The sequence below is a fragment of the Camellia sinensis genome, chromosome 15, assembly GCF_055761805.1.
Source record: "Camellia sinensis isolate YWXY chromosome 15, ASM5576180v1, whole genome shotgun sequence".
Classification (NCBI taxonomy): Eukaryota; Viridiplantae; Streptophyta; class Magnoliopsida; order Ericales; family Theaceae; genus Camellia; species Camellia sinensis.
In genome coordinates, this window is record NC_138975.1 from 132,464,161 (window position 1) to 132,536,249 (window position 72,089).

The window sequence follows — 72,089 nt, forward strand, 5'->3', positions numbered from 1 at the left end:
TTGTCTATGTTGATCGATTTTGAAATCTCTAAGCCATCTGAATCCAGGAGAGTGGCTATTGTTCGCTGATGATGTAGGAGTCCACCCAACCAGGTCTGAATTGCCTCTAGTGTTGCGGATAGGAACTTGGTTGTCCTTTAGCAATACTTTCTTCTTTCCCCCCTTCTAGGATTTGGCATTCTTGCCGATCTTCGTTAGCTTGAGAAATGTCCATATTTTTGACTCTTCGAGCACATCTGACATTTTTTTTGCCCCTAGTTCAAGGGCTGTTTCTCATCTAGCTTTACGAGCTTCCTTTGATCACATATGATCTTCTTGCCCCTAGTTCATGGGCTGCTTCAAATTTGGCCATATAGGCCTCACATTGTGGTTGACCGTTGAACATTCTGAATCCAAGTTCAAGGTTTGAAAGCAAAAGGGGTCAAGTCTTGAGGCTGAGAGCGATCCTAGGCTGCACAATCTCAAGAGCGATTCCACACAGGTCTTCGCAGAACCACGCAAAACATTTTTTGAAATCTTTTAAGAAAGCAAATAATCGCTCGCGCTGAAGACAGTGTAGAACCAATCTACATCAAGCCAAGATCCTTCTCAATACTCACGTTAACGAGCATGATCTCATTCATTAAGGGCTTAGCATGCCTCTCTTTCTCTCAATTGATCAAATTTTTGCAAATCCCGAGGAATTCCTTCCTCTTTGTTTTCAACACATTGTTCAAAAAGTTTTGAAAAACTTAGGTCAATGCAATGATTTCAAGGCACAAAAAAGTAGGCGAAAAGCACTGCCATTTCATTCAAATCTTCTGGTACAACTGGCTTCAAGGTAGAAACAAATGCAAAGGGGTGAAAATCACTACTGTTTCATTAAGATCTTCTAGCGCAACTGGCTCTAAGACAGAAACAGACTCAAAAGAAAGAGTGTAAAAGACAAACACAAAACAAGCAAGTGATGCCCAAGGTAACACCCCTGAAATCACCCGACTCTGACACAACAAGACAGACTCAATACAACAAGACTGATGTGACTGACTTAGTACAAAAAGACTGACTCAATACAACACAACAAGACTGACCCAATACCCAAGTCAGAAAGTAAAATTAACAACATTTGTACATTGCTCAAAATAGTGCATGCCATCCACCATATCTGGAGTAAAATGAGCGCCATCCGCAGGTGGTTCATCCCTCGATCACATAATCACATTATCCCCCAAGTTCACTGACCCAGTGCCGATAGACTTTGCAGAACCTGGTGCGATGATGACCTCTTTATCAATCAGATCTTGTATTTCATGGCGAAGACGATAACAACTATCAGTGCCATGACCGGTTTATTGATGGAAGACACAGTACTTGGCCGGATCATGGGAGAGAGGAAGTTTATTCGGTAATGGCCGCGGCTCCTGGGGCTGCAGATGCCCCTCTTTGATCAGGACCCTCAAGGCCACTGATAGAGACATGTACAGTGGGGTGAACACCCTCTGGCCCCGAGGTGGGTGTTTTGAGGTTTGTGGAGTTTTGCTGGATGCACCAGCAAAGGGATTGATAGGCGCTGACTGGGTTTGCTGATCATTTCTGAGTGCAGGATTAGAGCTGAAAGGAACGTTTCTGGTACAACGACCTTTCTCCCGGCTTTTCCCTTGATTCAAGCTGCCCCAACTTGAGTGTCGAAAGTGTTATCTACAGTTTTTGCAACAACTGCGAGTACTTGCTGTTTGTTCAGCCCTTCGGTTTTCAAAGCCTCAATAGCCCACTGAAGGCGTCCATGGAGACCAATGCCTGCCCCTACCTTGTTCTTACTACTTGTCTCCACCTTATCAAAGGATCGGGTCGCTATATCAGTGCGAAACCCAGTTTTTGTCGACATGCCAACACCTAAATTTGAGATGGCTTCAGGTTGGCCCTTTTCAATTGTTGCTTGCCCCAAGATCAAGGAGCCTTTTGGTCTAAAACTTCTGGCCTGTGATGTGGTCAATGACAGAGCCAATATTCCAAAGGCCAGATCTGCCACAGTTCTTTGAAGATCTTCAATCATTCTCATTAGCTTAGAAGTAGTGGGTTCATGGGTTTGAGATGATTGGGGTTCAGGTGCATTCATCATGCATAAGTCCATGCTTTCTGGAATGAACACCTCAGGCTTGGGTAGATGGACTGGGGTGGTGTATATGCTGGGGTTGTAGTCGGATGGCAATATATGGATCTAATTAAGATGCAGAGATGACGGGTCAGTACTAGTCCGAGGTCCTTTAGGTGGAGGTATGGTCTCTTCGTCAATAAGATCCTGAATCTTATGACGGAGGCAGATGCAACGGTTTGTATCATGACCGCATTATTAATGATAGGCACAGTATTTAGCTGGCTCATATCTTGGTGGAAGAGGATTTGGAAGGGGTTGAGGTTCTAGGAGCTCTAGGTGTCCTTTCTCTCGCAGCATTTCCAAAGCTTGAGAGAGACTCATGTAAAACGGATGGAAATTTTGGGCCTGGGGCCGATTTGAAGTGGTTGGTTTTTGGCCAATGAGGGAAGTGGTGATAGTGTCTACTTCTGAGCATTTCACAGCTGTGCTACCTTCAGTAGTAGCATTGGCACTGTGAGCAACATTCCTCTTCAAAGGCTCATTATCTTCTGCAAAGATCCCTTGTCGAATGGCATCCTCGATTTGAACCTCCATTCCATGAAGGTCTGGAAAGGTAAACAGTGGTAGAATGATCATCTTCTGCAGCAACTTGCCGTGTAGATTCCGAACAATCATCCTGACCTGATCTTTGTCGAAAGGCCTTGTAGTTGTCATTGAGGCCTTTGCTCTCCATCTCGTCACGAACTCTGAGAAATCCTCATTTGGCTATTGGCGGGTGACTTCGAGATCACGAGTTGTGACCTCGATCTGTGTGTTATAGGAGTATTGAGCAACAAAGGCCTCAGCTAGCTCTTCCCAATTCTGTTTCACAGATTCCTTCAATTTTGCATACCAGATTGCGGCTATTCCCGACATGGTTCGGCCGAATAGTGATAACTTCTGGGCTATGGTCAAACCCATTGGCCTTAAAATATCAGAAAATAGGTAGAGGTGCACCATTGGGTCTCCAGAGCCATCAAAGCAGCCGATATGCGGCATTTTAAATCGCTTCGGTAAGGTAACTGCAGATTCAGTATACCCGTCCTCTAAATCCGGGATAGAGTTCACTCCTTGTGTTTGTTTGAATAATTTCTCCAGTTTATTGACCTTAAGTGCAGTTGAGTCAACCTCAAATCCAAACGGAGCTTCGGCTTGATATATATGAGCTTTAGAGACTTGCTCTGGGATTGGCTCCGCCGGATTACCCTGAGTCTGTTGGAAATTAGCAGTATAGGCAGTGGCTCCAGGTGTCTGGTTACCCGTGAGAGGTGCATGAGATGTAGAAGCTACAGCCTACTGTGGCTGTTGTTGTTGTAGCTGGGTTATCACTTCGGCTTGACGAGCCATGACTTCAGCCTGACGGAATGCATCCTGCTGTAGTGCCTCGATTGTTTGTTATAGGTACCGTATCTGTTCTTCCATACTGGTTGGGGGATACTAAGCCATGGGAATGGGTGATTGATCTCGTGCTGAGCTGAATGCAGACAACTGTTCCCAGACCAGACTAGACCCGGGTGAACTGAGGTGTGACTGTTGTAGAAACTGTATTGGTGAATTCTGCCCGAACCTCCTTCGTCTTGTAACCGGTGGGGGTGAGGCAAACACAGGTTGCTTCTGAACCAATTCTGACCTGACAAAGTCTATCAATACAAGTCCAGTGTACCCGGGGGATATTAGAGCCTTCTGAAGCTATGGTTCCGATACTACCCTGCAAAAGAAGAAAATAGACAGCATCTTAGCCTGATTTTACCAGAACAAATATGAGCATAGCTGAATGACTGTACTCTCTAATGAATTCTGCTTCTCCAGACTACAATTCGAGCGACGGGGTCGCTCGATTTTCAAGCTGGGCGCTTCCCGGTTCGCTCGTCGTTACTAGGGGAATCCTTGTAAGTTTCTTTTCCTCTGCTTATTGATATTCTTAAACTCAGCGAGTAATCCCGCCTGACCTGGGGTCGCGATCGGAACGCCTTGGCGGCAGCGTGATAGGGTCACGACAGGCCTCCTGAGACAGCCCGAATGCGCGCGAGGCGACACAACGGTTTGTCAACCACCACTCGTCGCGGCAAAACTAGGGGCAAAAAGGTTGGACGTCATTGGGGACTTGAACTTGGTTATGTCTTAAGCAAAAGGAGATTGGAAGGTTAAGGAAGAAAGGATAAAAATCCATCACCAAACCCTGGATGTTCTGATTCCTAGTTTTGAGAAGCTAACCTTTACGCATCTGTTAAGAGAGAACAATAGGTTCACTGACGCCTTATCAACTCTATCTTCTATGATAGACATCCTGTTGGGAGTCCAGATGCATCCGATTATTATTGAACAAAGGTATGCGCTAGCCTACGAGTTGATCGCCACAATAGATGAAGTACAAGATCAGAACCCCTGGTATCATGATATCTGGAACTTCTTAGAAAAGGAGGTTTATCTACTAGGTGCAAATGCCAAAGATAAAAGGGCAATACGGCGAATGGCTAGGGCGGCTTCCAAACTAGCGATACACGCCTCGTATTCTACTTCGTTGTTAGATACTTTGAACCGGAGTTTGAAGGCTAAAGGTATATGGGAATTGTCGGGTGCTATTAGCACCACCCCTATCCCATGACCGTACTGATTAGATGCTCCGTCAAAGTACATTGTCCAAATCTCTTCCTCAACCTGCATAATAGCTTCATCTGGGAATAGGTATTCTACCGCTTCGTCCCCTTCCACTGGGTGATCTTCCAGAAACTCAGCTACCACTCTCCCTTTGACAGACTTGCGAGTCACATATTTCAAATCAATTTCAGAGAGAAGATGCAACCAACGGGCTAGCCTACCTGTAAGTGATGGTTTCTCGAAGAGATATTTGATGGGATCTAACATCGAAACTAGAATTACAGAGTGAGCTAACAGGTAGTGCCTCAACTTCCTGGTGGCCCATACTAAGCAAGCCTTTTCTAGTGGGGTGTAACGGGTCTCATATTCCAACATTTTCTTGTTCAGGTAATAGATGGCTTTCTCCACTCTATCCTCAGATTCTTGCGCAAGCATGCAGCCCATAGTCGTGTCCGTTACTGAAAGATACAAAATCAACGGCTTCCCCAGCTCTAGCAATGACAACATGGGCGGGTTCTGAAGATATTGCTTGATCTGCTCAAAAGCAAATTGGCATCGGTCATCCCATTGGAATTTCTTTCCTTTCTTCAAGAGACCAAATAGTGGTTCACAAGTCAAGGTTAATTTTGCAATAAACCATCTTATGAATTGCACTTTACCCAAAAAGCCTCGCACCTCCTTTTTAGTCCTTGGTGGTGGCATTTCTACTATGGCCTTGATTTTGGAAGGATCAACCTCGATGCCTCTCTATGTAATCAAGAACTCCAACATTTTCCCTGCTGTGACACCAAAAGTGCATTTCTGTGGATTTAGCCTCAACTGATATTTCTTGATCCGTTGGAAGAATTTCTTCAAGGTGGTGTAGTGGCCCTCTCTTTCCTTGGACTTGACAATCATGTCGTCTATGTACACCTCAACCCCTTTATGGATCATATCATGTAAGATAGTGGTTGTAGCTTGTTGATAAGTAGCCCCAACATTTTTCAGACCGAACGGCATCACCCTGTAACAGTAGGTTCCCTATGGCGTGGTGAAGGCAGTCTTCTCCCTGTCCTCGAGTGCCATCAAAATCTGGTTGTACCCAGAAAATCCATCCGTAAAGGAGAGCAATGCATGGCTTACGGTGAAGTCCACCAATTTATCGATGTGCGGTAAAGGAAAGTTGTCATTCGGACTAGCTTTATTTAGATCTCTGAAATCCACACACACCTGAATTCTATCATCTTTCTTTGGCACCGGAACAATGTTGGCCAACCAAGTAGGATACTCAAATATTAGCAAAAACCTTGCGTCAATCTGCTTGGTGACCTCTTCCTTAATCTTCAAAGCCCAATCTGGGCGTATTCTCCGAAGCTTCTGCTTGACGGGTCGGGCCTCGCGGTCAAGAGGGATTCGGTGCTGTACAATCTCAGGATCGATTCCAGGCATGTCTTCATAGGACCACACAAAAACATCTTTGAAATCTTTTAACAAAGTGACTAAACGCTTGCGTTCCTCCGAAGACAACGTGGACCCGATCTGGACCAGACGTGGATCCTTTTCAGTACCCACATTAATTGCAACAATTTCATCGACTAGGGGTTTTACAAACCTCTCATTCTCTCGATCAATCAAATGTTTCAAAACCAGAGGAATTCCTTCCTCGTCGTTTTTATCAAAATTTTGAAACTCATGATCAATGCAATACACAAGCGGCACAGAGAAGTACTCAGAAACTACAGTGGTATTATTCTCATTCAAAGGTTCCAGCTCATCTAATTCCTCGGTTATAACTGACTCAAAAGAAAAGGAAAAAGACGACCTGGACAAAACTACGACATTTGGGTTATCAACCCCAGGAATATCAGACTCTGACTCAGAAGAACTGGAATCTGATTCCTACTCCACAGACTCTGTGGAATTAGATTCTGGCTCACTACCTGATTCAGAACTGTTGGACAAAAAGCCCTTCTCTAACTGCCAAATGAGAGAGGGTGCGTTAGATGCATCCAAAATACCACTGAAAGGGTCCACACCTGATTGATCTCCGATCATGGAAATGGTGAAGTCATCCCCCAAGCTCTCCAGTTTGATCTGAGGATCCGAAAGGAGACAAGCTAGTGATGCCCCTATCTCAAGTTCACTGCTGTTGGACTCACCCTCTGTACTCTGTTCAACTTCAGTACTTAACTCAGTTTGTTCCTCTGAGGCTTCATCCCCTTGCAGCTGTAGGTCGAAGAAAATCTCAAAGCTGGGCAGACTCTGCTTCTTAGAGTTCAACCATGGCTCAGGAAAGCCGCAAAATAGGAAGTCTTCCCCCTCCCGGACAAAGCGGCCATTCAGAGTTCCCTGAATTGGTCTATGTACAAGCTCATAGTGCTTCCCACTTTGCTTGGCTTTGGCTCTCCCTGCCATTTCCTTCCCTTTTCTCACCCAGTCCTCCTTGATGGGCGTATAGCCCAAGCCAAAGGCATGACGGTTATATGGCACTTCAGCTAGTGTAGTGACGCCCTTCTGGCCACTCTTTCCTAATCCCATCCCGGGTACATGCTGTAGCTTGTTCATGAGATACACTGATTGAGCACTGACATATTAGCCCTCATTAATAGCTAAGATGCTTTGCACCATCCGGGCCTCGGCCAAGGTAAATCCAGACATGAAAACATCCTCGTCGTCGTGTACAATCTCCAGTATTGGTGTAGTGACCTCAGGCGGAGGATGTATAGAAGAATTCCCGAAAACAATGGCTACCCCTTTTCCAAGAGGGTACTTTAGCATTTGATGCAAGGTGGAAGAAACAACTTTTACTTGGTGCAGCCAGGGTTGCTTAAGTAACAAGTTGAAAGTAGTCGGAACATCCAGGACATGAAAATCAATATCCTGCTGAGCCGGGTCTGACCTGTGTTCTGATCTGAACTGTTCCCATCACATCTCTGCTTGTGTTGTCATAAGCCTAGATCACCTAAGCCATTGGTACAAAATCTGCCGGCTTCAAGCCAATAGCATAGGCCGTGCGAAATGGACAAACATTAATCGCAGACCCCGTGTCAACCAGTACAACTAGTACCCACTTCTCCTTACATTCAACTGAGATGTATAAGGGTTTGTTATGCACAGAGCCCTCGGGCGGCAATTCCTTATCCGCAAAGGTCAAAGTAGGTGAAACACCTCCTGGGAAGACAAATCCTACTAATTGTTCTAGGGTTGTGTCGATAGACAGCTTAGCCTTATCCATTGCTGACAGAATAGCTTGTCGGTGCACTCGTGAAGCCATGAGCAACCCCTAGATAGATATGTCTGCTTGAATCTTCTTTAACTGTTTCAGCATAGCTTCTTCTTCCAACTGCTTATCCTTCTGTTTTTCGGTCTCCTTATCATTTCCGGATGCTTCTGGTTGGTCTAAATGTGGGGGCTTGAAGTACAGCCCGCTCCTAGTCATGTGATCCACCTCCTCAGAATACCAAGTTTTGTCTGGTAGGTCTTGGCCCTAATCCTTATCTGTGTGGGCAAGATGCAGATCATCATATTCCCACCATACTCCTCTGGCAACTGACAGGCAATTTTTCAGTTCCGTTGTAATTACTCTCACATCGTAGTCATCCCTTGCAGGGTGTTTGGATTTTCTAGCTTCCTAACTATTCCCATCCCTTTCCTGTTCAAACCGCTTTAGTGCAAATTTTTGCTCTGTATCAGCAGTACTAATGATGCCCACTTCTTGAGTGAAATTCTTAGTACCGGCGCCCTCCAGCAATTTCCCTTTGTCATCGGCCGTTTCGGCCCTTGTAGTAGTTCCTGCTTCTGGCCGTTCCAGCTTTACTTGAAGTCCCTCATCCATGTCAAGTTCGTCACTGAGCCACCTTGAGTTGTCTGTCGACCCATTCAGATCGAACCAGTCAATCTGTACATTTCTCGGATCTTGTTCATCGTAGAACTGCAGATTATCCAAGTCTTCTTCCAACTTTGCTAGATCATCCAGAATTTGGCTCGGGCAATCCTCCCAGACTACACTGACTCCCATTCCTGTCGGTAGCTCTACAACAGGTTTGGCCTGATTAGTTGGCACAATATAACAACATGGGTTGTATTCCTCCTCATCTAAATCCACGGAGCCCTCAGGCACTGGACTGATATTCTCATTCTCCACCAAGGCTAGCCTACCTTTATCTATCACAATCACCACCACAGGTTCGGGTTGGAATGTGGACGCGTTCATCGTGCACAAGTTTGTGCTTTCAGGGATGAACAACGCCGGCTTAGGTAGGTGGACAGGGGTGACATATATATTGGGGTTGTAAAGGACGACCAGTGTATGGATGAGGTTTATTTGCCAGGGTAGAGGGACCTGGTTATGTGGTGGGAGGGGATTTGTAGTGACATTGGGTTTTTTAGGAGGTGGTATCACTTATTGTCAATGAGATCTTGAATCTCATGACGCAATCTGAAGCATAGATTAGTGTCGTGACCATGCTGTTGATGAAAAACACAATATTTGGCCGAGTTGTGTTTAAGAGGGAGATGATCGGACAATGAGCGTTGTTCTAACGGTTTTAGATGCCCTTTTCTGATTAGGACCCTCAGGGCCACAGATAGAGACATGTAGAGTGGGATGAAAACCCTCTAGCATCGGGGTTGGTGCCTCGAGGTTTGTGAAGTTATATCGGATGTACTGGCAAAGGGGTTGGCAGTTTTTGGTGTGGTGGTGACCATACCAACATCGGAAGGCCTTGCAGCTGCACTACTACTCGCAGTCACATTAGAACTGCGTATGAAAGCCCTCTCGGTCTGCTCTTTCTCATGGTCTATTAGACCCTGCTTCAGTGCATCCTCTATCTGCACCCCTATTTCGTGGAGGTCAGCAAAAGTAGACAGAGGTAAGACTATCATTTTCTGTAATAGTCTTGGTTGCAGATTATGGACCACCATTCTGATCTGGTCCTTTTCAGCCAGTTGGACAGTCATCACAGAAGCCTTGGCCCTCCACCGCGTGACAAAATCGGAGAAGCCCTCCTTTGATTCCTGGCGAGTTGCTTCGAGATCACGAGTTGTGACCTCGATTTGGTGTTGTAGGAGTATTGCGCTATGAAGGCCTCGACCATTTCTTCCCAGTTTCTCTTCACAGAGTCTTCAAGTTTAACATACCAGATGGTCACTATACCTAACAAGGTCCAGTCGAAGAGCGACAACTTTTGTAGTCTGGTGAGACCCATGGGTTGTAGGATGTCAGAGAACAGCCGTAGATGGACCATAGGATCCCTTAAACCATCAAACTGGTCTATATGCGGCATTTTGAATCTATCTGGCAACGTCACCACCGACTCAGTATAGCCATCCTCTATATCAGGGATCGAGTTCACACCTTGTGCCCGTTTATAGAGCTTCTCCAGCTTGCTCATTTTCAGTGCAGTAAGGTTGACCTCGAATTCAAACGGTGTTTCTGTTTGGTATGCTGGTGCTTTGGAGGTCTGGAGTGGAATCAGATCCACTGGAATGTCTGCATTTTCCTAGACATTAGCTATGGGAGCAGTAGCTTCGGGTACCGGAATGTTTACAGGAGGTGGATGGGATACTGAGGCTGCTGCCTACTACGATTGTTATTGTTGTAGCCTAGCAATCAACTCAGCCTGCTGGGCTACAATTTCCGCTTGGCAGGTGGTGACTTCCGCTTGGCGAGTAGTATCTAGCTGCATAGCCTCAATAGTTTGGTAGAGTTGTTAAAACATATCTTCCATGTCAGTTGGAGAATTTTGAACAGCCGGAACCGGCGAATACTCTCTGTTTGGAGTCAAAGTAAATAATTGGGCCTGACTGGGCACAGGCGGGGTAAATGGTGACTGTTATGTTGGCGAGTTTTGTCGAATCCTCTTCCGTCTAGTAACCGGTGGGAGTGAAACAAACACTGGTTGTCCCCTGACTAGATCCCTAGATCTACAAATCCTTCTAACTCGAGTCCAGAGTGCTTGGGGGGTAACAGACTCATCTAAAGTAATGGTGAAAGACTACCTTGCAAAAAGAAAATAAAGCAAAAAGAAACAAAAATAAAAAACCGCATAGCACCTCGGCTTTAGACAGAAACAACACACAGTTGCAATCATAAGCTGGATAATTGTACTCAAACAATGATTTCTGTCCCAAATTTGTGCCCTAAAACTGATACCCAGATTTGCAACTGATACATACATTCCTACAGAGATTTACTTTAAAGCACGTATCAAGCAAGTGAGAGCCAAAACACCCCTATGATGGGGTAGGGTTACTCTGTCCTAATTTCATTAGGAACTAGGGATTCACTACACAAACAAGCGGTTTCATACAATCCTGCACTTGGGAGAGCAACTTGTCCTAGTTTGGAACAATCTCTACGGCTTCCGATATGCAACTAGGTCGATTGGTAAAAAAAAAGGGTACCTCAGCAAGACTACCTAATATACCTCTCACACCTAACACCGAGAAGTGAAAGGTGGATCAAACGCTACAGCGGTAGTCTAGATCCAAGGGTTGTGTTCCCATCGTGGCAGAGCTCGCAACCAGTCAGCCTTTTGGCAAGCTTTTCCAAGCAAGCCTCTGGCAAACCGACCAGGAATAGCAGATGGTAAACACTGTGACTTTGGCGCATCGATGCAAATGCAAATGCAAAGAAATACATAAGTGTAGATAAAACAACATATCATGAGTTCGAGTCAAGTTCTCTAAATCCCTAGCAGAGTCGCCAGAAACTATGGACTCGACTTTTTCGCCCCCACCTATCGGAAAGGGTTTGAAAAGAACGCCTCACAGTTCGAACTCCTGCGGTTCTGAATCTAGTCTTACAAGTGCAATGTGAAACTGATAATTACCAAAGAGTCCAATCCGGCAAATCTTTTTGAAAAATTAATTTTAAATCAAATAATGCCAAAATTAGACTACTTTGCTAGATACAGAGTCGCACCTAATATTTTGTTTTTGGAAAAATTTAGGAAACCTTGACTTGTGCCAAAGGCCACGTGTTTGTCATTACCAAAGTTACCTCGGCTCGGGAAGTTAGGTACGAGAGGGAAAGGTCCTAAAATGAGCACCCCCGCTCGCCCGATCAAAGATCGGCCTCTACTAATCATGATATGATATTTTATAAACATTATGTGTTCTTATTCCGGTTATTAAACTAGCTTTACTATGTGACGCACACATGTAAGTATAGACTAGTCACAAGACTTGGAACAATTTAACTCATGTTTGTTTTCGAAAATGATTTGAATTTGCCACTCTCAAGTGGGCTTAAAGACGTGGATTTGCCACCAAACATAGTGGGCTTAAAACATGATAATTGCCACAACCAAGTAGGCTTAAAATGCACATTTGTTGAATAATTCCAATTCAAATAACAAGCCGTCATCCACAGGCATTCAAGCAGTTTAGCATTTAAGCACATAGCCTCATGGCAAGCATGTGAATCATGGCAACATGGCAATCATACTCATGTAAGTATGCTAAAGTATAAAACTTATCGAGTACTCCAAGCCAAAACAAAAACTAGTTAGAAAAATGCATGATTTCTAACTATGTTAAATGACTAATGCAACACATGCAATGGTGTAACTAAATAGGCTAAGCTACTTAATCATGGTATTTGCAACATTTTGATAGCATGCTTTAAAACACATATTCAAAGAAGTATTGAATTTGGAATGCAGTTTGAATGATGCGCTGCGCCTCGATGCATGCAAGACAAAATGAATGGATGCAAACATGGAAGCATAAGGCATGCTAATTAAAAATATCCCTAATCTAACCATCAAAAGCGATTAAATAAAAGGGAGAAAGACGTGGGGTTGGAAGACATACACACACGCACACACACTTATTACAACATTACACCCTCACAAAGGAGGGTCCGAATGAGTATGCTAACTAGCGACACTAATTAAGCTAACTAATTATTACAACAATTGAAATGAATTAACTAACTTAGTTAATTAATTATTATAACAATTGAAACGAATTAACTATTCTAGTTAATTAATTATTACAATATGATATTTAACTAACTATTCTAAGCTAATTAAATACAAAGCAATTAAACTAATTAATTAGCTACCATTAATTAACTAAACAAAACAATTAAATGGTCTCGAGGGGTGAAGGATGCATGCTTGGTTTCTCCACCTGAAAAGCCACCGCCTTGCCATTGAACGCCTCTGTTTGCACATTTTTGAACACCAAGGAAGCTACCAACTTCCAGAACACCTCTGCTCCTCTTTTTCATCACACTGAGCAACTTTCTCCATTGATGGCTGGTCGGCTACCAATGGTGGCCGGTCGGCCACCCCTGCCCTGAACTTCCTTTTGCTACAACAGGGAGCAAACAGAGGCAAAACAGTGTATTCTCAAGGAGTGTTTGTACTGTTACGCTCCTTATTATCATACAAGTTCAAATGAGTGTAACTCTCGGCTCTCAAACCATCAACCAAGCATTTTCCATGCATGATGGCTAAGGAACCAAGCTTGTACAAGCTTAATGAGTGCAAAACAAGACTCAAAAGGACCCCCACCATATCATGCATGATTAAGGGTGATGGTGACCAAGGAAAGTGGCACATTTCATCACCTTGAGTATGAAATGTCCCATTTTCCTCATGTTCGAATTAACATCCGATTCGAACACATGCAATGCAACATGAAAGATGCTTATCTTGCCTTTTTTACTTGTTCATTTTGTTTACTCATTTTACATTACCGATTCATTCTTTAATCGATTAAGCCCATTGGTGAATGTCTTCTAAAGCGAAAGAAGTGTTAACTAAGGGGTAGTTCAAGGCATGAGGAAAGCTTCATGGCGTTGGTAATGAACCCTCAAAAGAGGATTAAACCCTTAAGCATGAGCCTTAACTTCAAGCTTAAACAACCCTAAGGTTGAAACAACCCTCAAACAAATGAAAAAGTGAAGCAAAGAGGGAGGTTGCGGAGATGTTAAATGCTGGAATTAGGCATGAAAAAGCATTAAAACATGCAACCAAGACACACAAATGATGCTCAAAGCCTAGAAACACTAAGCTAGTGAAGGAAATTACACCACAACTATACAAAACAAAGCTCAAATGGCCCAAACAGCCCAAAACAGAGCTAAAGTAGGTCAAAACAGAGGCAAAAACATGCTAGACTAAAGCTAAGTTAGGCTAGAAAAACATGCTAACATGTGAAGCTAACTGAGCATGCAAGCAAGACACAAGGAGGGGAGGCTAACCCCTCTAATTTTGGACTTCAAAAGAAGGTTTTTGTCACTAAAAAACCTCTGAATTTCAGTGTTCAAAAGACCCAAAAAGTTTGATTTGAATGTGATGAAAAATGGTGCAAAAGTCTAAACCATTAAGCATCAAGAAGGGTGGATTACCCCTTAACACAAGATAGCCTCAAACCATCATTTTAAGCCTCAAAAATAGAGTTTTTTATAGTTGCAAACCAGCCCAACAACAATACAAAGGGATGGCAAAACAAGTATTCAAAGCAAGTATACTAATCAAGTAAACTACCTCTTGAAGCTCAAGCACAAATTAAGCAACAATCCAAGCTTAAACCTTCTTCTAGAGCACAAACAAGACTCCAAGAGACCTCAACTCCAAGGTGACCAAGATTGATTAAAGGTTGATGTGCAAAAGTGTAGAGAAACTAGATTTTAAGGAACAAAATAACAAGAGGGAGAAAGAATTCTAGAGAGAGAGAGAGATTTGTGGTCTAAAATGTCTAACCTTCCAAAATGGGGAAGGAGCCCCCCTATATATAGAAAATCAAGTCTTGAGCTTGAATACATCCTACCATACATGTGTATGAAGATGCAGCTCAGTGAGCAACAGCTGGCACAACTGGCAAACTAATATCTGGAAAAAGGGACCAATGGCCGTCGGCCACCACTGGTAGCTGATAGGAAGAATCCATGGCCTATAGATCCCAGGGTTGGCCGACAGGTCACCCTCTTTTCAAGGCTAGAGACAACAAGCTCTTGGTCCAAAAACTTGCACAAAACAGGCAAGGTTTAGAGGCTCAAAGACAAGGCGTTCCGCTGAGGACTTTGGGCACTCAAAACCAACGCAAACAAGCACAATCATCGAGTGCACAAATGATGACGTCCAAGTCGTGAGGTCGGTCAAAAATGGGGTGTCTACAGCAAGCTGTTTCTACAGAGGGTGGTATATTCAATCGCTTCATAGGCACCATTAATAGGAAGCCACACTTATGCCTAATTAAGTATAAGAATTGGCATGAAGTGCCAGATCAATATAAAGAAGATTGTTGGAATATTATTGTCACGACCCGAACCCGCCCCTATGGGTTAAGGACATGACCGGCCAGTAATCCTGTGATTACCTACGGCCTCAGACTGAAACAAGAAGAAGACTTGTCAGAGTAAAGGGGCCAAACGGAAGCAAAAATTAAAAACTTTGTCCATAGAGCCGTGCTTATATGCACATCAAACAAACCATACTCAGATACGTTAATAACCCACATCAAAGGTACATTTTCACAAAATTCATTACAGATAGGATCATCCAAACTAAGTCAACCCATGAAAACTATATACAGACGTATTCAAAACTTCGCCAACCTGACAAAATGTAAATATATAACAAAAAGGCGAAGACGGGTCTCATGCATGAGACACAAGGGCTGACTCTCTCAAAACCTTAGTTGCTCCCTACAGACTTCACTGAGGCTGGGTCTGGACTTCTCTTGGCTCACCTACAAACACATGAATGAGCGTGAGCGAAAGCCCAGTGAATAATATCAAATATGACAGTTACATCACAATATGTAGAACAACATGTTCCAAACGGCCTTGGGCCCAATTCATACTTCTAATTAGCAAATATATATGACTATACGAAATGCAAATCAAGTAACTGTAGTTCCAACATTCTGGCCTTTGGCCCATTTGGGTTTCCATTCATGGCAAAACGGCCTTCGGCCCATTCACTTAAGTCGAAACGGCCTTCGGCCCATTCATTTTTGTCAAAATGGCCTTCGGCCCATTCATTCATGTCAAAACGGCCTATGGCCCACTCGTTCATGTCAAAACGGCCTTCGGCCTACTCATTCATGTCAAAACGGCCTTCGGCCCACTCACATGTGTCAAAACGACCTTTGGTCCATTCATTTACATCAGGACGACCTTTGGTCCATTCATTTATATCAGGACGACTTTTGGTCCATTCATTCACATCAAAACGACCTTCGGTCCATTCATTTATATCTAAACGACCTTTGGTCCATTCATTCACATCAAAACGACCTTCGGTCCATTCATTTATATCAAAACGACCTTTGGTCCATTCATTCATTCCTGTCAGACTTTTGTCCACAATCCCAATTAACAACTCATAAAGTTTATAAGGGAATAAACAATTGGACATTGACAAGCTTTCAAATATTGATATTACTCACAGTGATCGGCTTGTGGATTCGCCCTGGAGCTTGACCCTACGCATTCCATGCACACAAAAGGGTCATTAACAATTCAATCCGTCCCTTAATTCACATATTCCTCTTTAGGCTTTATTCTTATCTCATTAACTCATTTATAATGTTTAACACACGCCTAAGAGTGATTACAAGTGAAAGAGAACGGAAAACGAAACAAATAACGCATGAACAAAATTCCAGAAATTAGGGTCCTCGCTCGAGCGTGTACTTACCCGCTCGAGCGGACCCTTAAGGCCTGCAAAAGTACTGGTTGCATGAAAAATGCGCTCGAGTGTGGAATAGAGCGCTCGAGCTGAAGGCCTATCTACAAAACTCCACGCTCGAGCGTGAGGAGTCCCGCTCGAGCGGACATCCAACTCTGCAAAAGTGTTGGGAGCATGATTTTCCCGCTCGAGCGGCCATTACCCCGCTCGAGCGGACATCAAAATTCTGGGTTTCCCAGATTGTGTTCTTGAGCTCCAAATCGGTTTTCCAGCTACAATACTTGCATGCAATGGCTCAAATTACACATTTACACATGCTAACATGCTACTAATACAAGATTACAACACCAGGAAGCTCAATTTCATGATTTATCTACATGCATGTCCCAAAATATCTCAAACCCATCAACAACATACTCAAATTCAAACATTCAAGACTTATACTCCCATGATTTGTACATGCATGTGGGAGATGCCCATCATTCTCAACTTAGATGGTACAAATGGCGATTACAACATGAGTTTCAACCAAAACTCTACATGAATCATGTGTTTCAAGCTCAAACATGCAGATTCAAAGTAATTTCTTACATGCATGAGTTCCAAGACTTCAAACTCAACAAAAATCAACTTATTACATGCTCTTTAACACTCTATCAACTTTGAACTTACAAATTACAAACAAGAGTCCATGAATTTACTTACTTAAGAGCTTCAACCCTCAAGCTCTAGCCAAATCTTGAGCTAGGTCTTCAAATTCCCAAGTCTTGAGCCCAAATTACACAAGTCTCTCCCTTTCTCTCTCTACAATCGGCCCTCTCTTCTCTTCTTTGAGTTTAATATCAGTCAAAATGAGGCTAGGGAGGGAGAGATTGAGTGTTTAAAGCTTGACAACAAAATCCACTAAAGCCAAGATTATAATAATAAAGTAGTTGGGCTCTAATTCATCAATTTAATCGGTTTAATCTAACCCGAATCAATTTTCAATTAAATTTCACCGTAGGCTCTAAAAATTATGCCAATCACAATGGCGTAATCAATTTCGAGTTCTGTGGCCGATAAGGCCTCCAATTTAATTTCCGAAGCTGTAAAATCAAACAGATATTCCTACGGTGAACAGATAGAAATTCAAAACCACATATTTTCACATAATGGCATACAAAACCATGCTAAACACATAACCATAAACAACTTAAGGACCAATTAGCATAATACAGAACAGGGATGTCACAGTCTTCCCCCTTTAGGAAGTTTGGTCCTCCAAACTTAATTTACCTTCGTCGGGAAACAAATGTGGATAGCGTAGTCGCATTTCCTCCTCTTTTTCCCACGTACCATCCGTCCCATAGTGTTCCTTCCATTCTACTTTCACCATTGGGATGGACTTGTTTCTCAATTCTTTCACTCGTCGGTCAACGATTCTTTCCGGCCACTCTGCGTATTCCATATTCTCATCAATAGCTACCCGGTGGTAATCAATCACATGTAACGGGTCTCGGAGGTAACCCCTCAACATCAACACATGAAACACGTTATGGATTTGCTCAAATCCCGGTGGCAAAGCAACTCTATAAGCAACTGGACCAAGCCTCTCCAAAATTTGAAACGGCCTAATGTAACGGGGCGACAACTTGCCCTTTTTCCCAAATCTAACCTGGCCTTTCATCGGAGAAATTCGAATGAACACATGGTCGCCGACCTCATATTCAAGAGGTCTTCTCCGAACGTCTGCATAATTCTTCTGTCGGTCTTGAGCTGTTTTGAGCCTTTGCCGAATAGTTTTGATCTTCTCAGAGGTGTCTTGTACAATTTCAGGCCCAAGCAAAGCTCTGTTCCCGACTTCTGTCCAACAGATAGGTGATCTACACCTCCTACCATACAAAGCCTCGTATGGTGCCATACCGATGCTCGAGTGGAAGCTATTATTATAGGCAAATTCTGCAAGTGGCAAGTAATCTTCCCAACTCCCCTGAAAATCCAAGGCACACATGCGAAGCATATCTTCCAAAGTCTGTATTGTTCGTTCTGACTGCCCATCTGTCTGTGGGTGGAATGCAGTGCTGAACCTTAGTTCTGTTCCCATAGCTTCCTGCAAACTCTTCCACAATCTAGATACAAATTTCGGATCTCTATCCGACACAATGGATACCGGAACTCCATGTAAACGGACAATTTCATCAACATAAATAGTAGCCAACCTGTAGGCAGTAAATGTAGTTTTGACAGGCAAGAAATGTGCGGATTTAGTCAGTCTATCAACTACAACCCAAATAGAATCCATACCTCGGGAAGTCCGAGGTAGGCCAACAACGAAATCCATAGTCACATGTTCCCACTTCCATTCAGGAATAGGGAGAGATTGAAGTAGACCGCCTGGCTTCTGGTGTTCAGCCTTAACTTGCTGACACTGAAGACACTTGGACACATATTCTGCAATCTCTTTCTTCATTTTAGGCCACCATTAGGTTTGTTTCAAATCCCGATACATTCTATTGTTACCCGTATGCATAACAAATACGGATCTGTGGGCTTCATCTAAAACCCTCTTCCTTAGCTCTGGAATATCTGGGACACATATTCGGTTTCGAAATTTCAACATTCCATTCTCGACACTGAACTCTGCTTTTGGGCTTACTTCAAATTCATCAATTGCCTTTCTGAGGAACTCATCTTCTTTCTGTTTCTGCTTGATTTCATCAACAATTGTCGGTTCGGCTGTAATGGCGGCTATCAATCCGCCCTGTTCACATACCACCACTTCAATTTCAGACTTTTCAAAGTCTCGCAAAATCTCCCTTTGTTCAGTAAGCAAACAAGCCATACTCCCTGTTGATTTTCTGCTCAAGGCATCAACCACTGTATTAGCTTTCCCGGGGTGGTACTGAATCTCTAGGTCGTAGTCTTTTATCAGTTCTAGCCATCTTCTCTGACGCATATTCAACTCCTTCTGCGTGAAGAAGTATTTCAGGCTCTTGTGATCCGTGTAGACTTCACACTTTGTCCCATACAGATAATGCCGCCAAATTTTCAAGGCAAAAACAACTGCGGCCAATTCTAAGTCATGTGTTGGATAGTTCTTCTCATGTGGCCTCAACTGTCGGGCGGCGTAAGCAATAACCTTTCCGTTCTGCATTAACACACAACCCAAACCCTTATAAGATGCGTCACTGAAAATCACAAAATTTTCCGTACCTGAATGCAGTGTCAAAATTGGTGCAGTGGTCAATCTTGTCTTCAATTCCTGAAAGGCTGATTCTCTTTCACTATTCCACTCAAATGGTTGTCCTTTACGTGTCAATTGGGTAAGAGGCACAGCTAATTTCGAAAAGTCCTTTACAAATCTCCTGTAGTACCCAGCCAAACCCATAAAACTGCGAACTTCTGTCACATTAGTTGGTGTAGGCCAATTCACAATTGCTTCTATTTTCTGCGGGTCCACCGAAATTCCTTCCTTGTTAATCACATGCCCTAAGAAAACAACCTCATCCAACCAAAATTCACATTTCTTTAATTTAGCAAATAGTTTTCTTTCCCGAAGTATTTGTAGAACAGTCCTCAAATGATGTTCATGTTCAAGTCTATCTTTAGAGTATATTAAAATATCATCGATGAAGACAACAACGAACTCATCAAGGTAGGTTTTAAAAATTCTATTCATTAAGTCCATAAATGCTGCCGGAGCATTAGTCACTCCAAATGGCATAACAAGAAACTCAAAATGACCATACCTCGTTCTGAATGCGGTTTTCTCAACATCCTCTGCTTTAACCTTCAGCTGATGATACCCGGATCTCAAATCAACCTTAGAAAACACCTGTGATCCCTGCAACTGATCAAATAAGTCATCAATACGGGGTAATGGATATTTGTTCTTTATCGTTACCTTGTTCAATTCCCGGTAATCAATACACAGGCGCAAAGTACCATCCTTCTTCTTTACAAATAACACTGGTGCACCCCAAGGCGAAGTGCTAGGCCGGATAAACCCTTTATCAAGAAGGTCTTGCAACTGTTCCTTCAATTCTTTCATTTCGGCAGTAGCCATTCTGTAGGGGGTTTTAGAAATAGGCTGGGTGCCTGGCACGATCTCAATAGTAAACTCTATCTCCCTGTCTACCAATTCCCCTGGTAATTCATTCGGAAACACGTCCGGAAATTCTCTAACAATAGGAATATTATTCAATTCAACATTCATGGATTGTTCAGTCAATACATAACACAAATAACCCTGGCACCCCTTCCTGATCAATTTACATGCTTTCATTGCAGATATCAAATATGGTGGAGGCACTACCCCATTTCCCACAAACACAATCTCTTTCTGTTCTGGGGGTTTAAACACAACCCTCTTTGTCACACAATCTATAGTGGCACAATATTTGGTCAACCAATCCATGCCAAAAATTACATCGAAGTGTCCAAAGTTTAAGGGCAACAAATCTACGTATAGGGTAGCATCCTCAATATGCATGTCACACAACCGATATATATAGTCACATAACACAGATTCCCCCGATGGAGCAGACACACATAACAAATATGGCAACAATTCTAGGGGTCTTTTCAGTCTAGATGCAAATGCATATGTCACAAATGAGTGCGTCGATCCAGAATCAATTAATACAAAGGCATCCTGATTACATATTGAAATAGTACCTGAGACAACGGCATTGGCGTTCCGTGTATTGCCCGGAACGAGTGCAAAAACTCTCCCCTGTCTCACTGTATCCCCAGTAGTAGCAGATCTCAAAGTGTTTCCCGGCTTTGGGATCGATGCAGTGGAGCTAGCAGCTATCTTCCCACTATTCTGATTACAATCTTGGGCTGTATGCCCTTGTTTTCCACACGTAAAACAGGCTCCCGATGCACGGTAACAGACTCCACGGTGCCTTTTGCTACAAATGTTGCACATGGGAGCTGTGTCTCGGGAAGAACTTAAAGTAGTCGAGGAGCCCATGTTTTGCTTTTTCAAAAATTTCTTCTTCGAAAAGAAGCCTTGTCTTTTGTTACCTTTCCATTCGGTTGTTGGCTTAGCTTGTCTAGCTATGTTAGCCTCTGATATGATGGCTCGATCAAGCACCCCGATGTAGGTCTCCAACTTCAGGACATTCACTCTCTCTAGGATGTCACTTCGGAGCCCACCTTCAAAATGCCTTGCCTTCTTATAATCAGTGTCAATTATGTGTGGTGCGAACCTGGCCAACTCAGTAAATTTGGCCTCATACTCAGCTACAGTCATGCTGTCTTGCTTGAGTTCCATGAACTCTGCCACTTTCCTGTCCCGGACACACTGCGGAAAGTACTTGTCATAGAATATCTCTAAAAATTTCGCCCAATCAACATCCCTGTGGTTTTCCCTCATCAACATCCACCATCTTCTCGCTTCGTCTTCTAGCATAAAGGTGGCTAGAAGCACTTTCTGTGTATCCGAGCACGGAAATACTTCAAACAGTTTTTCGATCCCAAGCACCCAAGCTTCGGATTTTAGAGGGTCTAGTCCGCCATGGAACTATGGTGGTTTCATCTTCTTAAACTCCTTGGTGAGGGCGATTATCCAATCATCATTTTGATTATCTGGCACAGGTGGTGCCGGAGGTGGAGGTGGCGGGTGTGGTTGCTGCCACTGTTGTTGCCACTCCTGTTGCTGTCTCAAAGCTTCTGCCATTTCTTGGATCAGTCTTTCCATTTTGTCCAGTCTGGCAGTAGAGGATTCCTCTAACTCATCACCTCTGGTTCCCACCATCTGATTAAACTTGCATTATATTTCATACAAAAGGTACACAAGTACGCATACACTAAGGAGCACATATTTCAAGATAATTTGCAATGCCAGTAGTTCACAACTTACACATATAATTATTCATAACAAAACATTTAAGCATATAATCAATGCTTCCAAACCCGTACTTATCACATGAATGCATCCTAGATCTTATCTAGACGCTTATTGCTCTTTTGGACAAGTGTGTGAGTTATTAACTCGTTCTCTGATACCACTCTGTCACGACCCGAACCCGCCCCTATGGGTTAAGGACATGATCGGCCAGCAATCCTGTGATTACCTACGGCCTCAGACCGAAACAAGAAGAAGACTTGTCAGAGTAAAGGGGCCAAACGGAAGCAAAAATTAAAAACTTTGTCCATAGAGCCGTGCTTATATGCACATCAAACAAACCATACTCAAATACGTTAATAACCCACATCAAAGGTACAGTTTCACAAAATTCATTACAGATAGGATCATCCAAACTAAGTCAACCCATGAAAACTATATACAGACGTATTCAAAACTTCGCCAACCTGACAAAATGTAAATATATAACAAAAGGGCGAAGACGGGTCTCGTGCATGAGACACATGGGCTGACTCTCTCAAAACCTTAGTTGCTCCCTACAGACTTTACTGAGGCTGGGTCGGGACTTCTCTTGGCTCACCTACAAACACATGAATGAGTGTGAGCGAAAGCCCAGTGAATAATATCAAATATGACAGTTACATCACAATATGTAGAACAACATGCTCCAAACGGCCTTGGGCCCAATTCATACTTCTAATTAGCAAATATCTATGACTATACGAAATGCAAATCAAGTAACTGTAGTTCCAACATTCTGGCCTTTGGCCCATTTGGGTTTCCATTCATGGCAAAACGGCCTTCGGCCCATTCACTTAAGTCGAAACGGCCTTCGGCCCATTCATTTTTGTCAAAATGGCCTTCGGCCCATTCATTCATGTCAAAACGGCCTTTGGCCCACTCGTTCATGTCAAAACGGCCTTCGGCCTACTCATTCATGTCAAAACGGCCTTCGGCCCACTCACATGTGTCAAAACGACCTTTGGTCCATTCATTTACATCAGGACGACCTTTGGTCCATTCATTTATATCAGGACGACCTTTGGTCCATTCATTCACATCAAAACGACCTTCGGTCCATTCATTTATATCTAAACGACCTTTGGTCCATTCATTCACATCAAAACAACCTTCGGTCCATTCATTTATATCAAAACGACCTTTGGTCCATTCATTCATTCCTGTCAGACTTTTGTCCACAATCCCAATTAACAACTCATAAAGTTTATAAGGGAATAAACAATTGGACATTGACAAGCTTTCAAATATTGATATTACTCACAGTGATCGGCTTGTGGATTCGTCCTGGAGCTTGACCCTACACATTCTATGCACACAAAAGGGTCATTAACAATTCAATCCGTCCCTTAATTCACATATTCCTCTTTAGGCTTTGTTCTTATCTCATTAACTCATTTATAATGTTTAACACACGCCTAAGAGTGATTACAAGTGAAAGAGAACGGAAAACGAAACACAGAACGCATGAACAAAATTCCAGAAATTAGGGTCCCCGCTCGAGCCTGTACTTACCCGCTCGAGCGGACCCTTAAGGCCTGCAAAAGTACTGGTTGCATGAAAAATGCGCTCGAGCGTGGAATAAAGCGCTCGAGCTGAAGGCCTATCTACAAAACTCCACGCTCGAGCGTGAGGTGTCCCGCTCGAGCGGACATCCAACTCTGCAAAAGTGCTGGGAGCACGATTTTCCCGCTCGAGCGGCCATTACCCCGCTCGAGCGGACATCAAAATTCTGGGTTTCCCAGATTGTGTTCTTGAGCTCCAAATTGGTTTTCCAGCTACAATACTTGCATGCAATGGCTCAAATTACACATTTACACATGCTAACATGCTACTAATACAAGATTACAACACCAGGAAGCTCAATTTCATGATTTATCTACATGCATGTCCCAAAATTCTCAAACCCATCAACAACATACTCAAATTCAAACATTCAAGACTTATACTCCCATGATTTGTACATGCATGTGGGAGATGCCCATCATTCTCAACTTAGATGGTACAAATGGCGATTACAACATGAGTTTCAACCAAAACTCTACATGAATCATGTGTTTCAAGCTCAAACATGCAGATTCAAAGTAATTTCTTACATGCATGAGTTCCAAGACTTCAAACTCAACAAAAATCAACTTATTACATGCTCTTTAACACTCTATCAACTTTGAACTTACAAATTACAAACAAGAGTCCATGAATTTACTTACTTAAGAGCTTCAACCCTCAAGCTCTAGCCAAATCTTGAGCTAGGTCTTCAAATTCCCAAGTCTTGAGCCCAAATTACACAAGTCTCTTCCTTTCTCTCTCTACAATCGGCCCTCTCTTCTCTTCTTTGAGTTTAATATCAGTCAAAATGAGGCTAGGGAGGGAGAGATTGAGTGTTTAAAGCTTGACAACAAAATCCACTAAAGCCAAGATTATAATAATAAAGTAGTTGGGCTCTAATTCATCAATTTAATCGGTTTAATCTAACCCGAATCAATTTTCAATTAAATTTCACCGTAGGCTCTAAAAATTATGCCAATCACAACGGCGTAATCAATTTCGAGTTCTGTGGCCGATAAGGCCTCCAATTTAATTTCCGAAGCGGTAAAATCAAACAGATATTCCTACGGTGAACAGATAGAAATTCAAAACCACATATTTTCACATAATGGCATACAAAACCATGCTAAACACATAACCATAAACAACTTAAGGACCAATTAGCATAATACAAAACAGGGATGTCACAATTATTGAGGTAATTTTCTAACTAAAAGTATTTTGTGATAATTCTACTATCATATGCATGTGAAAAAGACTATCTTCCATGCTGTTATAGTTGAAGTAAAAATAAAAATATGAGAAGTAGGCAAAGCAATGCACAAATTTAGTTTATATTGTTTTATTGATAATTTTTAGATTGTTCATAACATGAAAAAACATACAATTGTAGTCCAAGTTTGCTATTCCTCAAGATGAGAGAAGGGATATGATTAGGCATCGAACATTGAAGTCAATGGGAGAAAAATGGAGAAATTCGAATTGTAATTTAAAAGCAAAGTATTATGATGAGACAAAGATAGCAACACAGATAGTAGCTACTGCGCCTCTAATGGTTAACCGTGAGCACTATGCTGACCTTGTCGCGTATTGGTTTTCAAAAAAAGGACAGGTATGCATAGATGTATGTTTTCTATCAAATAATGCAATGTCATTATATTATTTTTTCTAACATACTGTTATGCATTTATGAGTGAAGGAACTTATTACGACCAATAAGGAAAGCTGACAAGAGCAAACAAGTGCACATACAGCAGGATCTAAAACTTATGCACAACATGCATACAATATGGTATTTCAAGCTTCATTCCTTGTTTTATAGTTTTGGTTGGCACCTTGCATTATGATTTTATTCTCAAACAATATGATTGTTACATAGGAGCAAGAAGATAAGATTGCACTAGATCGAGCAAAATTATATATACCACTTCACAAAAGGAAGGATGGGACATCGGTAAATGAAGCAATAACTACAAAAATTGTATGCCCACTTAATAAGTTACGTTTTCAAAATTCTAATGTTTTTGTGGCAAACAATCACTCGCTCTTTCTCTTCTTCTTATTATTTTTCCCATTTATGCTACAGGAAAAACTAGAAGATTTGATGAGGTCACAACCAAGTAGCTCTGAAGGAAATGTTAGTGGACGGATATGTTGGTCACCAAATGATATTTATTCTCAAGTGATGGGTAAAGAGCGTCATGGTCATGTTCAAGGTTTAGGATTTGGGCCCACTCCTTCCAAGCATGGCTTCATGTGTAATAGTTGTGACGAGTTAAGAATGGTTTCAAATGAAGAGAGAATGAGAGACAGTGTTCTAGTGATTTCCAGGTATAACTACATGTAACATATTTATCTAAATGATGTATTTATTATACGTTATCCTTTTCTAAATTTATGCATACTCATGTAAACTTTATTTTATAAATTAGGCGATAGATGGATCTAGTGGCATTCCGGACCAGGCTTCTCTATAAATACATCAAAGATCCTCTTTTGGGAGTCATGAAATGAAACCTTTTAATCGGGTTAAGCATCATTACAATGCACATACATTGACAGAAATGTAGAACCAATGTTAATGACTTCTTTACCAATAAATTGTTAGTTGGTTTGGACAAAATTAGGATTTGATAGGTTGACTTTCTACTTTGCTTCCTTTACTGGCATTTGTAAAAATACCAAGCAAACCAATGAAATAGAGAATTGGGTAATCGAACAAATTTGAATATTAGTAATGGATCAAATTGTAATATACAATTAAAAAACAGACCCTTGGATGCTTCTATTGGTTGCTTGATTTTGTAGTTGTTACTAATGTTTGGCTTTATTGGTTGATTCAGTCCAAATGCCAACCTATTGGCATCTTATCTTTTATTCGGATATGTTTAACATCCGAGCTCTTTGGAGTCTGCCCTCAGGATATATAAAGAAGGAGAGTCTTATGTTCAAGGGCACATTGAAAATAAAATATAGTATCACAGATAACATGAGTAATAACTTCTTTTCATCTACAAAAAAACAAAAGAACATCTGTTTGTAAGAGTCTTTTAATTGTAATTTTTATGTTTATAGTATATGAATAAAAGTCCATTTTCAAAACTGTTGTTTTTCCATAATATAATCCTCTTGTTGAGTGATACTCTGACTATGAGAGATTGAGAGTAAGATGAGGCAATGAGGCTATTAGTGATTACCTATAGGCAAGAGACCACTTGGGAAAACAAAAGCTGAAAGTAAGATCCAAACTTAAAAGGCCTTGTGGAAAGTGTTCTTCATCAGAGTTCTATACTTAGGAGTAATAGCAGAGGCGAGGTGGGCACATATTTAGATATAATTTCCTAGACATTAATAATTGTTAGTTGCTTGCTTTCATGTTCTAAGCCCTTGTAGACACCCCATTTTTGTCTACCCGCAAGGCTCGAGCGCTTTGCTCGGTATACTCGATGATGAAAGTGGTGTTGTGCGTAGTTCAACGTCTCAACGAAGGGGCTTTGTTTAAGCTCCAAAATGTTCCCAAACCTTACATATTCCCACTCATTATACCCCATAAATCCTTTTTTATACATTATACCACCCTGTGTTGAGTTTGAAACAGGGAAATAGGGGATCTCTTTGAGGCCCGGCCGTACCTCATTGAGGGCCGGTAGTGGCTATTGATGGCCGGCCGTGCCTTAGTAGCGAGAAACACTGTTCTGGGCAGGAGCCACCAACTGTCCATTTTTGAAGATATTTATGACTCCTCTTGCTCAAATTTTATAAAAACGAAGTTGTATTTCTGTTTTGAGGGTTGAAGAATTTCTAAAAAGCTTATACACCTTCTTGAGAGCTTCTTCTTCTTGTGCAAGCAACCTTTGAGCAAGCTTAGAACCTTGAACCTATATCCATACACCATATACACCCTCAAACCTTAGCCTAGGAATCTTGGTTGATCCTTAAGCATCAGAATTCAAGCTTGAGAGTGTGTATGGACTTAGTTTGATTCACAAACAAAAGCTTACTTCTTTGAGAGGTATAAGCTTGCTATCTCTGTTTTAATTCTTGTTCTATCTATTGCTATCTAGTTCTTGTATTTTTTGTGTTGTCTTGATCTTCCTTCAAGGGTCTAAGCTTGGGTTTAGAGAGTTACCAAAGGGTGGAGAGAGTTAACACCCTTTCTTAAACCTTCACTTATAGCTCAAACCCTTGCTTTTACACCTTTTCCTTTGCTTTCTAAATTGATTTTCAGAGTTTGAAAGAGGCTAAAAACCATGCTTTGAGGTTTCAAAAGTGGTGGTTGGGGAGGAGGGGGGGTTAGCCACCACTCTTTGTTCTTGTTTCCTAGCCTTATTTTCTTTCTTTGTTATTTAGCTTTTTAGGCTCTTTTCATGCACTTTGAGCTATTTTTTTCACCTATTAGAGGCTATTTTAGGGCTGTCCTAAGTTGTTTAATTAATTCATGCTTTGATTGGTTTGCTTATTGTCTCACAAGTCTTTATACATAGCTTGTTGCATATTGTTCTTGGCCTTTCCTAGTCTAATTTCCTTGTTTAAGAGCATTATTTTAATAATCAACTTACCATTCATTTCTTTCATTTTAGAGTTGTGTCAATCGGTTGACGGTTACTCAAAACATGAATTAGAGATTTATGCTTAATGGCTTAATCTTTACGGAGGTTCACTGTCAATGACATAGTCTCTTTTTCATGTTGAGAGTCACTTCCCGTTTGACATGTTTCTCACTTAGAGGACGTAATCTTTAGTGGACGTAACAATTATCTTGGACAAATGGGTTAAAGAATGGCAAAGGCTAATGAATTAGGCTTAAAATGGACCAACCAACATAAAGAAAATGAGTCATATTGCTTAGGGTTCGGTCGGACGTTATGCCAAGTCCATCGTGTCAAGGGTCATTATACGTCAATTCATGATGTTTTGATGAGCGTTGAAGTGTCTCTACCTCCCTCTTTGAGTTTACTCTATGATAGGCGGGAGGGGTGGTTGCTGTTCATCGCATTCATTGAATTTTGTCCAAATTGAGGCCAAAATCATCAAGCAAACAATTTGCTCATTGATGGTTTTGGAAACAATTTCAACCTTCTCTTGAGGCTTCCCCATGACAGAGAAGTGTGAGAAGGACAAACAGAGTTCAGAATAACTCTGTCTGCACTGTTTTCACTTCAGAGCACAAAATAAGATTTTGCATAAATTAAGGCACGACTGGCCTTATTTAGGCCCGGCCGGGCCTCATTGTGGCGCAACCAACCATCAATGTTTGGTCAGCAGTATGTTTTGCAGAAAACAGAGGGCAATGGCTAAAGGTGAAACAGGGTAGTGGCTGAAGGTGAGACAGAGCAGGCCTAGGCAGAAAGAGCTGTTCTTGGACACTATGCATACAACCCTTGTGCATCCTTGCTTACATCATTGTTGTAAATTAATGCTCTGAGTATTTGTTGTAATTAATTTATTATTATTGTTACAATTAGTCATGTTGTAATTATTGTTGTAATTATTATTATTGTTTAGTTGTAATTGTTATAGCTAATTAACTTAGATAGTTAGTTTATTTCTCATAATTATCCTCATTGTAATAGAGTAACTAGCTATTTAATTCATTGCTTATTTATTCGTTCGGTTTTGTAATAGTTATTTTAATTCAGACTCTCAAACTTTGATTCGCATCCTCTTGCACGAGGGCAAGTGTATAATAAGTTGTATGTCTTCCAACCCAACATCTTTCTCCCTTTTACTTATTTGCTTACGATAGTTAGTATAGAACATCATTTTTCAAATTAGCATTCTTATACTTTGCATCCATTGTCTTGCATGAATCCAAGGTTCGGCTCATCATACTAACCCAATGTTAGTGTTCAAATTCATTACTTGAATACGTGCTTTATCGCATGTCTTGAATGGAATCATATGCCGTGTTCATAGCCGAGCCTACAAATTACATAATGTGTGCATTGCATTTAGTCATGTTGCATTAGTTAGGAGCATGCATATTTTCTAATTATTTTGCTTTGTTTTGGTTCGAAGTACTAGGTGAGCAATTTTGAGCTTTAGCATCTTGTATCGAATGTTTGTGTTTCCATGCCACGCATATTTCCATGAGGCTAATTGCTTCAATGATATACCAATTTGAATGCCTGTGGATGGAGGCTAATTGCCAAAATTGGGATAAATTGAGTAATGTGCATACAAACTCACCTTTTCAAGTGACGTGTATTAAAAACAACTTTTCAAATAAAACATAAAATCAAAGTGTTCCAATCTTCGCAAAATAGTCTATACTTATGTGTGTCACATAGTAATATTAGTATAATAAAACTGGAACAAAAGCATTTAACGTAAATAAAAATTACATCATGATTAGTAGAGGCCAATCTTTGATTGGGCGAGTGGAGTGCTCAATTTATGACCTTCCCCTCTCGCACGTAAGCTCCCGAGCCGAGACACTTTGGTGATGACGGACAAGTGGCCTTTCGCACGAGTCTCGGGTTTCCTAAATTTTCCAAAAATATTTAGGTGGCGACTTTGTAATCTGGCAAAGCAGTCCATTTTTGGCACTTGATTCAAAATCGATTTTCCAAAAGAATTACCGGATTTGGACACTTTTGTGTTTTTCTATTTCACATTGCACTTGTGAAATCAGATTCAGAACCACGGGAATTCGAACTGTAGGGCTAGTCGTCTTCTGAAAGGAGCACGAAAAGCAAGCTATAGTTTCTAGCGACTCTGCTGGGGATTTAGAGAAGTTGACTTGAAACTCCCGATATGAAATTTTATCTACACTTATATGTTCTTTGCATTGCATTTGCATGGTTACTTTAAGTCACTGTGTTTTTCATCTATTATTCCTGGACAGTTTGCTAGAGGCTTGCCCAAAAGGCTTGCCAAAAGGCTGATCGGTCATGGGCTCTGCCATGTTGGAAACACAGCCCCTGGATCTGGATTACCGCTATGCCGCTTGATCTTCTTTTCACTTCTCGGTGTTAGGTGTGAGAGGATATTAGGTAATCTTGCTGAGGTACCCTTTCGACCATTTGACCTAGTTGCATATAGTGAAACTATAATGACTATTCCAATTTAGGATAGGATGCCACCTATTTGCAGGATGTTGTGAAACTCATTGTTTGAAATAGTACAACCTAGATCATTTCAAAAATCTAAGACAGGGTAACCCTACCCCCTTATAGGGGTGTTTTGGTTCTTTTACTTGGTATGTGCTTTTACAGTGAGACTATACAAGATGGTTCATATCAGTATGAGTTTGAGAATAGAGTTCAGTGGAGATTACGGTTCACCTGTGTGTTACGACTGTTGCGAATTGGGGCCGAAGTGCTGTCCGATTTTGATTATGTTTTTCTTTCTTTCTTTTTGCTAGGTAGTTTACATCATGTGTTTTTCTTTCTTGCTAGAGAGAGAGATAGAAGAGTTTCGACCTTGGTTGTGTGTAAAAATGAGGTTTGAGTTTGTTTTAAACAAATGTGTCGCGTGGCTTTCCCGATTCTGCCCTTGCCACTATCGAAGCCCGGCCGGCTGTTTTGACGCCCGACCGTCCCTCAACGAGGCCTGATCGGTCCTTAATGCGAATTCATTCCATTTTGTTCTTTTTATTTGTTGTATTGTGGAATTTTAATCTATATATATATATATATATATAATAACAAAAGCAAATAGAAGAAAAAAACAGTGAATAAGATAAAAGAAAAAAAAACAACAATGAGGGAAAAAAACAAGGAATAAAAACAAAAAAAAAAACAAAAGAGAAAAAAGATGAGTGCAAAAATTATATATATAAAAAGAGAGAAAAGAAAAAGAAGAAAAAGAAAAAAAAAACAAGGAATAAAGGAAAATGAGAGAAGAACAAGGTGAGTGAAAAAAAAATATATACATAAAAATGAGAAGGAAAGGAAAAGAGAGGAATTTTGTTCATTGTTTTATTGTGTGAGTGCATAATTTGATTTATTTGATTCTTGATTTAATTTGTTTAACCTTATTTGTTTAACTCATAGTTTAAACTCATAACGTGATTTGTTTTGTTTAAAACTTTTAATTTGTTTAAAATGTTCTATTAGTTTATATATTGTTTTGCCTGAATCGTAGTCTGTTCTGTTATGTCGTAAATAAATGATATTGTATGTGCAGTTCATTTAGAGGAGCTCCAGATAAAATCATTCGTGCCACAGTAAAATCATCATCCATTGTACAATCAAATCAGAATGTGGTGCGTTGTGTTCAAATTAAAGCCCATTGTTTTAACACATTGGCAAATTGGCTTTCGCTTTACTACATTGCGTTGATTGTATTGATCTTATGTGTCTCTGTGTAGATTATGTGTTTACTTCTAATTCACATTTATGCATTGTGTCTTGATTTGAATTATCTCCATGGACTGCATTTTCCGAGGCCTTCTTGGGGGGAGATAGTTTCGCTTTACCAAATTCTAAAAATTTGTTTGTTCTTTTATTGATCCACCTTTCCTCTTCCCGCGTGAGATGCGTTAGGATTGTTTACCTGGGTTAAAAACAACAGGCGTGTCCTGGTGTTCACACCACCTTTTCTCCTCTTACGTGCGACGCGTGAGGATTGTTTGACTCGGCTACAAGCAACAGGCGTGTCCTGGTGTTCACACCACCTTTCCTCTTCTCGTGTGTGACGTGTGATGATTGTTTACCTTGGTTAAAAACAATGGGCGTGTCCTAGTGGTCACACCACCTTTCCTCCTCTGGCGTGCAATGAGTGAGGATTGTTTACCTTAGTTAAAAACAACGAGCGTGTCTCGGTGTTCACACCACCTTTCGTCCTCTCGGGTGCGATGCGTGAGGATTGTTTACCTCGATTAAAAACATCGGGTGTGCCCGATGTTCACACCACCTTTCCCCCTATCGCGTGTGATGTGTTAGGATTGTCCAAATCTGTTAAAAATGACAGGTGTGCTTATTCATTCACATCACCTTTCCTCCTCTCGCGTGTGACGCGTTAGGATTTTTTGCTCGGTTAAAAACATCGGGTGCACTCGGTGTTCACACCACCTTTCCTCCTATCGCATGAGACGCGTTACGATTGTTCATCTCGGTTAAGAACAGCAGGTGCGCCTGTTTGTTCATACCACCCTTCCTCTTCTCGTGTGAGACGCGTTAGGATCTCAGTTGAAAACCTCGGGTGCGCTTGATGGTTACGTTGCTCTTCACCCTTCCTACGTGAGGCGTAGTTAGATCTGCATTTTCTTACATCCTTTCTGTGTGAGACGTAGTTTGGTTTGTGCTTTCTTTGTCCTTTCCACGTGAGATGTGTTTGTTTATTCATTTATTTCCGTGTGAGACATGGCGGGGTTTATTTTGCTTTGATTTATGCTTTCGTTCAACGTCGCGTTCTTGTTAGATTGTAGCGTTGTTTCACTGCTTCTTGTTTCATTGCATTATTTTATTGCATGATCATAAGTTATTTGCTGCATATCATTTTGCATTTTTCCTTTGATTTCAATCTTTGCATTTATGTCTTGATTTCTTGGTCAAGCCTTGCGGCCTCGTCAAATGGGTCGTCTCTGGGCTTTGACATTCATTCACGTCACTTTATGACTTCGAGCTCTGTCAAAGAGGGGCAACAGTAGACACCCTATTTTTGACCGCCCGTAAGGCTCGAGCACTTTGCCTGGTACACTCGATGATGAAAGTGGTGTTGTGCGTAGTTTGAGGCCTCAATGAAGGGGCTTTGTTTAAGCTCCAAAACAATCCCAAACCTTCCATATTCCCACTGATTATACCCCAGCAATCATTTTTTATACATGTAGACACCCCATTTTGATGGTCCTTACGACTTGAACGTCCTCGCATGCACACCCGTTGATGAGCGTATTTGCTCGCCAAGTGCTCGAAGTCCTCAGCGGAATGCCACAACTTTGAGCCTTGCACCCCTGTCACCTTGTTTTTGGACCAAAACATTGATGTTTCGAGCTTGAACCTTCTAGCGACCTGTCAGCCACCATCATGGGCTGTTGGCCATGTCTCCTGGTTGTCGGCCATTGGTATGGCCAGTCGACCACCAATGGTGGCCGGTCGGCTATCAGTAGTGGCCGATGGCCACCAGTGTGTTTTGTTGATATTTTATGCCAACTGTTTGCACAGATGCATGCATCTACGCCTACGTGTAGGGCTGGATCTCCTTGTATGTAATTCATGTTTTCTATATATAGGGGGTCCCCTCTCCCATTTTTAGGGTTAGAATTTTTGGAACAAATCTCTCTCTCTCTCTCTTTCTCTCTCTACATTTCTCTCTCTCTTGTAAATTTTTGTATATTAGCTTATATATACTACACTTTTGCCTACACCTCCTTAACCAAAGTTTTTTTACCTTTGAGTTTAGATTCCTTGGACCCTTCTTGGAGCCTTTGAAGTTGGTTTTGGCTTGAATTGTTGCCTAGAATTGATCTTTGCTTCAAGAGGTATAACACTTGCCATTTTACTTTGCTGTGCACACTTGTTTTTATATCTTTTTCCCACTGTTTTTAGGCTGTTTTTGGGCTATAAAAACTCTATTTTTGTGGGCTGAAATTGGTGGTTAAAGGCCATTTAAAGGTTGGAGGTGGTTCGTCTTTCTTTATTCCTTATTTCTATGGCCTTTCCACCTTTGTTTCGTATTTTCAAACCATTTTCTTTTGGGCCTTTGAGCACTGAATTTCAGAGTATTTTTAGTGGTGAAAATCATGTTTTGAAGTCGAAGTTTAGAGAGGTTAGCCTTCCTTTCTTGTGTCTTGTTTGCTAGCCTAGTTAGCTTTATGTGTTAGTTTATTTTTCTAGCCATTTGTATCTTAATTCCAGCATGTTTTAGGCTTTGATTTGGATTGTTTTAACTCTGTTTTGGGTTGGTTAAGTCATTTGGGTCTTGTTTTGCATGCTTATAGTGTAAGTGTCCTCACAAGCTTGGTATTTTAGGCCTGTAGATACCACTTGTTTGAGTTGATTGCATTGTTTTCGTGTTTTTCTCACTTAATTTTTGCAAGCATAATCTCTGCAACCTCCCTCATTTCTTCACTTTTTGTTTTCTTTGAGGGTTGTTTCAACCTTAGGATTGTTTAAGTTTGAGATTGAGGTGCATGCTTAATGGTTTAATCCTTTTTTGGGGGTTCATTATCAACGACATGATAATTCTCTCTTGCCTTAAACTACCCCTTGTTTAACACTTCCTTATCTTTTAGAAGACTTACTCACCAATGGAATTAATTATTTAAAGAATGAAAGGGTAATTAAAATGAGTAACTAAAGTTGAAACTAAAATTGTGCAAAGATAAGAATTTGATTGTGTTTCGGTGCATTCAATCGGACGTTAATTGAACACAAGGAAAATTGGAGCATTTCATACTCAAAGTGATGAAATTTGCCAAGTTTCCTAGGTCTCCATTGCCCTTGATCATGCATGATAGGGTGAAGGATTTAGTCTTGTTTGTGCATTGATTAAACTTGTACACCTTGGTTCTTTAGCCTTCATGCAATGAAATTGCTTGATTGATGGTCTTTGAACCAAGTGTGTCATTCATTTGAGCTTGTTTTGATGATAAGGAGGGATACACAGTACAAACAATCCTTGAGAAATACACTATCCTGCTTTGTTTGCTCTATGTTGCAGCAAGGAAGTCCAAATCAGCAGTGGCCGACAGGCCATCATCAGTGGTAGACCGGGCCCCAGTCGGCCACCAGTGAAAATTCAGTAGTGTCCTTCTGAGACAGAACAAAGCTGGTTTGGAAGTGGAAATCAGTGCAAGTGTCCTATTGAGCAACAGAGGCATACAGCAGCAAAATAATGACTTTTCGGGTGGAAACCGCGTTCATGCATGAGTTCCTCATCGATCCTTGGGGTCTGTGTTGTAATAGATTAGTGTTATGCTTAACTAGTGGCTTTTGTGATAATTAGTTAGAATAGCTAATTCGCTTCGTGTTGTAATTATAATTGATTAGCTAGAATAATTAATTAATTCGGTTTGTAATAATTAGTTAGCTAGTATAGTTAGTTAATTAGTTCAATTTGTTGTAATAATTAGTTAAGTAGTTTAGCTAATTCAATTTGTGTTGTAATAATTAGCTTAGCTTAATTAGTTAGCTAGTTAGTTCATTCGGACTCTCCTTCGTGAGAGCGTAATGTAATAATGTGTATGTCTTCCAACCCCACGTCTTTCTCCCTTTTATTTATCCGCTTTTGATGGTTAGATTAGGGACATCACATTTCAATTAGCATATCGTATGTTTACATCCATTCATCTTGTATTACATGCACTGAGGCTCGGTTCATCATTCTAACTGCATTGTTGTTTCAATACATTCTTTGAATACGTGCTTAGATCGCATGTTATCAAAATCAATTCGTATGTCATATTAGTAGCCGAGCCTGGTAATTGCATATTGTATGTGTTGCATTAGACATTTGGCATAGTTAGAAATTATGCATTTTTCTAACTATTTTGTTTTATCTTAGCTTGGATTACTAGGTGAGTTTTTAGTGCTTTAGCATACTTTCATGAGTTTGAATGATTGCCATGACTAGTATGCTTTCCATGAGGCTAACTGCTTAAGTGCTATAGCTGCTTGCATGCCTGTGGATATAGGCTTGTTGCTTGAATTGAAATGATTCAATGAATGTATGTTTCAGCCCACTTTGTCAAGTGGCGAATTCACAAAACTTTAAGCCCACTTTGTTAAGTGGCAAATCAAACCCTTTTTGAAAACAAACTTGAAATTGAATTGTTCCAATTCGGACAAAATAGTCTATACCTTGTGTCACATAGTAAATGCTAGCCTAATAAACCGGAACAAAAGCATATAATGTTGATAAAAATCATATCATGATTAGTAGAGGCCGATCTTTGATCGGGCGAGTGGGGGTGCTCAAATGCATTCATGACCTTCCCCCCTCGTACCTAAGTTCTCGAGCCGAGACAATCTTGGTGATGACAGACACATGGCCTTTGGCACGAGTCATGGCTTTCCTAAATTTCTCTAAATTAAAATATTTAGGTGGTGACTCTGTATCTGGCAAAGTAGTTCATTTTTGGCATTTTTTTTATTGAAAATTGATTTTCCAAAAGATGTACTAGATTTGGACTCTTTGGTGTTTATCAATTTCACATTGCACTTGTGAGATTAGATTCAGAGCCCTGGGAGTCTGAACTGTAGGGCTTATATTCGCCTTCCGAAAGGGGGCACGAAAAAGGCGAGCTACAGTTTCTGGCGACTCTGTTGGGCATTTAGAGAATTTGACTCGAACTCATGATATGATATTTTATCTACACTTATATATTTCTTTGCATTGCATTTGCATTGATGCGCCTAAGTCACTGTGTTTGCCATCTACTATTCCTGGACAGTTTGCCGGAGGCTTGCCTAAAAGCTTGCCAAAAGGCTAACCGGTCGTGGGCTCTGCCACTATGGGAACACAACCTTTGGATTTGGACTACCGCTGTACCATTTGATCCTTCTTTCGCTTCTCGGTGTTAGGTGCGAGAGGTGTATTAGGTAGTCTTGCTAAGGTACCCTTTTTTGACCAATCGGCCTAGTTGCATATCGAAAGCCATAGAGACTATTCCAAACTAGGACAGGTTGCTAACCTGAATACAGGATTGTGTGAAACCACTTTGCTTGAATAGCCAACCCTAGTTCCTGACGAAACTAGGACAGGGTAACCCTATCCCCTCATTGTGGTGTTTTGGCTGTCATTTAATTGGTATGTGCTTTTAAAGTGAAACTCTACAGGAATGTGCGTATCAGTTCCAAGTTTGGGTATCAGATTTGAAGGAAGAAATCAGTGTTGAGTGCAGTTTTGTAGCTTTTGATTACAATTGTGTATTGTTCACATCTAAGCTGAGGTGCTGTACGGTTTTTGATTTTTTACTTTCCATTTGCTTTATTTCTTTTTGCAAGGTAGTTTATCACAATTGCTTCGGATAGTTTGAATATCCCTCAAGCACTCTGGACCCGTTTAAGGATACTTTACAAATCCGGGGATCTTGTTAGGGGACAACCTGTGTTTGATTCACTCCCATCGGTTACGAGACGAAGGAAAGTTAGGCATAATTCACCAGTTCAGCAATCACCTGCATCTAGTCAGGCTCAATCTTTTACATCTAGGCCAGCAAGAGATCACTCGCCTATTCAGATGACTCAGTACCCTACAGTCAGTATGGAGGACTTGATTCGTCATCTCCAACAAACAGTGGAAACCATCCAGCAAGATGCTGCTTGCCAAGCTGAAGTTACAGCCCACCAAGCTGAAGTAATAAACAGGCTGCAGTAACAACAACCACAGCCGGCCGTGGCTTCTGCTTCCCATGCACCTCCAGAAGGTATCCTAGCACCTGGAATCACTGCGAATGCCCATGCTGAGAATCAGGGCAACCTAGCAGAGCTGATCCCACCACAAACCTCCAAGGCACCAGTGTACCAAACCAAGCCTCCCTTTGAAGTCAAAGTTGACCCGACTGTACTGAAGGTCAATAAGCTGGAGAAGCTTCTTAAGCGAGCACAGGGTGTGAACTCAATCCCTAACATCGAAGATGGATACACCGACTCTATAGTAACTTTGCTGGATCGGTTCAAAATGCCACATATCGACCGGTTTGATGGCTCTGGGGATCCCACAGTTCATTTGCAGTTGTTCTCTAATATCTTGCGGCCAATGGGCCTCACCAGACTTCAAAAGTTGTCTCTTTTTGGTCGGACCTTGTCAGGAATAACGGCTATCTGGTATGCGAAGTTGGAGGATTCAGTAAAGCGGAGCTGCGAAGAAATGGCTGAGGCCTTCATCACACAATACTCATACAACATGCAAATCGAGGGCACAACCTATGATCTTGAGGCAACCTGTCAGGAGCCAAATGAGGGCTTCTTAGACTTTGTAATGAGGTGGAGGGCCAAGGCTTCAATGATGACTACTAGGCCGTTAGAGAAGGATTAAATCAGGATGGTGGTCTACAATCTATAAGGGAAATTATTGCAGAAGATGATCGTCTTGCCGTTGTTCACATTCACTGAGCTCCATGAGATAGGGGTTAGATTGAAGATGTAATGAAACAGGGGTTGATAACTGACGAGAAGGAGTAGGCCAAGAGGCCTTTTGCTCGCAGTTCCAATGCAACCACCAGTGGAAACACAATTGCGCGGCCATTTGATGTAAATATTGTCACCACTACAGCCAAGACCGCCAACCTTTTTGCCAGCACAACTCCACAAACCTCAAACAACCAAGCCCGAACCCAAAGGGTTTTCACCCCAGTCTACATGCCTTTATTCCAAGCCTTGAGGGTACTGATTAAAAGGGGCATCTTAAGCCATTAGAGCCTCGCCCATTACCCGATCCTCTTCCACCTAAACACAACCCAGCCAAATACTGCACTTTTCACTAGCAGCACGGTGACGACACCGACCAATGCTTCAGGGTATGTCATGAGATTCAAGATCTCATCGACAACAAGGTAGTAGCACCACGTCAAAAGCCAAATGTAACCACCAACCCTCTCCCAGCCCACAACCAAGTTCCTCTACCCTGGCACTTAAATCTAATACATACACTGGCCATCCCTTATGACCCTAGCGTATATATTACCCCTTCTCACCTACCCAAACCGGCTGCGTTCATTCCTAAAAACATAGACTTGTGCATGATGGACACGTCCACACTTTAACTTGAACCCGTGGTGATGACAATGGTAGAAGGAGAAAGGTTGGCCTTGGAGGAAAAATGCTAGTTCATTTTCTCAGAGCTTTGTGGACTTATTTGAGGAGGTATATGACCCATGCTGTTACATTGTGCCAGTTGATCAAGCCAAGCCCGAAGTGGTGTTGTCAACAATAGTGGAGGTCAATGTGGTTTGGGAGGATGGCCTGAACCAAAGTCTGGATGATCTAGCGAAGCTAGAGGAGGACTTAGACAATTTGCAGTTCTACGACAAACAGGATCAAGGGGATGTGCAGATTGACTAGTTTGATTTAAATGGGTCGACGGACAACTCAGGGTGGTTGAGTGATGAACCCAACCGGGAGGAAAGAACTGAAACAAAACCAGAAGAAAAGAAAATAAGAATAGCTGTAGTGGCTGGAATGGCCGAGAAAAAGAGAAAACTGCCGAAGAGCACTGGTATCAAGAATTTAGCTCAGGAACTGGACGCCATGAGTACCACGAATACAGAATAGGAAGCTGCGTTAAAGTAGTTTGTGCAAGAAAGGGATCAAGACAAACATGAAGTTGGAAAAGCCCAATACCCTGCAGGGGATGTTTTTGATGAGAGAATGATTAGAATGGAATCAGACAATTGCTTGTCGGTTGCCAGAGTTGTATGGTGGGAAGATGATGATCTACATCTGGCCTACACTGATGAGGATTGAGATGAGTCCCTGCCAGACAATACTTGGTACTCTGAAGAGGTAGACCACATGACGAGGAGTGGGCGGTATTTCAAACCCCTATATTTAGACCAAGCCGAAGCCTCTGGGAAAGATAAGGAGGTTGAGAAGCAAAAAGAAAAGCAGTTAGAGCAAGAGGCAATGCTGAAACAACTAAAGAAAATTCAAGCCGATATTTCAATCTGGGGTTTGTTTATGGCTTCTCGAGTGCATCGACAGGCTGTACTATCAACAATAGACAGGGCCAAATTATCCATTGATACGACTCCTGAACAGCTTATGGGGTTAGTTTTCCCAGGAGGCGCCATGCCAACTCTAACCTTCTCAGACAAAGAACTGTCGCCGAAAGGCTCAACACACAACAAACCTCTGTACATATCAGTGGAGTGCAGAGAAAAGTGGGTGCTAGTGGTATTGGTTGACACCGGGTCAGTAATCAACGTCTGCCCATCTTGCATAGCTTATACCATTGACCTGAAACCAGCAAATTTCGTGCCTACAACCTAGGTGATTCGGGCGTATGACAATATGAGTAGAGAGGTTATGGGCACGGTACAGTTCAGAGTTCAAGTGGGCCCAACTCAATAGGATATTGAGTTCCATGTCCTGGATGTGCCGGCAACTTTCAACTTACTACTAGGGAGACCCTGGTTGCACTAAGTAAAAGTTGTCTCCTCTACCCTTCACGAAATGCTGAAATAGCCCTATGGGAAGGGAGTGGCGATCGTCTTCAGGAATTCATCCATCTATCCGCCGCTAGAGGTAACTACACCTATGTTGGAAATTGTTCATGGCGAGGAGGATATATTCTTTTCAGGATTTACTCTGGCCGAGGCCCGAATAGTGCAAACCATCTTGGCATCAGATAAGGGCTTGTATGTTAGCGCCCAATCAATCTATTTCATGAACAAGCTCCAACATCTGCCAGGAATGGGGCTTGAAAGAAATGGCTGGAAGGGCGCCACAACATTGGCCGATGTGCTACATAATTTGCATACCTTTGGTCTTGGCTATACGCCCATTAAAGAAGATTGGGTCAGGAAGAGAAAAGAGATGACAGGCAAAGCTAGAGCTAAGCAGACCGGGAAGCATTATGAGTTCGTTCACAGGCTAATTCAGAGGACGCTAAATGGTCATTTTGTTCGGGAGGGTGAAGACTTCCCCTTTTGTGGCTTTTTTGAGACCTGGTTGAATTCTGAGAAGCAACGTGTTCCTGGCTTTGAAATTTTCTTTGACTTGCAGCTGCAAGACAGTGATACAAAGGAAAAGGCCGAACCAACTGTTGAAGCTGAGAAGAGTATGGAAAATGACTCAGACAACAACAAGCTTGAAGTACGGGCAGCATTGGCATGTCTCTTTTCAGATCCTCCTGCCGGCTCAGAGAGCTTGGGGGATAACCTGACAATCTGCATGTTCGGGGACCAATCGAGTGTGAACCTTTCTAGCAACATTTTGGATACATCTAAAGCACCATCTCTCATTTAGCAACTGGAGGAGGGCTACCTGTCTAGTAGTTCTAAGTCGCGTAGTTTAGACTCGACTTTCTTTGTGCCCCCCCTTTCGGAGAGGCGCGAATTGGTCTACTACAGTTCGGACTCCTGTCACGGTTCTGAATCTAATCTCACAAAGTGCAATGTGAGACTAATAAACACCAAAGAGTCTAATCTAGCAAATCATTTTGGAAAATCAAATTTTAAATCAAATAATGCCAAAACTGGACTACTTTGCCAGATTACAGAGTTGCCACCTAAATAATTTATTTTTGAAAAATTTAGGAAACCCTGACTCGTGCCAAAGGCCACGTGTTTGTCATCACCAAACTTACCTCGGCTAGGGAACTTGGGTACGAGAGGGGAAGGTCATGCAATGAGCACCGCCACTCGTCTGATAAAAGGATCGGCATCTACTACCATGATATGTTGTTTTATAAACCTCATGTGTTCTTATCTGGTTATTAATCTAACTTTACTATGTGACACACACAAGCAAGTATAGACTAAGTCGCGAGAATTGGAATAAAACAATTCATGTTTGTTTTCAAAAATGGTTTGAAAGTGCCCCTCGCAAGTGGGCTAAAGCACGGATTTGCCACCAAATATGATGGGCTTAAAAAATGATTTTGCCACTTTGCAAAGTGAGCTTAAAACTCACAATCATTGAATTTTCCCAATTCAGGCAACAAAGCCTTCACTCACAGGCATTCATGCAGTTTAATCACTTAAGCATATAGCCTTATGGCAAGCATGCTATCATGGCAACACTCACACTCATGCAAGTATGCTAAAGCGTAAAACTTACAGTGTACTCTAAGCCAAAACAAAAGCTAGTTAGAAATATGCATGATGCTAACTATATTAAGATGCCTAATGCAACACATGCAATAATGTAACTAAATAGGCTCGGCTATCTAAGATGGCATATGAATGCAACAATTTGATACACGTATTCAAATAAGTATTAAAATACAATGCAGTTTGAATGATGCGCCGAACCCGGTGTATGCAACACAAATGAATGATGCAAACATGCAAGCATAAGGTATGCTAATTGAATATAACCCTAAACTAACCATCAAAAGCGGTTAAGTAAAGGGGAGAAAGAAGTGGGGTTGGAAGACATGCACACACGCACGCACACTTATTACAACATTGCGCCCTCTCGAAGGAGGGTCCGAATAAATAAGCTAAGCTACTCTAAGCTAAGCTAATTATTACAAACCAACTAATTAACTATGCTAAGCTAATTAATTATTACAAACCAACTGAATAATTAGCTACACAAACTAATTAAAGTACAAAATGTATTAAGCTAAATAATTTACAACATATGTATGAATTAGCGACAATTCTAAACAATTAAATGGCCTCACGAGCGAGGGAGGCATGCATGCTCGGTTGGCTTCCTCCTAAAAATGCCATTGCTTTGCCATCGGATGCTTCTGTTTGCACTTGCCTTAACCTCTGAAAGTTGCACCAACTTTCAGACTACTTTTGCTCCAACACAGGAACACATTTTGAACAACTTCTCTACTAATGGCCAGTCAGCTACCATAGGTGGCTGTCAGCCACTACTACTGGCCGGTCGACCACTGTTTGTGGTTGTCGGCCACCCTTTCCCTAGAATTTTCCTTTTTGCTACAATGGAGAGCAAACAGAGGCAAAATAGTGTATTCTCACACAATATATGCACCATTACCCTCCTTATCATTTCTCAAGCTCAAAGGATTGTAATTATTGGCTCTCAAGCCACCAACCAAGTATTTTCAATGCATGATGGCTAAAGAGTCAAGCTTGTACAAGTCAATGAATGTACAAATAAGACTCTAAGGACCACCACCCTATCATGCATGATCAAGGGAGACGGAGACCAAGAAACGTGACACGTTTCATCACTTTGAGTATGAAAAGTCCCCCATTTCTTGTGTTTGGATTAATGTCTGATCCAAACACATGCAATGTATCACAAATGGTTATCTTACACAAGTTTTACTTGGTTCATTTTATTTACACATTTTGCATTACCGATTAATCCTTTAACCGATTAAGTCCAATGTAATTGTCCTCTAATAAGAGAGGGGTCAACCAAAGAATGGTTTAAGACATGAGAGAGATCATGCCTTTGGCCAGGAGGAACCCTCAAAAGAAGGTTAAAGCCATTGGGCACAAGCTCTATCTCAAGCTTAAACACAATCATATGGTTAACCAACCCTCAAAAGAAATAGAAAAATGAAGAAATGAGAGAGGTTGCAGAATTTCAGTGCTAAAATGGCATGAAAAATAGTGTTACAACATGCTGGCAACACGTGCACAACATGTTCAAAGCCAAAAACATCAAAGCTAGTGAAGAGCACTACACTAGAAGCATGCAATATCAAGCTTAAATGACCAAACCAGCTCTGGATAGAGCTTAAACATGCCAAAACAGTGGCTAAATCATGCTGGAATTGAAGCATAAAAAGCTATAAAAACATGCTCATGTGTTGGTTCGCAAGCTAGGCTCAAAACACAACTCTCGAAAGCAATGAAAGAGTGAAGTATGTGAGAGTGTGACAAGGCTATATGCACTGAAATCATGTATAAAATGATGCTATATCATGCATTCAACACATGCACAACATATTAAAGGCCTTAAAACACAAAGTTAGTGAAGGCATTTACACTATAGCTATACAAAGCAAGCCTCATATGACCAACAAGGCTCAAAACAGAGCTAAAGCATGCTAAATCAGTAGCAAAAACAAGCCGAGATCAAGTCTCGAAAGGGTAGAAAAACATGCTCACATGCTAAGCCATCTACACATGCAAACAAGACACAAGGAGGGGAGGCGAACCCCTCCTGTTTCGGACCTCAAAACATACTTTTCACCACTGAAATTCCCCTAGAATTCAGTGGTTAAAAGGCCAAAAACATGTTGTTTCAAAAGCTTTAAAAGATGGCTCAACATTGAGCAAACAAGCTACAAAAGAGGGTGGACCACCTGTAACTCCAAAAAGGCCTTAAACCACCATTTTTAAACCTTAAAAATAGAGGTTTTTGTAGTTGAAGAGTAGGCCAAAAACAGTATGCAAAGGTGGCCAAACAAGTGTGCAAAAATAAGCTTAAAAGGGGTTAAGCCTATACCTTTGAAGCACAGCAACAAACAGCCACTTTTTGAGCCAAAACCAGCTTTGAGAGCTCAAATAAGACCTCCAAGAACCTCAGCTACAAGGTAGTCTAATTTGGTTAAGGGGTTGTATGCAAATATGTAGAGAAAACTCACTTTCAAGCACTAAATAGGAATATAAAGAGAATTCTAGAGAGAGGCAGAAATTTTGTAACCCTCAAAATGGGGGAGAGACCTCCCCTTATATAGAAATGCAAGCCAAAAGCTTTCTTTCATCCCTCCATAGGCTTTCAATGATCAACAGCTGGCACAATTGGTACATAAAATATCTAAAAAAATGAGAAAAATGGCCGTCGGCCATTAGTGTAGCCGACCGGCCACCACTAATGGTCGGCAGGCACAAGCTATGGCCGATGGACAATGGGGATGGCCGACAATCCACCCTATCCTCTAGATTCAAAGCAACAAGCTCTTGGTCCACAACCAAGCACAAAACAGACAAGTTAAGAGGCTTCAAGGCAAGGTGCCTAGTCGAGACCTTCAGAGACTTAAAATGAACACTAGCATGCGAAATCATCGGGTGTTCAAAAGATGACGTCCAAGTCTTGAGGATGGTCAAAAATGGGGTGTCTACAGTTGCCCCTCTTTGACAGAACTCAGAAGTCATGAAATGACGAGAGTGAATGTCAAAGTCCAGAGACAACCCATTTTTGACAAGGCCGAAGACTTAGACAAACAAGCAAGATAACAATATAGATACGCCCACAGGTTGGGGCAAAATGCAAACGACATGCACAACGCAGAACATAACTTATGATCATGCAATGAGGGCTGTAATGAAACATCTAGATGCAAATGTTGTGCAAAGAAATGCTACAGCAAACTCGTACATAAGCAAGTTAACACGAGCAAAGCCACATCTCATGCAGAAAGGATGTAAGAAAATTATGCAATCCTAACTGCGCCTCACGCAGAAAAGGCAAAGAAACACAACTGTCGGGCGCACCCGAGGTGTCAAATAAGATCCCAATGCGTGGCACACGCGAGGAGAGAAATGGTGTGAACCTAGGGACACACCCCAAGGTTTCGAACCAGAGAGAACAATAATAACAGGTGAAACACATCCAACTATTATGCAATCGAAACAAAGAGTGGTATAAGCATCGGGATCCGTCCAGATGCATTTAACCAAAGCATCCTAACATGCCATGCGCGAGAAGGAAAAGGGAATGATGCAAACACCAGAGGGTGGTATAAACATCAGAGCACACTCTAATGTTTCTAACCAAAACAGAGAGGTATAAGCGTCGAAACATATTCAAAATGCTTCTAACCAGAAGAGTGGTACAAATATCGGGCATGCAACCCAATACTTCTAACTAGAGGGGTGGTATAAGCATCGGACACACGTCCCAAATGCTTCTAATCGAAAGGGTGGTATAAACATTGGGCACACAACCCAATGCTTCTAACCGAAATGGTGGTATAAACATCGAGCACACAACCCAATGCTTCTAACCAACGAGGTGGTATAAACATCGGGCACATGTCCCAAATGCTTCTAACTGAAGGGGTGGTTTAAACATCGGGCACACAACCCAATGTTTCTAACCAACGAGGTGGTATAAGCGTCGGACACATGTCCCAAACGCTTCTAATCGAAGGGGTGGTATAAACATCGGGCACACAACCCAATGCTTCTAGCCAATGAGGTGGTATAAACATCAGGCACACAACCCAATGCTTCTAACCGAAACGAGGTAGTTTAAACATTGGGCATACAACCTAATGCTTCTAACTGAAAGGGGCAGTATAAATAGTAAGCACACAACCCAATGCTTCTAACCAGCGAGGTGGTATAAACATTGGGCACACAACCCAATGCTTCTAACCAAAAAGGGGTGGTATAAAGATTAGGCACACAACCCAATGCTTCTAACCTAAACGAGGTAATTTAAACATCGGGCACACAACCTAATGCTTCTAATTGAAACGAGGTATTCAAAGGACATGAAGAATCTTACCCAGAATGCCTCTGAATGAACCATATATACAATATTGTCTGGTTGCATCAGCTTCAAATGAATCATACGCACAATATCGTGCTTATATGAGAAAGAAACTTAACAGATACAACAAGATAGAAATGCATATTCTATGCAAGATTAACAGCATGTTCTATGCGAACGTGAAAAGCACATATTCTATGCGAACGTAAGGGCATGCATATTCTACACAAACATGAGAGTATGTTTAATACGATGCAACACAACATACGTATTCTGTGCATAATGACAACAATGCATTATGCAATGCAACATCAATAGCATGTTCGATGCAACACACCAAATAAAGAAATGTACGTCTCAAAAGGACCAATTCAAATGCAACCTCCAATTTACCTCTCAGGCGGGGAGGGGGGGTTGCAACAAGTTAAAAGGATACACCTCGTACGTACTGAGCATCTCATACTGAAAACACAGTCCGGAGCTTCTGCAGAGGCCACTTGAAGTTAAAAAAAAATGTACTTCCTTGCATTTTCTTGAGGGATCAAGGCACAAAACAGCAAAACAACATCCAAGGAGAACATCAGGGGCTTGTCGGCCACCTTGGGAACACCCATCGGCCACAAAATAAGGTCATCAGCCACAAATGTGGCTGATCGGCAACACTGGTGGCCGGTCAACCACCGATGACAAATTCGGGGCAATTTTGGCATTTCACCACGGGTCTTTAAATATAGGGTTCCAAACCCTACTTCCTCACTTCCTCCTTGCCGAAAACATTCCCCTTATGCTCTAGATCACTTTCCCCCTTTCGATCTGCATTTCATACGCATTTTCAGTCATCCCTCAAACATTCGATTCGTGAAACCCTCTTTGCACACTCCATTTTGAATCGATTAAAAAGTGGTTTCGATGCGCTCTTCTTGATTTCCATCACTTGGGGTTTGTTTCTCCCGAGTTACCCTTGATTTCGGTGCCCTCTCCCGAGCCTTGATCTTTTCTTCCATTTTTTCTTCCTCGAAGTTGACTTTTTGTTGACTTTTGGCATTCTTGCCCATTTCCCATATTTGTGACCATTCTCTCACCCCTTTCTTCAAGATGGCAGACGACCTCCCACATGACGGAGCTCCTCCGGGGATGGAGATGGATCCCGAGTTTAAGCCCTTGCCCCTCAGTATCCGACCATTCGATCCAGCGACGTACCATCCCGAGGTACACGTGCTGCCTCCCGATAGCATTCGCCAGTTCAGGGGGTTTGCGGGAGGTGCACCGGAGGACCTCTTGCTACGTGAGTCGGAGTCACACCTATCCTACAGCTCCTCTGAGGTATACACTTCCTCTTTATTTTTTGCAATGTAGGTTACATTTCTTGTATAGCTCACACTACCTTTCACCCGTTTATCCCAAACACACTTGTGCACTATATTTCTTATGTTGTCTTGCATTTGTTCATCCCGCACACTTGTGCATTGTATTTCTTGCACTGCCTTGCATCTGTTTGTCCTGCTTATAGGGGGATTCACATGCCTTCCATGGATACAGGACCACTTTCGCGAGGGAGTAGTATATGGAGCTTCCTGACGCTGTCCGTCACATCATTGATGAGGCCGACTTCGGCGTATTTTGCATAGAGCTCTCACGTCTCACTGTGAGCCGGCCTTTACTGGGCGCATTAGTAGAGAGGTGGTGGGATACCACTGATTGCCTATATTTCTCTACAGCAGGGGAGACGACGATGACTCCCTTTGACTTCTCTATGCTCATCGACATAGGAGTAGGGGTCATCCGATTCCTTACGACAAAGACATGAGCGAGTGGGAGGCCGCTCAGGTCTACCTATTGGGGATTCGCCCACTGATCTTTCGGTCAGGGATGGTGTGATATACCTGGTTTGCCGACCATTTTAGAGGGACGACACCGACGACCCGCGAGGAGACCGAGTACTGCACCCGGGGCTTCCTCATGTTCCTGTTTGGCACTACTCTGTTCGTCGACCGAGCGAACACTGTTGGGCTCTACCTCATGAGTGCTTTGGTGGACCTGTCTCGTATCTGATTCTACGACTGGGGCGGCGTAGGCTTGGCCACATTATATGGGTACATGAGCTCCACTTCTGGCCGGATTGGACATCTACTAGGAGGCTACTGGAGGGCCTGGGAGGTACGTCATACCCTTCTGTTGTACATTCCTGCTTTACATTTTATGTGTACCACATACTGCACACTGCACACAATCTGCTTTCAGCTTTACATTATCTGTACGCTGCACACACTGTCTGCCTTCTGCTTTATTTGTACACTGCATACACTGTATACTGCACTATACACCATCTACTTTCTGCTTTATATATACACTACATACACTGTATGCTACACTGCACACCATCTGCTTTCTGCTTTAACTGTACACTGCACACACTGTATATTGCACTCATCTGATATATACACTGTTACCCTTCCACCTTCTGCAACTATGGGTGTACGCCTATTTCCCGAAGCTTGCCCCAGAGCCAGAGGTAGAGATACCACCCTTGGTGCCATACTCACACAGATATGATGGGAGGTGCTAGCGGAGGCCCCGAGAGTTATTCTCATTCTTTCGTCGATTCTTCGATACCGTGGCCGCAATAGAGATAACTCGAACCTTACAGTCATTTCAGCTTTACTTCATATTGCATCTCTGATGGTAGCTAATAACCTATATATTCACTATTTGTAGATCACCTGGCAGCCATGGGCAGTGATGCCTGACGGGGTCAGAGATCAGTTTGAGGGCGCTCGGGAGGCCTCTCGATTCCGGATCTTACTTGAGGGCCCGGTCTGTCGAGCGTGGTTCTTGGGGGAGCGCTTCTTGTGACAGAGCCTCGGCTTGCCTAAGTCGATGGTTCCAATGCCGCCTCCTTTATACATGAGGGTCACAGAAAGATATACCATGCATGAGATGATCAACTTCACCAGAGGTTGGGATGCCGACCTCTTCAGACTTGAGGGTGATTATACTGCCTTCAACCAGACATACCTCATGCCACCACTGACTGGCGCTCATGGAGGTGAGAGAGCCAGAGCTCCAACTGCAGAAGAGAGAGCGAGTGGATCCAGGGCATCCCAGGTTCATGAGAGGAGGAGTTCCCAGACGAGACAGAGAGTGGGGTGGCCAGAGCTGCCTACTACACTGACTTGCTGGGGACGTTCCGGGGAGACCTATCAGATCCCCATCAAGCCCGCACCAGTCGGTCACGAGCTTGTCGGCGTTCGAGCTCGACCCCGGTATGTACCATATTTTACATTTTGCATATTCAATTCATTTCAATTTTGCTTTGTAGACCATTGATCATCTCAACACATTTGCAGGCCTCCATAGAGTACACCGGGTAGGCTCTCGAGGTGGCGGCTTCTCTAATGGGAGTTTGAACCTACTCAGTCTGTACAGGATTTCGGTATGTTTCCTTCAGTTTGCACTTCATGCCATGAAATTTTCCTCCTGATACATTAGCATTTCGACTGCAATTTGCCCTATACTAATCTGCATACATTACGTTGAGAACACTGCATTGATATACTGCTCTCACACACTGCATTTCAACATTATACTCATCTTTGTATACCATAACTGATGCATTTGACAAACTGTCCTTTTTAGGTCCCTTTTGAGATGACGGTTCCTTCTGGCGCCCCAGCGGGAGCTGCAGCAGGACCTTCAGTACCTCCCCTGACAGCAAGAAGAGAGAGACGAGGGACTCCGGCGCACAGCCGAGGTGAAGTTAGACATACTCATGCCACGAGCGGTCCACCAAAACCTATCTCGGAGGATGATGAGATAGACGAGGACAAGGAGCCAGCGAGTCCGTAGTCAGAGTCATCTGAGGGTGGAGGCGACGGCACTGGCTCGAGTTCTGAGGGTGGTGGCGATGCTGAGGAGGGGAACGGAGATGGCTCTGGGTTGGGCTCTGGCTCAGATTCAGATAGCGGGGCCGATGGCCACAACTTTGAGTCCATGCCCAGGAAGAGGACGAAGAGGGCCTCTCGATCCTGAGACGGGTGGCACTGATTTAGATTTTTTTTGCTTTGTTTTCTTTTTGCTGGTTATTTTAGCACATTGTACAGCCTTAGGCAATTTTATTTTCTTCAAAACTTGTACTCTTTGTAAAAAGAAACCATGATTGGAATGAAACACAATTTTTTGATTAAAAAGTGTTGCATTTTATATTCTGAGCATCGCATTGCACCGTTTTACAGAAAAACGGGACTAATGGAAATTGAACATTTGTACATTGTCTTGGCAATTGCTTAGTCAGGTAGTGAACCAATATAACAAACAAAATAAAACAATTCAAAGAAAAACTAATGCAACAACTCGATAAACAAAAACAACTCGATAAATGAAACAAATACAACTCGATAAGCAAATTGCAAAACTTGGTAAATAAATTACAACAAATAGAATTGAAACAAACTTGAAAACAACTCAACAAAACTGCTAAACAAAAGATCAGGACACATCCAGAGTAGAACAGAACACAGGTTTTCAGCATCCTCATCACACAGGAAGACCGAAGACACTCTGCTGGGGACAAAAAAGAGACTGCCGACCACTTATAACCATTGTCGGCCACTAAAATGGTTGGTCGGCCAAAAATGGTGGCTGATCGGCTAGTAATTCTGAGAATCTCTAGATTGCTAGCACCTGTCTTCCACTCAACACCTTATCTTCTACAAAAGCTCCAGCTTCATGGTTTCTTCATTTTAATTCTGTTTTTGCTTCAAATGAAGCCGTTCTTTGCCCAAAAACTCTCCAATTGGATTGCAAACTTGGATGGTTCGGAAAAGCTAAATTTCCAGGGTTTCAGGATAAATGCACTATTCCCGCTGAGTCGTACTCCGCTGTGTTTTCCATTCCTCCATGCCGTGGCTAGGTGTTGGAATCCGATTACGCATGTTTTTAGCCTTGGAGGACAAGAGATATGCCCCACAATTGAAGAATTTCAAGCTTTGATGGAATCTAGGCGCGACGAGGAAATCTTGCCCCATGCTTGGTTTGGCTACATCCAAGCTTTAGGATGGATGTGTGGGCTCACTTTACATGACGCTCGATCTTTAGTTCACAATGGGGAGTTAGATATTCCAAGCTTGATTCATCAGTTTTCTGATGCTGGTGACTGCGGCGACTGTCTTTGGCAAGGTTTTCGGCAGCATGCGTTTTGCTTGTGCATGTTGGCTCATTTTGTACTTGCCCTTGGCTTCGGAGGGTCTAGCATTCACTTGATAGAAGTTGCCCAAGGCTTGAAGAAGGGCAAGAGCTGCATTCACTTGACACTAGCTGAGACTTTGATGGGCTTGGATCCTTTCCATCGCTAGGAGACGACTAGGTTCGCAGGAAGTCTACTACTCTTGTAGGTAATGTTTCCCACCCTTCTTACATGTGTTTCTCACATCACTCGGCCCTCATGCTCTGTTTTTCTCTCAAAACCCTTTCTCACTTTTCTCTCTACATACACCTCTCTATTCTTTAATCTCTCTTATTTTTCATCCCTCCCAGGTACGGCTCATGGATAGGTTGAAAGTAGTGGATGTTTGACCTGCATATTCAGCGCGCGACTATTTCTTCCACCCATGGCTAGATGATTTCCTGAACGAGGGATGGTGGCGCCAATGGATGTGCAACAGGTCTGCTGTTGACATAGCTTGGCGTTGCCCCTAGTTTGATCTGCCTGAGATGAGCTACAACATGTCTCGCCAACCTGGCATTCAATTGATTGGCTTGACGTACTGTGCCTTTTACTTTCCTTTCCGGTTCTGGCATCAGTTCGGCCACGACCAGACTTGCCTAGAAGAGGGACTGGAATACCCAGCTTCATTTCCAATCTGAGGCTCACAACTAGCTCGGTATTCCACTGCATGGATGACAAGAGAACTTTTGGCTCCCGCTCCCACTTTCAGTTGCACCCTTTCTAGAGAATGCACAGCTTGGCTTGAAGATGAGGCACAAACTGGGCCTACTTTAACATCTGAAGCTTCCACAAGCTTTGGGAGGGGGCGCAGGAACACCTGACTTATCGATGCCCCAAGTTTATTGCTTTAATCTGTACTTTCAAGTTTTCTTTTGAATGTAATAAAAAGTAACTTCAATTTGTATCAAAGAGTCAGAGAACTATGTATTGAAATCAATGAAATTGAAGGTTGTAGGTACTGAAAATTTTCCTTTTGCTCCAAAAATGGTCTAAGTTGTAAAAAGATTAATGAACAAAATCAACTTTTATTAAAACTTTTCAAAACCATTTTCGGTAAGGATCACAACTGGACACACCCGAGATCTATCACTGAGATGTACAACCTCGGATCCAATAACTGGAAAGTTGTCCCTTGTCTAAATAGCATTGCACTGTAGCTCACAACCGAACTGTTGGATGCAAAAAAGACAAAGATGACCAAAACTATCACATGGACACAGTTGATCTGGAAGTGTTTATGGCTGGACTTCAGAATGAAGTTGTTTACATATCCCGAAGATGGGAATCAAGCCTTACATAGTTCGATTAGGGTTCACTCGGGTTTTAACACTCTCCTTTTGCGCTCTAACTTTTGCCAAGGCCGCCCTTTTTGGGTTTTCAACCTTGCGAGCTCAGCTTTTCTCATTTCAAATTTTTGTGCTCTAACTTTTGCCTAGGTCGCCCTTTTGGGTTTTCGGCCTAGCGAGCCACTCAAGGGTAGTATTTCTTCAACTTGTTCATGTTGATAGGTTGGGAGAACTCGAGGCCATCGAAATCCATAAAAATGATAGCTCCACCCGACCAAATAGATTTAATATTGTAAGGACCAGTCCAATTGGGTTTGAACTTGCCCCTAGGGTCATGGATGGGAGCTTGGTTGTCTTTGAGCACTAAATCCCCTTCTTTCAGATTCTTGGACTTAACTTTCTTGTTGAAAGCCCTGGCAATCCTGCGTTAATAACCTTGGACGTGGTACAATGCTTTTAGCCTTCTTTCGTCGAACTTCATAAGGTCCTCAAACCTACTCTACTGCCAATCTGCTTCCGCTATTTGGCACTCAGCCATCACCCACAGCGACGAAACCTCAACTTCGATCGACAGAACAGCCTCCATCCCATAAACCAAAGAATACAAAGTTGCCCCAGAAGATGTTCGAATCAATGTTCTGTATCTCCAAAGAGCAAATGGCAGCTTATCTGGCCAGTCCCTGTAGGTTTCCACCATCTTCTGTAGAATGTGTTTGATATTCTTGTTGGCGGCCTCAACAGCTCCGCTGGTTTGCGGCCAATATGTGGATGACTTATGAAAAGCCACGTTAAATTTCTCCAACAAGTCGATCACTTCCTTCTTGAAGTGGGAACCATTATCTGAGATGATCTCATTCGGGAACCCATACCGACAGATGATGTTATTCTTGATGAACATAGCTACTTGCGACTCTTTCAGCACTGCGTAGGATTGGGCCTCGACCCACTTTGTAAAGTAGTCTATCGCCACCAGGATATACTCATGCTCGTTCGACCCCTTCGGAGTAACTACCCTAATAACATCAATTCCCCAGACTGAAAACGGTCACGGTGAAGTCATGTTATACAGCTTCAACGGCGGGATGTTCATGCGATTTGCATAGATCTGGCATTTGTGGCATCGCCGAACAAAACCAATACAATCCACCTCCATGGTTGACCGGTAGTAACCCTGTCTGAGGATCTTCCGAGCTAGCATCACTCCGCTCATGTGCGATCCGCACTCTCCTCTATGGATGGCCTCCATCGGGCGTTTCGACTCTTCAGCATCAACACACAGTTTATGCATTCCCAGATGGCCCCATTTGTACAATTTACCCCCACAGATGATAAACTGAGCAGCCATTCTTCGTATCGCCCTCTTGTTTTTGGCATTTTCTCCTGGTAGATAAACCTCATTTTCTAAAAAGTTCCAGATGTCATGATACCAGGGGTTCTGATCTTGTACTTCATCTATCGTAGCGATCAGCTCGTAGACTGGCACATACCTCTATTCAACAATGATTGGACGCATCCGAACTCCCAAAGGGATGTCTATCATGGAAGATAGAGTTGATAAAGCATCCGCGAACCTGTTGCTTTCTCTTAACAGATACGTGAAGGTTAACTTCTCAAACCTAGAGATTAGAACGTCCAGGGTTTGGTGGTAGATTTTCATCCTTTCTTTTTTAACCTTCCAGTCTCCTTTCGTTTTAGACACAATCAGGTTCGAGTCCCCAATGACGTCCAACCATTTTGCCCTTAGTTCCAGGGCGGCTTCCAAGCCAGCGACACATTCCTTATACTCTGCTTCATTGTTTGATACCTTGAACTAGAGTTTGAAAGCTAAAGGTACGTGGGAATTGTCGAGTGCTATCAGCAATACCTCTATCCCATACCCGTACTGATTAAACGCTCCGTCAAAGTACATAGTCCAAATCTTTTCTTCAACCTGTAGAATGGCCTCATTTGGGAATAGATCTCCCTCTGTTAGACGATCGGCTAGGAACTCCGCTACTGCTCTCCCTTTCACAGACTTGCGAGTCATGTACTTCAAATCGAATTCGAAGAAAAGAAGAAACCAAAGGACTAGCTTACTCGTAAGCACTGGTTTCTCGAAGAGATATTTGATGGGATCTAATCTCAAAACTAGTATTACTGAGTGAGCTAATAGGTAGTGCCTCAACTTCCTGGTAGTCCATACCAAGGCCAAACAAGCCTTCTTGAGCAGAGTGTAATGGGTCTCATATTCCAGCATCTTCTTGCTCAGGTAATAGATAGCCTTCTCCACTTTATCCTCAGGTTCTTGCGCAAGCATGCAGCCCATTGTCGTGTCGGTTACTGACAAATACAAAATCAACGGTTTCCCCGACTCTAGCGGTGACAACATGGGTGGGTTCTGTAGATACTGCTTGATCTACTCAAAAGTAACTTGGCATCGGTTGTCCCACTGGAATTTCTTTCCTTTCTTCAGGAGACCAAATAGTGGTTCACAAGTCAAGATTAATTTTGTAATAAACCGTCTTAAGAATTGCACTTTACACAGAAAGTCGCGCACCTCCTTTTTAGTCCTTGGTGGTGGCATTTCTAAGATGGCCTAAATCTTGGAAGGATCGACCTCAATGCCCCTTTGTGTAATCAAGAACCCCAGCATTTTCCCTGCTGTAATACCAAAAGTACATTTTGAAGGATTTAGTCGCAACCGATACTCTCTGATCCGTTGAAAAAATTTCTTCAAGGTGGTGTAGTGGCCCTCTCTTTCCTTAGACTTGACAATCATGTCGTCCACATACACCTCAACCTCTTTATGGATCATATCATGCAAGATTGTAGTTGCAGCCTGTTGATAAGTAGTCCCAGCATTCTTCAAACCGAACGGCATCACCCTATAGCAGTAGGTTCCCCACGGCGTGGTGAAGGCAGTCTTCTCCCTATCCTCGAGGGCCATCAAGATCTGGTTGTACCCAGAAAATCCATCCATAAAGGAAAGCAGCGCATGCCCTGCGGTGAAGTCTACCAATTCGTCGATGTGTAGTAATGGAAAGTCGTCCTTCGGACTGGCTTTATTCAGATCCCTGAAATCCACACACACCCGAATTCTGCCATCTTTCTTCGGCACAGGAACAATGTTGGCCAACCAAGTAGGATACTCAGATACTAACAAGAACCTTGTATCTTTCTGCTTGGTAACCTCTTCCTTGATTTTCAGAGCTCAGTCCGGGCGTATTCTCCAAAGCTTTCGCTTGAGGGGTCAGGCCTCAGGGTCAAGAGGGATTTAGTGCTGTATAATCTCAAGATCGATTCCAGGCATGTCTTCGTAGGACCACGTGAAAACAGCTTTAAAATCTTTTAATAAAGCGACTAAGCGCTCGTGTTCCTCCGAAGACAACATGGACCCGATCTGGACCAGACGCGGATCCTTCTCAGCACCAACATTAATTGAAGTGATTTCATCAACCAAAGGTTTTACAAACCTCTTCTCCTCTTGATTAATCAAAATTTTCAAAATCGGAGGAATTTCTTCCGTGTCGCTTTTATCAAAGTTTTGAAAGTCCTGATTAATGCAATAAATGAGTGGCACAGAAAAGTACTCAAAAGTAGTAGTGGTACCATTCTCATTCACAACTTTCAGATCGTCCAATTCTTCGGTTACAACCGACTCAAAAGAAAATGAAAAAGACGACATGGACAAAACAACGGCATCTGGGTTATCAACCCCAGGAATACCAGACTCTGACGCAGAAGAACTAGAATCTGATTCCGTCTCCACAGACTTTGTGGAATCAAATTCCGGTTCACTACCTGACTCAGAACTGTTGGACAAAAAGCCTTCCTCGTACTGCCAAACGAGGGAAGGTGCGATAGATGCATCCAGAATGTCGCAAGAAGGGCCCATAGTCGATTGATCTCCAATCATGGAAACAGAGAAGTCATCGCCCGAGCACTTCGGTGTGATCTGAGGATCTGAGAGGAGATAAGCCAACGCTGCTCCCATTTCAAAATCTGTGCCACTGGACTCATCCTCTTTGCACTCTTCAGCCTCAGCTGGTGGGTCAGTTTGCTCTTCTGCAACTTCATCCCCTTGCAACTGTAAGTCAAAAAAGATCTCAAAGCCGGCAAGCACCGCTTTTCAGAATTCAGCCATGGCTCAAGAAAGCCACAAAATGGGAAATCTTCCCCCTCCCGGACAAAGCAGTTGTTCATGGTTCCTTGAATAGGTCTATACACCAATTCATAGTGCTTCCCAGCTTATTTAGCCTTGGCTCTTCCTGCCATTTCCTTTCCCTTTTTCACCCAATCCTCTTTGGTAGGCTTGTAACCTAGACCAAATGTATGAGGGTTATGTGGCACTTCGGCCAATGCAGCGATGCCCTTTCGGCCACTCTTTCCCAATCCTATCCCGAGTATATGTTGAAGCTTATTCATGAGGTAAACAGATTGCGCACTGACATATAATCCCTCATCAATAGCTAGAAGATCTTGCACTACCTGAGCCTCGGCTAAGGTGAGCCCAGACAGGAAGACATCCTCCTCGCCGTGTGCAATTTCCAAGATCGACGTAGTAACATCCGGCGGAGGATGTATGGAAGAGTTCCCAAAGACAATTGCTACCCCCTTCCCATGGGGGTAATTCAATATCTGGTGCAAAGTGGAGGAGACAACTTTCACTTGGTGCAGCCACGACCGTCCAAGGAGTAAGTTGAAGGTGGCTGGAACATCTAGAACATGAAACTCGATATCCTGTTGCGCTGGGCCAACCTGAGTTCTAATCCGTACTGTCCCCATCACTTCTCGATTGGTATTGTCATAAGCCCGAATCACCTGGGCTATTGGTACGAAATCTGCAAGCTTTAACCCGATAGTATAGGCCATACGCGATGGGCACAAATTAATTGAAGATCCCATATTAACTAAGACAACTGGTATCCACTTCTCTTTACACTCCACAGAGATGTATAATGGCTTGTTGTGCTCGGAACCCTCAGGCGGTAAGTCGGTGAAGCGCCACTCGGGAACACTAGTCCCACTAATTGCTCGGGGTTTGTGTCAATAGAGAGCCCTGCCTTATCCATTGCTAATAGGATGGCTTATCTATGCACCCGCGAGGCCATGAGCAATCCCTAGATGGAGATGTTTGCTTGAATATTTTTCAGCCGCTTCAATACAGCTTCCTCCTCTAGCAGTTTATCCTTCTGGTTCTCTGTTTCCTTGCCTTTCCCCGATGCTTCATGTTGATCCAGGTGTGGGGGCTTAAAGTACCGCCCACTCCGAGTCATGTGGTCGACTTCTTCAGTATACCACGAATCATCCGGGAGATTCTGTTCCCAGTCCTCATCAATATGGGCCATACGCAAATCATCGTCTTCCCATCACATTCCCTCGGCAACTGACAAATAATTGTCCGGTTCTGCTGTAGTTGTTCCCGTGTTCTCAACACATTTTGTCCTCATAGGGGCTTTGGCTTTTCTAGCCCTCTGATCAGTCTCGATCTTTTCTTGTTCGAACTGCTTCAGCGCAGCCTCTTGTTCTGTATCTGCTGTACAAATACTGCTCAATTCCTGAGAAAAATTCTTCGTACCAGTGCTCTTCAGTAGCCTCCCTTTGTTGTAGACCGTTCCGGCCGTTGCAGACGTTCTTGTTTCTGACTGCCCTTGTTTCAGTTGAGACCTGTCATCAATATCTGGCTCATCATTAAGCCACCATGTATTATCTGTTGATCTATTTAGGTCAAACCAGTTAATGCGCACATCCCCCGGATCCTGTTCGTCAAAAAATTACAAATTAGCAATGTCCTCCTCAAGCTCTGGTAAATTATCCAACCCCTGTCTCGGCTCATCATCTCGGACTACATTAACCTTAGTTCCCTTAAGCAATTCCACCCTCGACTTGGCCTGATCAGCTGGCACAATAAAGTAGCAAGGGTTATATGCTTCCTCCGTTAAGCTTGTAGAGCCCTTAGGCATGCCCTTTTCTATCACAGCCACCACCACGGGTTCAGGTTGGGATATGGACGTGCTCATCATGCACAAGTTTGTGCTTTCTAGGATGAACAATGTCGACTTAGGCAGGTTAGAGGGAGTGATATATATGCTGGGGTCGTATGGGACGGCCATTGTTTGGATCAGGTTTACTTGCCTGGGTGGAGGAGGGGGTTGGTTATGTGGTGGGAGGAGATTTGTAGTGACGTTTGGCTTCTCAGGAGGCGCTATTACTTTGTTGTCGATGAGATCTTGAATCTTATGACGAAGTCTAAAGCAGAGGTCAGTATCATGCGCATACTGCTGATAGAAGGCACAATACTTGGCTGGGTTGTGTGTAGGAGGGAGGGGATTTGGCAATGGGCGTGGTTCTAGGGGCTTCAGATGCCCTTTTCTAATCAAGACCCTCAAGGCCGTAGACAGGGACATGTAAAGTGGGTGAAAACCCTCTGGCCCCGGAGTGTGTACTTTGCAGGTTGTGAGGTGGCTCTAGATGTGCCGGTAAAGGGTGTGGCTGTTTTTGGTGTGGTGGTGAACATGCCAACGTTAGAAGTCCTTGCAGCTGCATTGCTACTCGTAGCTACAGTTGAACTACGTGTAAAGGCCCTCTTGGGCTGCACTTTCTCCTAGTCAATCAGACCCTATTTCATAGTATCTTCTATCTATACCCTTATCTCATGAAGCTCAGCAAAGGTAGGGAGGGGTAAGACAATCATCTTCTGCAGCAGCTTCGGTTGCAGATTTCGCACGACCATCCTTATCTAGTCTTTCTCAGTTGGCCTAGTGATCATCATGGAGGCCTTGGGCCTCCACTGAGTGACGAAGTCAGAGAAGCCTTTCTTCGGCTCTTGCCTAGTTGCCTCGAGATCACGGGTTGTGACCTCGATTTGAGTATTGTAAGAATATTGGGCGACAAAGGCCTCGGTCATCTCTTCCCAACTCCTTTTCACTGAATCTTCCGGTTAGCATACCATATGGCCGCAATACCCGACAAGGTTTGACCAAAAAAGGATAGTTTTTGCAGTCTAGTCAGGCCTATCAGCCGTAGAATATCTGAAAACAGCCTCAAGTGGACCATAGGATCGCCTGAGCCGCCGAAACGGTCTATGTGAGGCATTTTAAATCTATCTGGCAATGTCACCGCCGAATCTGTGTAGCCGTTCTCTATATCTGGGATGGAGTTGACTCCCTGAGCTCACTTGAACAGTTTCTCGAGCTTGCTCACTTTCAGAGCGGTTGGATCGACCTCAAACTCGAACGGTGTGTTTGTTGGATAGGCTGGTGCTTTGGAAGTCTGAGGTGGGACTAGCATAGCTGGAATGTTCGTATTCTCCTGGACATTAGCTGCATCCTCGGGTATTGGAACCCTAGGTGGGGGTGGGTGCGAAGCAGATGCTGCTGCTTGTTATGGTTGTTGTTGTTGTTGAAGCCTGGAAATCATCTCAGCCTGTTGGGCTACAACCTCAGTTTGACGAGCTGTAACTTCTGCTTTACGAGCAGCATTCCGCTGCATGGCCTCGATGGTTTGTTGGAGTTGACGCATCATATCCTCCATATTGACTGAGGGGTACTGATCTGACAGAACCGGTATATATTCCATCTTTGAGGTAGAAGCAGAAAACTGGACTTCGCTGAGCACAGATAACTGACGAACTGGTGAATTATGCCGAACTCTCCTCCGTCTTGAAACCGGGGGCAACGAAGCAAACACCGGTTGTCCTCTCACAAGATCCCCAGATTGATAAAGCCTCCTTACTCTAGTCTAGAGTGCTTGGGGGGTAACTGCCTCGTCAGAAGCAATAGTGAAACACTACCTTGCAAAAAAAGAAAAACAAAGCAAAAAAGGAAACAACAAGCAGCAAATGCATAGCACCTTGGCTTAGATAAAGACAGCACACAAGTGAAATCATAAGCTGGACAATCTGCACTCAAACGCTGATTTCTGGCCCCAAATTTTCTGCCAGAATACTGATACCCTCAAACACTGATGTCCTCAGACTGATACTCAGACTTGCAATTGATACATACATTCTTGTAGAAACACACCCTAATAGCACATATCAAGCAAGTGAGAGCCAAAACACCCCTATGGTGGGGTAGGGTTTCCTTGTCCTAGTTTCGTCAGGAACTAGGGATTCACTATGCACGCATGCGATTTCATACAATCCTACATTCGGGTGAGAAACCTGTTCTAGTTTGGAACAGTCTCTACGGCTTCCGATATGCAACTAGGTCACTTGGTCAAAAAGGGTGCCTCAGCAAGACCACCTAATATACCTCTTGCTCCAAACACCAAGAAGTGAAAGGAGGATCAAACAGTACAACGGTAGTCCGAATCCAAGGTTTGTGTTCCCATCGTGGCAGAGCCCGTAACCGGTCAGCCTTATGGCATGCTTTTCCAAGCAAGCCTCTGGCAAACCGTTCAGGAATAGCAGATGGCAAACATTGTGACTTAGGCGCACCTATGCAAATGCAATGCAAAGAAACACATAAATGTAGATAAAACAACAAATCATGCGTTCGAGTCAAGTTCTCTAAATCACCAGTAGAGTCGCCAAAAACTGTAGACTCGACTTTCTTCGCCCCCTCCTTTCGGAGAGGCGTGAATTGGTCTCCTACAGTTCAGACTCCTGTCATGGTTCTGAAAAATCTGATTTTAAATGATAAACACCAAAGAGTCAAATTCGACAAATTATTTTGAAAAATCTGATTTTAAATGAAATAATGCCAAAACTGGACTACTTTATCAGATTACAGAGTCGCCACCTAAATATTTTATTTTTGAGAAATTTAGGAAACCCGAACTCGTGCCAAAGGCCACGTGTCCGTCATCACCAAAGTTGCCTCAGCTCGGGAACTTGGGTACGAGAGGGGATGGTCATTCAATGAGCATCCCCACACACCCAATCAAAGGATCGGTCTTTACTACCATGATATGTTGTTTTATAAACCTCATGTGTTCTTATCCGGTTATTAATCTCACTTTACTATGTGATGCACACAAGCAAGTACAGACTAAGTCGCGAGAATTGGAACAAAATAATTCATGTTTGTTTTCAAAAATGGTTTGAAAGTGCCCCTCACAAGTAGGCTAAAGCGCGGATTTGCCACCAAACATGATGGGCTTAAAACATGATTTTGCCACTTCGCAAAGTGAGCTTAAAACTCACAATCATCGAATTTTCCTAATTCAGGCAACAAAGCCTTCACCCACAAGCATTCATGCAGTTTAATCACTTAAGCAAATAGCCTCATGGCAAGCATGCTATCATGGCAACACTCACACTCATGCAAGTATGCTAAAGTGTAAAACTTATAGTGTACTCCAAACCAAAACAAAAGCTAGTTAGAAATATGCATGATGCTAACTACGTTAAGATGCCTAATGCAACACATGCAATAATGCAACTAAATAGGCTCGGCTATCTAAGATGGCATATGAATGCAACAATTTGATACACGTATTCAAATAAGTATTGAAATACAATGCAGTTTGAATGATGCATCGAGTCCGGTGCATGCAATACAAATGAATGATGCAAACATGCAAGCATAAGGTATGCTAATTGAATATGACCCTAAACTAACCATCGAAAGCGGTTAAGTAAAAGGGAGAAAGAAGTGGTGTTGGAAGACATACACACAAGCACGCACACTTATTACAACATTGTGCCCTCTCGAAGGAGGGTCTGAATAAATAAGCTAAGCTACTCTAAGCTAAGCTAATTATTACAAACCAACCAATTAACTATGATAAGCTAATTAATTATTACAAACCAACTGAATAATTAGCTACACAAACTAATTAAAGTACAAAATGAATTAAGCTAAATAATTTACAACATATGTATGAATTAGCTACAATTCTAAACAATTAAATGGCCTCGCAAGCGAGGGAGGCATGCGTGCACGGTTGGCTTCCTCCCGAAAATGCCATTGCTTTGCCATTGGATGCCTCTGTTTGCACTTGCCTTAACCTCTGAAAATTACACCAACTTCCAGACTGTGTTTGCTCCAACACAGGAACACATTTTGAACAACTTCTCCACTGATGGCCGGTCGGCTACCATAGGTGGCTGTCGGCCACTACTACTGGCCGGTCGACCACCCTTTCCTTGGAATTCTCCTTTTTGCTGCAATGGAGAGCAAATAGAGGCAAAGTAGTGTATTCTCACACAATATATGTACCATTACCCTCCTTATCATTTCTCAAGCTCAAAGGAGTGTAATTCTTGGCTCTCAAGCCACCAACCAAGCTTTTTCAATGCATGATGGCCAAAGAGTCAAGCTTGTACAAGTCAATGAATGCACAAATAAGACTTTAAGGACCACCACCCTATCATGCATGATCAAGGGTGACGATGACCAAGAAATGTGACACGTTTCATCTCTTTGAGTATGAAACGTCCCCTATTTCTTGTGTTTGGATTAACATCCGATCCAAACACATGCAATGCATCACAAATGCTTATCTTGCCCAAGTTTTACTTGGTTCATTTTATTTGCACATTTTACATTACCGATTAATCCTTTAACCGATTAAGTCCAATGTAATTTTCCACTAATGAGAGAGGGGTCAACCAAAGGATGGTTTAAGACACGAGAGAGATCATGTCTTTGGCTAGGAGGAACCCTTAAAATAAGGTTAAAGCCATTGGGAACAAGCTCTATCTCAAGCTTAAACACAATCATAAGGTTAACCAACCCTCAAATCAAGTAGAAAAATGAAGAAATGAGGGAGCTTATAGAATTTTAGTGCTGAAATGGCTTGACAAATTGTGCTACAACATGCAGGCAACACATGCACAACATGTTCAAAGCCAAAAAAAATCAAAGCTAGTGAGGAGCACTACACTAGAAGCATGCAATAGCAAGCTTAAATGACCAAACCAGCTCTGGACAGAGCTCAAACATGCCAAAACAGTGGCTAAAACATGCTCATGTGTTGGCTTATAAGCTAGGCTCAAAACACAACTCTCGAAAGCAATGAAAGAGTGAAGTATGTGAGAGTGTGACAAGGCTATATGCACCGAAATCATGTATAAAATGATGCTATATCATGTAATCAACACACGCATAACATATTAGAGGCCTTAAAACACAAAGCTAGTGAAAGCATTTACACTCTAGCTATACAAAGCAGGCCTCATATGACCAAGAAGGCTCAAAACAGAGCTAAATCATGCTAAATCAGTAGCAAAAACATGCCAAGATCAAGTCTCAGAAGGGTAGAAAAACATGCTCACATGCTAAGCCATCTACACATGCAAACAAGACACAAGGAGGGGTGGCCAACCCCTCCTACTTTGGAGCTCAAAACATACTTTTCACCACTGAAATTTCCCTAGAATTCAGTGGTTAAAAGGCCAAAACAATTTGTTTCAAAAGCTTTAAAAGATGGCTAAACACTTAGCAAACAGGCTACAAAAGAGGGTGGACCACCCGTAACTCCAAAAAGGCCTTAAACCACCATTTTTAAACCTTAAAAATAGAGGTTTTTGTAGTTGAAGAGTAGGCCAAAAACAGTATGCAAAGGTGGCCAAACAAGTGTGCAAAAATAAGCTTAAAAGGGGTTAAGCCTATACCTTTGAAGCACAGCAACAAACAGCCATTTTCTGAGCCAAAACTAGCTTTGAGAGCTCAAATAAGACCTCCAAGAACCTCAGCTACAAGGAAGTCTAATTTGGTTAAGGGGTTGTATGCAAATATGTAGAGAAAACTCACTTTCAAGCACTAAATAGGAAGAGAGAGAGAGAGAATTAGAGAGAGAGGTAGAAATTTTGCTCACAAAATTTTGTAACCCTCAAAGTGGGGGAGAGACCTCCCCTTATATAGAAATGCAAGCCAAAAGCTTGCTTTCATCCCTATGGAGGAGGCTTTCAGTGATCAACAGCTGGCACATAAAATATCTGAAAAGGAGAAAATTGCCCGTCGACCATCATCAGTGGCCGATCGGCCATCAATGTAGCCGACCGGCCATTAGTGTAGCCGACCGGCCACCACTGATGGCTGGTAGGCACAAGCCATGGCTGATGGACGTTGGGGACGGCCGACAATCCATCATTTCCTCCAGATTCAAAGTAACAAGCTCTTGGCCCACAATGAAGCACAAAACAGACAAGTTAAGAGGCTCCAAGGCAAGGCATCCAACCGAGACCTTCAGAGACTCAAAACGAACACTAGCATGCGAAATCATCGGGTGTTCAAAAGATGACGTCCAAGTCTTGAGGATGGTCAAAAATGGGGTGTCTACAGGTAGTGAACCAGAATTTGATTCCATAGAGTCTGTGGAGTCAGAATCAGATTCTGGTTCTTCTAAGTCTTAATCCTATATTCCTAGGAGTGATAACCTGGATGCCAAGGTCTTGCCCAGGTCCTCTTTTTCTTTTGCTTTTGAGTCTGTTGTAACCGAAGAGCTTGATGAGCTGTACTTTATGAATGAGAATGCTACTACAGATTTTGAGTATTTCTCTGTGCCACATGTTTATTGCATTGATCAGGATTTTCAAAATTTTAATGAAAACGAAGAGAAAGAAATTCCTCTGATTTTGAAAATTTTGATTAATCAAGAGGAGGAGAGGGTTGCAAAACCCCTTGCTGATGAAATCATTGCTTTTAATATAGGTACTGAGAAGGATTCGCGTCTGGTCCAGATCGGGTCCACGTTGTCTTCGGAGGAGCACGAGCGCTTAGTCACTTTATTAAAAGATTTCAAAAATGTTTTCATGTGGTCCTATGAAGACATGCCCGGAATCGATCTTGAGATTGTACAGCATCAGATCCCTTTTGACCCCGAGGCCCAACTCGTCATGCAGAAGTTGCGAAAATTCGTCTGGATTGGGCATTGAAAATCAAGGAAGAGGTCACCAAGCAGATTGATGTAAGGTTCTTTCTTGTGTCAGAGTATCCAACGTGGTTGGCCAGCATTGTTCCAGTTCCAAAGAAGGATAGCAGAATCAGAATCTGTGCTGACTTTAGGGATTTGAATAAGGCTAGTCCGAAGGATGACTTTCCCTTGCCACATATTCATGAGTTGGTAGACTTCACCAAGGGCCATGCATTGCTCTCCTTCATGGATGGATTTTTCGGGTATAACCAGATTCTGATGGCGCCTAAAGACAGAGAGAAAACTGTTTTCACTACGCTGTGGGGAACCTACTACTATCGGGTGATGCCGTTTGGACTGAAGAATGTCGGGGCTACCTATCAAAGGGTTAGAACCATTATTCTGCATGATATGATCCATAAAGAGGTCGAGGTGTACGTGGACGACATGATTGTCAAGTCCAAAGAAAGAGAGGGCCACTACACCGCTTTTGAGAAATTCTTTCAATGGATCAGAGAATACGGATTGAGGTTGAATCCACAAAAGTATACTTTCAGTGTAACAATAGAGAAAATGCTGGGTTTCTTGATCACACAAAGGGGCATCGAAGTGGATCCTTCCAAAATCAAGGCATCCTAGAAATGCCAGCACCAAGGACTAAAAAGAAGGTGAGAGGCTTTCTGGGTAAGGTGTAATTCATATGACATTTTATTTCTAAATTAACCTTGACTTGTGAACCACTTTTTGGTCTCCTGAAGAAAGGAAAGAAATTTTGATGGGATGATCGATGTCAATTCGCTTTTGAGCAGATTAAATAGTACCTTCATAATCTGCCCGTGTTATCGCTGCCAGAGCTGGGGAAACCTTCGATTTTGAATCTGTCAGTAACAGACACAACGATGGGATGCATGCTTGCTCAGGAATCTGATGATACGGTGGAGAAAGCCATCTGCTATTTGAGCAAGAATATGCTGGATTATGAGACCCGCTACACTCCATTGGAGAAAGCTTGCTTAGCCTTAGTATGGTGTGATACCCCTGTTCTGTAATATGCTAAATTGGTCCTTAATTTGAATATGATTATGTGTTCAACATGATTTTATGTGCTATTATGTGAATATATGTGATTTTACAATTCTATCTGTTCATTGTAGGAATATCTGTTTGAGTAAACTATTTTAGGAATTAAATTGAGGGCCCTATCGGCCACAGAACCTGAAATTGATTGCGCCATTGTGATTGGCATAATTTTTAGAGCCTACGGTGAAATTTAATTGAAAATTGATTCGGGTTAGATTAAACCGATTAAATTGATGAATTAGAGCCCAACTACCTTATTATTATAATCTTGGCCTTAGTGGGTTTTGTTGTCAAGCTTTAAACACTCAATCTCTCTCTCCCTAGCCTCATTTTGACTGATAATAAACTTAAAGAAGAGAAAAGAGGGTCGGTTGGGAAGAAGAGAGAATAGGAGATTGAGGGTTGGCTTAAAGCTTGGAAATTTTGGAAGTTAAGCTCAAGAATTGCCATAGATTGTGAAGATTAAACTCCTTGGTGAGTAATTCATGCATTTTTAGTCATCATCTTGTGAATTCAAGTTTGAAAGATGGCCAAGAGCATGAATTAGTTTGAATGTGAAGGGATGGAGTTGTATATGTTGAATTTCAAGCTAATAGAAGCATGCATGTAAAGAATTGTTATAGATTTTCATGTTTGAGCTTATTTTGTGTAATCTATGTTGAAGTTTGAATGAAATCCATGGGTGTGACCACTTCTTCACCAAATAAGTTGTGAATAATGTGTATTTCTTACATGCAAGAGTAGCTCATGAAAGAACAAGCTTTGCATGTTGAAACTTGATATGTTGGTGATGAATTTGGATTAATTTGAGGCATGCATGTAAATGATATAAGAAATTGAGCTTCCTAATGTTGTAATTTTGTATTAGTGGCGTGTTAGCATAACTATATTTGAGATTTGAGCCATAACATGCATGTTTTGTTAGTTGAAATTCGAATTAGAGCTCAAGAACTCAATCTAGAAAACCCAGATTTTTGATGTCCGCTCAAGCGGGGGGAAGAGCCGCTCGAGCAGGAAAATCGTGCTCCCAGCACTTTTTGCAGAGTTGGATGTTCGCTCGAACGGGCTATCTAACGCTTGAGCGGGAGTTTTTGTAGACAGGTCTTCTGCTCGAGCTCTCTATTCCACGCTCAAGCATATTTTTCATGCAACAAGTACTTTTGCAGGCCTTAAGGGTCCGCTCGAGCGGGGAAGTTGACGCTCGAGCGGGGACCCTGTTCTCTGAAGTTTTGTATGCTCGTTCTATGTTTTGTTTTCCGTTCTCTTTCACTTGTAAGCACTCTTAGGCATATGTTAAGCATTGTAAATGAGTTAATGAGATAAGAATAAACCCTAAAGAGGAATATGTGAATCAAAGAACGGATTGAACTGTTAGTGACCCCTTTTGTGTTCATGAAAGGTGTAGGGTCAAGCTCCAGGGCAAATCCACAAGCCGATCACTGTGAGTAATATCGATATTCGAATAATTGTGAATGTCCAATTGTTTATTCCCTTATAAGCTTTATGATTTGCTGATTGGGATTGTGGACAAAAGTTGGACATGAAAATAATTGGACCTAAGGTCGTTTTGATAGAAATGAATGGACCAGAGGTCGTTTTGACATAAATGAACGGACCAAAGGTCGTTTTGATGGTAATGAATGGATCGGAGGTCGTTTTGATAGAATTGACTGGACTGAAGGTCATTTTGATGTACATGAACGGACCGAAGGCCGTTTTGACATATATGGATGGACCGAAGGTCGTTTTGACATGAATGAGTGGGCCGAAGGTCGTTTTGACACGCATGAGTGGGCTGAAGGCCGTTTTGTCACAAATGCATGGGCCGAAGGCTGTTATGACATAAATGGATAGGCCGAAGGCTGTTTTGACATAAATGAATGGGCCAAAGGCCAGTATGTTTGGAACTACAGTCACGTGATCTAAACCTTGCATAAATGTACATATGTTAAGTAGGAATATGAATTGGACCCAAGGCCGTTTGGAGTATGTTGTCCTACATAGTGTTTATATGACTTCTGTATATGATATTATTCACTGGGCTATCGCTCACGCTCATTCATGTGTTTGTAGGTGAGCCGAGGGAAGTCCAAACCCAGCCCCAGTGAAGTCTGCCAAGAACAACATGAGTTTTGAGAAAGTCAGCCTTGTGTCTCACGCACGAGACCTATCCTTGCCATTTTGTTATGTAACTATATTTTGTCTTGCTGGCAAGGACTTTATGTATATTTGTAAATAGTCTGTCATAGGTTGACTTAGTTGGATGATCCTGTTTATAAAGAATTTTATGGCACTGTACTTTTGATGTGGGCTATTAACGTATATGAGTATGGTTTGTTTTGAAGTGCATATAAGCACGACTCTATGGACAAAGTTTTTGATTATTGCTTCCGTTTGGCCCCTTTACTCTGTTGGTTTATGTCTATTTTGGTTTGAGGCCGTAGGTAATCTCAGGATTACTGGCCGGTTACGTCCTTAACCCATAGGGGCGGGTTCAGGTTGTGACATATGGACTACCAGGAAGTTGAGGCACTACTTGTTACCTCACTCCGTAATTCTGGTTTCGAGATTAGATCCCATCAAATATTTCTTCGAGAAACCAACGCTTATGGGTAGGCTAGCTCGTTGGTTACTTCTTCTCTCTGAATTTGATCTGAAGTATGTTACTCGCAAGTTGGTCAAAGGGAGAGTTGTAGCGAAGTTCTTGGCAAATCATCCAATAGAAGGGGATGAAGCGGTGGAATACCTGTTCCCAAATGAAGCCATTCTGCAAGTCGAGGGAGAGATTTGGACAGTGTACTTTGACGAAGCATCTAATCAGTACAGTTATGGGATAGGTGTGTTACTGATAGTACCCGACAATTCCCATATACCTTTAGCCTTCAAACTCCAGTTCAAGGTATCCAACAATGAAGCAGAATATGAGGCGTGTCTCCCTGGTTTGGAAGCCACCCTAAAACCAAGGGCAAAAAGGTTGAACATGATTGGGGACTAGAACCTAGTTGTGTCTCAAGCAAATAGAGAGTGGAAGGTCAAAGAAGAAAAGATGAAGATCTATCACCAAACCCTGGACGTTCTAATTCCTAGGTTTGAAAAGTTAACTTTCACGCATCTACTAAGAGAGAACAATAGGTTCGTTGATGCTTTATCAACCCTATCTTCTATGATAGACATCTCGCTTGGAGTCTGAACACGTCTGATCATCATTAAGTAGAGATATACGCCAGCCTATGAGACTATCGCCGCAATAGATAAAACGCAAGATCAAAACCCTTGGTACTACGATATCTGGAACTTCTGAGAAAAAAGAGGTTTATCCACCATGGGCAAATGCCAAAGACAATAGGGCAATACGGCGGATGGCCGTTCAATTTATCATCTGCAGAGGTAAACTGTACAAGAGAGGTCATCTGTGAATGCACAAGTTATGTGTCAAAGCAGAGGAGTTAAAGCGTCTGATGGAGGCCATCTATAGGGAAGAGTGCGGAGCGCACATGAACGGAGTAATGTTGGCCCGGAAGATTCTCAGGCAAGGTTACTACTGGTTTATTATGGAGGAGGATTGTATTGGTTTTGTTCGGCGATGCCATAAATGCCAAATTCATGCCAACCGCATGAATATCCTGCTGTCGAAACTGTACAACATGACTTCACCATAGCCTTTTTCAGTCTAGAGAATCGATGTCATCAGAGCAGTCACACCAAAAGGGTCGAATGGGCATGAATACATTCTGGTGGCAATTGACTACTTTACGAAGTGTGTGGAAGCTCGATCCTACATAGTGTTAAAAGCAACGCAGGTGGCTAAGTTCATTCGAAACAACATCATTTGTCGTTATGGGGTCCCAAACGAAATCATTTCAAATAATGGCTCCCATTTCAAGAAAGAGGTGAAAGACTTGTTAGAGAAATACAATGTGGCTTTTCATAAGTCATTTACGTACCGGTCACAAACCAACGGAGCTGTTGAGGCCGCCAACAAGAACATCAAGCATATTCTACAGAAAATGGTTGAGACCTACGGGGACTGGCCAGATAAATTGCCATTTGCACTCTGGGCCTATAGAACTTCAATCTTGACGTCTACAGGGCAACTCCTTATCCTCTTGTCTACGGTATGGAGGTTGTTTTGCCAATTGAAATAGAAGTTTCGTCACTGCGAGTCATGGCTGAGTGTCAAATAGCAGAGGCGGACTAGCAACAGAGCAGGTTCAAAGAATTGATGCTGTTTGATGAGAGAAGGCTGAAAGCATTGTACCATGTTTAGGATTATCAACGCAGGATTGCTAGGGCTTTTAACAAGAAGTTTAAGTCCCAGAATCTCAAAGAGGGAGATTTGGTGCTAAAAGACAACCGAGCTCCCATCCATGACCCTAGGGCCAAGTTCAGACCCAATTGGACTGGTCCTTACATCATCAAAACTATCTGGTCAGATGGAGAAGCTATTCTTATGGACCTAGATGGCCTAGAATTTTCCTAACCGATCAACATGGACAAGTTGAAGAAATACTATTCCTGAGAAGGTCATTAGGCCGAAAACCCAAAAAGGTGACTTAAGCAAAAGTTAGAGCATGAAAAATTAGAAATAAAGAAAAACTGAGCTCATAAGGTTAAAAACCCTAAAGGGCAACCTTGGCAAAAATTAGAGCGCAAAAGGAGAGAGTTATTACTCGAGTGAACTCAAACCGAACTACGTAAGGCCTGATTCCCATCTTCGGGATACGTAGGCAACTTCATCCTGAAGTTTGGCCATAATCACCTCCAACTCAACTGTCTTGTCTATGTGTTTGATCAGGTCATCTTTGTCTGTTCTTTATCTGAGAGTTTGGTTGTGATCTTTATTCTGGGAGTTGGCTACAGTGCTGAGCAGTGTTATTCAGTCAAGAGGCAATTTGTGATATTTTGATTCGAGTTTGTACATCTCGAGGATTGATTCCGTGTGTGTTAGGTGGTGATCCTTTTCGAAAATTGTT